At 41.4% G+C, this 60948-nt stretch overlaps 2 protein-coding genes and 2 pseudogenes across 2 annotated transcripts; 2 read left to right on the forward strand and 2 right to left on the reverse strand.

Annotated features, from left to right (window-relative positions):
- The window catches only part of LOC131721973 (zinc finger protein 664-like), a 7122-nt pseudogene extending 4480 nt beyond the window's left edge, over positions 1-2642 (forward strand).
- An 8540-nt stretch (positions 2643-11182) lies between these two features.
- Positions 11183-26805, reverse strand: LOC131721967 (uncharacterized). The gene is made up of 3 exons (XM_059015400.1): positions 23923-26805; positions 11915-13009; positions 11183-11738 (listed from the first exon to the last, which is right to left on the reverse strand). Exons 1-3 carry the CDS (start codon positions 26786-26788, stop codon positions 11665-11667), a joined length of 4035 nt encoding a protein of 1344 aa, XP_058871383.1. The 5' UTR covers positions 26789-26805; the 3' UTR covers positions 11183-11664.
- A 2601-nt stretch (positions 26806-29406) lies between these two features.
- Positions 29407-42289, forward strand: LOC131721972 (zinc finger protein 792-like). Its single transcript, XM_059015416.1, has 3 exons — positions 29407-30001; positions 39486-39806; positions 40702-42289. The coding sequence occupies exons 1-3, from the start codon at positions 29731-29733 to the stop codon at positions 41463-41465; spliced, it is 1356 nt and encodes a 451-aa protein (XP_058871399.1). The 5' UTR covers positions 29407-29730; the 3' UTR covers positions 41466-42289.
- Positions 42290-47278: 4989 nt separating this feature from the next.
- Positions 47279-59024, reverse strand: LOC131721980 (uncharacterized; annotated as a pseudogene).
- Positions 59025-60948: the final 1924 nt, after the last annotated feature.

Raw genomic sequence — 60948 nt, forward strand, 5'->3', positions numbered from 1 at the left:
AGCAGTGCATCTTTTACTGTGTGCAGTGGGGATGTGAGGCGTCTCGACTGAAACAAGCAAGCAGTGCATCTTTTACTGTGCGCAGTGGGGATGTGAGGCGTCTCGACTGAAACAAGCAAGCAGTGCATCTTTTACTGTGCGCAGTGGAGATGTGAGGCGTCTCAACTGAAACAAGCAAGCAGTGCATCTTTTACTGTGTGCAGTGGGGATGTGAGGCGTCTCGACTGAAACAAGCAAGCAGTGCATCTTTTACTGTGCGCAGTGGAGATGTGAGGCGTCTCAACTGAAACAAGCAAGCAGTGCATCTTTTACTGTGTGCAGTGGGGATGTGAGGCGTCTCGGCTGAAACAAGCAAGCAGTGCATCTTTTACTGTGCGCAGTGGAGATGTGAGGCGTCTCGACTGAAACAAGCAAGCAGTGCATCTTTTACTGTGTGCAGTGGGGATGTGAGGCGTCTCGACTGAAACAAGCAAGCAGTGCATCTTTTACTGTGCGCAGTGGGGATGTGAGGCGTCTCGACTGAAACAAGCAAGCAGTGCATCTTTTACTGTGCGCAGTGGAGATGTGAGGCGTCTCAACTGAAACAAGCAAGCAGTGCATCTTTTACTGTGTGCAGTGGGGATGTGAGGCGTCTCGACTGAAACAAGCAAGCAGTGCATCTTTTACTGTGCGGAGTGGGGATGTGAGGCGTCTCGACTGAAACCAAGGGGTCACGAGGGACGGTATAAATAGAGGACGTAGTGAAAGTAATCTGTTCCTTTGTAAATGATTAGAAACAAACCAAAAAAGAGAACCGGTGACTGAAAAACGTGTTGTGTTTGTTGAACTCCATGGCAGTGCTTGACAACACAGTGGGGCTCGGGCACAGAAATATTGCACGTGCACGTCCAGCGATCTTTGAGAAACTGCCTCTGCACAGGGGATACACAATTCTATGGGGTACAGAAATCTGCATAACACCCGTCAGGACAATTTGACTTTGTGATGCATGCCTCGGTTCGAACGTCAGTGAAGTCAAGTTTTATCTGTATATCTAGTTTGCCTATGTGTTAATCCGGCCCTGCACGTGCCCTAAGAGTTGATTCATACATCACTGCAGATGAATGTGATACATCCGGCGCAGACCCCATGCGATTTCAGGTCGCAGACGCATGAGAAAAGGCTGTACGACTTTCCAAAAAAGACGCATGTCGCAAGAGTGTGTGAGACGTAATTCCGACCTGTCACACAGGGTCAGAGACCCTCGACAAATTATGTTGGAGTCTGAATTATGAACCAACCTTAAGCCTACAAGCAGTCCCTCTTACTTTCTTTCTTGTTCATGTTTTCCAGGTTCCAGTCCAGCAGCTAAAGCGAGGGCAGGCGGTGGAGAATATCCTGACTGTGGGAAAGGTTTCACGCAGTTAGGGCATTTAAACAAAACCCAACGAACTCACACAGGTGAGAAACCGTATCACTGCTTTGACTGTGGGAAGAGTTTCAATCATTTTAGAAACCTAAAACAACACCAGCGAATTCACACAGGAGAGAAACCGTATCACTGCTTTGACTGTGGGAAGAGTTTCAGTCAGTTAAACAGCCTTGTTTTACATGAGCGAATTCATACAGGAGAGAAACCGTATCACTGCTCTGACTGTGGGAAGAGTTTCAGTCGGTCAAACAGCCTTGTTTCACACCAGCGAACTCACACAGGAGAGAAACCGTATCACTGTTCTGACTGTGGGAAGAATTTCAGTCGGTCAGGCAGCCTTGTTTCACACCAGCGAACTCACACAGGAGAGAAACCGTATCGCTGCTCTGACTGTGGGAAGTTTCAGACAGTTAGGAAGCCTAAAAGAACACCAGCGAGTTCACACAGGAGAGAAACCATTTCACTGCTCTGACTGTGGGAGGAGTTTCAGTCACTTAGGAAACCTAAAAGGACACCAGCGAACTCACACAGGAGAGAAACCGTATCACTGCTCTGACTGTGGGAAGAGTTTCAGTCGGTCAGACAGCCTTGTTTCACACCAGCGAACTCACACAGGAGAGAAATTGTGTCTGCTCTGACTGTGGGAAGAGTTTCAGTTGGTCAGACAGCCTTGTTTCACACCTACAAACTCATACAGGAAAGAAACTGTGTCTGCTCTGACTGTAGGAAGAGTTTCCGTCTTAAACAAGCCCTTCAAAAACACCAGCGAATTCAGAGGAGAGAAACCTTAAAGACTGTTTTGTGTATCACTCTTAACCCTTTGCGGTCAGTTTATTCAGCACCTGTGAGGCACGTCAAGTCCTACAAGGGAAGGCTTTGCGCTCTCACAGCCTCTCAGTCTCGTGTTCTTATTGTTTCCGATCGTATACTCCCGGCATTGTGTTATTTCAGTGATACTGTATTTCTTTTATTTCACTCTATTATGTCATTCAAATCATGACTGGAAAGCGACCAAGTGATAGCAAGAGTGCAGGACCAGTTCGTAAGCGAAAGAAGATTGATTTAGAGCAGAAAATGAAAATACTGAAAAAGTATTAAGGCGGACAAAGCCTGTCTTCAGTTGCTTGTGAACTCGATTTGGCTACCTTTTTTCATGTTCTATAAACATACGTACTGTACACACATACATTTACATAGCCACACATACACAAAAACACATATACTGTACAGTATTACAGTAATACACATACTGTATGTGTGTATATATATATATATATATATATATATAGCGTCTGTATTCTGTAATTTTGAATACTGACTGGATACTGTTTTAATTCTGGAATCCTGAGTTTTTATAATCGTTTGGTTTTGCTAAATTGCATTGCCTCTTACTGTTTACACATTTCTGACATTTAGATTTAAAAATACAAACAATTATACTTTAATTAATAATTGAAACAAGATAAGACTTAAACTGAACAGGTGGTATTTTGTGCATTTTAAAACAACAATTACAAATGTCTGAACCGTTTAAACATTGATTTGAATGTATCTACAAGTTTTGAAGTAACTAGATTACAGCTTAATAGGGCTGTCAGTTAATGCTGTATTACTGCAAATGTTTTACTCCTGCTTGTCTCTAGACTTCTAATTCTGGGACCGTGATTTCTAACTTTTATATTCATCTTACTTTTGTGAGCCTTAATAAACCTAATCATTTATATGTGTTGAGTTTCATTTTGCCTATTATGAGTACTAAAGTAAGCTTTGGTGATTGATTTGGGCTCCTTAAACATACATTATATATATATATATATATATATATATATATATACAGCTCTGGAAAAAAATTAAGAGACCACTGCAAAATTATCAGTTTCTCTGGTTTTACTATTTATAGGTATGTGTTTGGGTAAATTGAACATTTTTGTTTTATTCTACAAACTACTGACAACATTTCTCCCAAATTCCAAATAAAAATATTGTCATTTAGAGCATTTATTTGCAGAAAATGACAACTGGTCAAAATAACAAAAAAGATGCAGTGTTGTCAGACCTCGAATAATGCAAAGAAAATAAGTTCATATTCATTTTTAAACAACACAATACTAATGTTTTAACTTAGGAAGAGTTCAGAAATCAATATTTGGTGGAATAACCCTGATTTTCAAGCACAGCTTTCATGCGTCTTGGCATGCTCTCCACCAGTCTTTCACATTGATGTTGGGTGACTTTATGCCACTCCTGGCGCAAAAATTCAAGCAGCTCGGCTTTGTTTGATGGCTTGTGACCATCCATCTTCCTCTTGATCATATTCCAGAGGTTTTCAATGGGGTTCAGGTCTGGAGATTGAGCTGGCCATGACAGGGTCTGAGATACAGTTTGCCACGATAGCAGGAGCTATCATACTGTGTCAACGCACTCCAGTTTACTTTCCTGGGATACAGTTTGCCACGATAGCAGGAGCTATCATACTGTTTCAACGAACTCCAGTTTACCTACCTGGGATACCGTTCTTCTACGATTGCAGCAGCTATTGTACTGTTTCGCCGTGCTCCAGCAGAGGGAGCCAGATCCTGTAAACTTACCTGTGTGCTCGCCATGCTCCAGCAGAGGGAGCCAGTTCCTGTAAACTTACCTGTGTGAATGCCGTGCCCCAGCAGAGGGAGCCAGTTCCTGTAAACTTACCTGTGTGCATGCCGTGCCCCAGCAGAGGGAGCCAGATCCTGTAAACTTACCTGTGTGCTCGCCATGCTCCAGCAGAGGGAGCCAGTTCCTGTAAACTTACCTGTGTGCTCGCCATGCTCCAGCAGAGGGAGCCAGTTCCTGTAAACTTACCTGTGTGAATGCCGTGCCCCAGCAGAGGGAGCCAGTTCCTGTAAACTTACCTGTGTGCATGCCGTGCCCCAGCAGAGGGAGCCAGTTCCAGCATACTTACCTGTGTGCATGCCGTGCCCCAGCAGAGGGAGCCAGTTCCTGTAAACTTACCTGTGTGCATGCCGTGCCCCAGCAGAGGGAGCCAGTTCCTGTAAACTTACCTGTGTGCATGCCGTGCCCCAGCAGAGGGAGCCAGTTCCTGTAAACTTACCTGTGTGCATGCCGTGCCCCAGCAGAGGGAGCCAGTTCCTGTAAACTTACCTGTGTGCATGCCGTGCCCCAGCAGAGGGAGCCAGTTCCTGTAAACTTACCTGTGTGCATGCCGTGCCCCAGCAGAGGGAGCCAGTTCCTGTAAACTTACCTGTGTGCATGCCGTGCCCCAGCAGAGGGAGCCAGTTCCAGCATACTTACCTGTGGGCATACACACAGCGAGCGGCAAGTACACCTCAATAATAACAACTGTGGTGACCATTTTTCTCAAGGCCTAACTCGGAAAGAAAACCACATACAACATCTGGTTCTGTTTATTTCATTGTAACGCTGTCCTTCCTCCTAAGGGGTAGCTTTCCAGGATAATCTTCCATTTCCTCTGCAGAAAGAAACTGACAGTGTTCACAGAGCTCCCTTCTCTCCCACAAAGCCAAGACATCCAGGCTCTTGTGCTGCTTTGCTCCCCAGCGCCCGAGTGCTTGCTGGTAGTGCTGAGGCACGCTGACCCTGAACAGCAGCTCTAGCTTTGCCTATGGAGGAAGGATTGGCACTCATGTTGTTTCATCAGTACAGTGCTCGGGGGGATGAAAGTTTACATCAGAATGGAAACTTTGCACAAAGTCAACCTGCTGGAAGTGGAATCATTTCTTCTGCACAGCTTCAGATTCCACAGCTTGACGAGGAACACAATATAAAAAGCACATGTTCCTCTGGAAGCCACACAGTTATTATATATATGAGGAGTATTAACACTCATAGCATTGACCCTGGGAGCCCTGGTATCTACCTCAGAGACCTGCTGTGTAATAGGTTTGTGTCTGATAATCCCTGCTCTCTTCAGTGACATGAAACTGCAATAAGATTCACGATTCTCAACTCGTGTGTGATCTCTGACAAGGGAAGTTCATCTCATATACAAGGTTAGACTGCTAGACTGTCATAAAGTGGTGCAGTGGGCTAGTTCACTAGTATGCTGTGCTGTTCATCTTGGGGGACTAGGTTCAAATCCAGGTGAGTTCTTCCTTTATTTTCAAAGACTTGGTTAATTTCCTATATAAGGCAATGAAAAAGCAGACTCTTCCATGGACGTGAGATGGACTGGGTTCAAATCCAGGAGAGTTCTTTGCTTTATTTTCAAAGAATTTGAACCAACGCTTTCCTGCAGGAGCTGGTGGTGCAGTGGGCTAAGCCCATGGCCTTCTCTCCCTGAAGATGGCGGTTTGAATCCAGGTCCCAGAGGTGAGTTCTTGAAGGTAAGTAATGATGTTTGGTTGTAACTAACGATGTTGGTTGTGTTTCCACAGATGGAGATGGAGGAGTCCTCTGGAAATGTTTCCTTTTTTTCTCTCATATGGGTCACATATTTAGTCTCGGCTCTCCGTACATATCAGACAAAAGAAGGAAACATTTTTAAACTGCTTTATAGGCGAAAGGCTCTGTCTTTTCAGAGTCAATGATTCCGGGAAAGCGGTGAGCCAGCTTTCAGCACGAATGCAAGGGAAATACAATCTACTCAAGAAGCTGTTTTGGATTATTACTGGATTATTACCATAAAATTACAGTAATTACATGGTTATTTGTGCACTGTAATCTAAAGAGCAAAAATATATTTTAAAAAGAAACAAATGGGGGGGGGCTGTGTCTTCATTTTATTTTAGCAACAGGTTAAATAACTGAAGGTATAGTAATTGCCCTGTTTATTGTTCAATAGAAATGACTTCATAAAAATAGGGTTACAGCTCAATAGAGGAGAGAAGTCTTTACCCTGGGTTCACACAGTGAAGTAGTGAAGGGTCCTTGAATAACACACCATATTGAGCGTGGCCTGATCAGAAATTGACAAATCTTGAGATAAGCAAAACATACAATGCAGCAAGGGGAGAGAATCTCATTGACATGGCCATTTGGACACACTCCATATACAGAGGCTTGCTGCTATTGGATTTCATTTTGACACACTCCACATACAGAGGCTTTCTGATAGTCAATTTCATTTTGACACACTCCATATACAGAGTTTTGCTGCTATTCGATTTCATTTTGACACCATATACAGAGGCTTGCTGCTATTCGATTTCATTTTGACACACTCCATATACAGAGGCTTGCTGCTATTTGATTTCATTTTGACACACTCCATATACAGAGGCTTGCTGCTATTCGATTTCATTTTGACACACTCCATATACAGAGGCTTGCTGCTATTCGATTTCATTTTGACACACTCCATATACAGAGGCTTGCTGCTATTCGATTTCATTTTGACACACTCCATATACAGAGGCTTGCTGCTATTTGATTTCATTTTGACACTCCATATACAGAGGCTTGCTGCTATTTGATTTCATTTTCATGCTTGAACAAAAGTTATTGTATTTCTTGCTCTTATTGTATTACTTGTATTGTAACGCTTGAAATGTTTTTGCTTACGATTGTAAGTCGCCCTGGATAAGGGCGTCTGCTAAGAAATAAATAATAATAATAATAATTTTGACACACTCCATATAGAGAGGCTTGCTGCTATTCGATTTCATTTTAACACTCCATATACAGAGGCTTGCTACTATTAGTTTTTTTTTATTTTTTTGCCAAATCGATGATTAATATTGACGTTTATTTTAGAAAGAATTTATCATTTTTTTCAATCTTTATTTTTCAGTTCAAGAAGGGAATGGGTGAAGTCGATCTTTATGCTTTAAACAAAACAAAAAAAGACTATGCCATTGAGAAACGTCTCATTTAACAAAACACCTTTATCATATTCAACATACCACAAAACCATGGTTACCAGCATTCTAATTGAAATAACGTCACAGCAGAGCTATACCTTGTAAAGATAATGATCCTACACAAATAAAAAAATTCTCAAACTGTAGAAAACAGCATATAAGAGTGTAGTACACAGACAGAAAGCATAAACTGTACGACTAAAAATATGCACAGAACAAAACATGAGGTAGTTGAGCAGAACTCAGGCAGGAAGATGTGTGGAATTATTGTGTCAGCTACAATTACTTGAACATGGTCTATATTAATTGTATGAAAATAAAAGGTTTGGCATAGACAGATGAAGCAGACCCATCAAACAGAAATATATCCCCTTTAATGAGATGCCCAAAACACTCTTGTCTGACTCTGGAAACAGGGTTATCAGTCTAAGTGCACAGGGTGCATTTGTATGTTGGTTTGGATCCACAGTCTGCTGTCAGTGTATTTCAAAAAGGAGTCTTTCATGTGCAGTATGACCCCATGGACACTGGGACAGTTCAGGCTTTTCAAGTCACACCCCAATCCATTAAACAAAACACATGAACATAATTTAAATCTTTTATTTACCTTCATGTAATCAAAGAAACTACACAATTATATCACAAAAGTCTACCAGAAGCCATAATACCAGTACAGTATTTGTTAGATTTCAAAATGTCTAATTTTCAAATCAATAAAAACAATAAAAAGAGTTCTACATATAAGCTTTCTAATCTTGTTATTTTATCCCTGAGTCATGGGTCTGGCTTGTTCTCAGCTGCGTCCCCAGTGGGTTCAAAGCCCAGCTCAGGACACTGGAAATGCAGCTGTACTCACACACTGAGAACCAGCAGACAGCAGAGAAGACTGAGCCCACACTCCAGGGCTTACATCATGATACACTAGCAAAGGAATTCCATTTCTCATTTCATGAAGACTGAGCCCACACTCCAGGGCTTACATCATGATACACTAGCAAAGGAATTCCATTTCTCATTTCATGAAGACTGAGCCCACACTCCAGGGCTTACATCATGATACACTAGCAAAGGAATTCCATGACACAGAGGGAATTCCATTTCTCATTTCATGAAGCCAATATTATCAAACCTGCAGCAGCATCTTCCCCTTTGACATGCTTGTATTTTCCAATGTCTCCCTTGTGTTTGTTCAGTTCCACTGCAGATCTAGCTCAGGAATCAATGACAGTTTAAACAATGACAAACCTTTTACATACAGAGGTAATGGAAACATAATAATGTGCCCTTGTAGTGCATAATTATGAACATATCATATTTAACATTAATACCTCAATATCTTATCCACTCCCATACACAGAGACACTGGAAAACGTACAGGAACTCAAACGCAATGTCAATGAAATCCTTTCTAAATCACAAAGCTTGCCTCAGGACAGGGCTGTCAAACTCCTGGAGGGACGCAGTGTCTTCTGGTTTCGTTCCACCCGAGCTCTCAATCACTTAATTGGTCTAATGATTTTATTAATTGGACACATTTAACACTTCTCTCCAGGTCTCAAAATGTTTCATAGGTTGTGTACCTTGAATCAAGTGCATTTTTAAATCATCAACTGTAAAAGACCTTGAAAAATATGAAATATGTCCAAATGAACAAATAATTAGATCAATTATGTTAATTGGAATGAAAACCAGAAGACCCTGCGTCACTCTAATAATAGCATACTAATAAAAATAGAAGCAAACAGGACATATTTTGCCCAAAAGGAATAAGCAGCTAATGGTGATTCCACAAAAGCACCAGCTCTGTTACTGTCAAACAGTCTGAGGCAACTTCATTCTGCAGATTGTTTATATTAATTATTCAAACTGTATAAACTATGAATGTAGTAATTATGGTAATGTTGCAGCATGTAGGTTCTGCAGATTTGTAACAAATGTAACATTAGTGAAAATTGTTTGCTTGCTAACCTTTCATGTTTTACAGTATTATATTTTTACAGCTCTAATATTGTGGTCTGTCACAATAATTGGATATACAACAATCTACACATTGCATTTCAATCCCATTGCACTGAAGCAGGGCTCCAGTAGACAACAAGCTTGGGGTTTCTCAGTATTTAAACACTCAGCAAAGCAGATTCATTCATTCAGATTCACGCAAAACCAAAACGGCTTTTGCTCCAGTGCAAAGTTTACACAACCTAAAAAAAAAAACAAAAAACACAAGGTTGTTTCAGCTTGTGTCTGCACTGGTGCAAGAGCTTAGAGGCCATACTAGTTAGATGAAGCACACACTGCTGCCACACCCATGAAGATATTCTTAGTTTTGGGTGCTTTTAAACAATTCACTTATGTATTGTATACTGTACTCACTGACATTGGAACAGTAATGCCATTTATAGCTCAAATTAAATTTTAAAAATGTCATAAATGTTATTGGCAGCTTTGTTTTACACTAGCACCGCCACGGTAGTCATTTTGACGGTTTTCACTTTTAAAATTTAAATTACTCTGCGTGTGTTAAAGATCCATGGTTGTCTGTTCTTGACTTTTCCTAAATACATGTATTAAATACCCTGACGGCGTTTGAAAGTAAGAATCTCAAAAAGAAAAAAGGTATGAGCACTTCTACCTAGAACCGCCAAAAGTAGTCATTTGACGGCTTGTTTCAATACATGCTTTTTTTGTTAATATAACCTACAGTACGCTATTTTTTACATGTATACAAGCCAGTTTGTTATCTGTACCTCCACTAAGCTTACAGCAGTATGTATTTGAATAGAATATTGCTCTTGACGTCTAGATATGCGTTATCCAAATCTCTATTGTAATCATATCAATTCCTTGCCGTCTGGCTGTCTACGTGAGCGTATATAGTCTGCTGTCTTATAATATTACTATTACAAGAATTTTTCGAGAAATCTTTATTTTTGCGTTTTGATTTGAGTGCAACTACAGATAGATTTGCCTTGGCATCAGAAATTTGGAACGACTTCATTGAAAACAGCGTTGCCTGTTTCAAGCTAAACATAAAACATTACATGGACAAGCAGCTGTTTCTGACAAAAGCACGGTGTTGCTGGACAAACAAACCTGTCACGTTTGGGATCAAGTTTTGGTTGGCAGCGGACCCTACCCCTACCCCTACCTGTGCAAAGATTATTTCACTGTAATTAGCAAAACAGTTGGAAAAAAATAAAAAAAAACAGCCTGGTTGCAACAGTAAACAAATTAGAAGAGCGTTTCCACCATCCGCGCAAAACGTAGTACTCAGTGAAAGCAATCACTGGTTTTCTGTTGCTGTATTTTACAATGTACTGGACATGGCAGCCATCAATTCCTTAGTTTTGTACAATGAATGCACCGGGGAAAATATCAGTAGGAGAGATCTCTTATGATGCTAGCCACGGAGCTTTGGCAGAAACATTTCGATCAGAAAACTGCCAAGCGGCAAGGAAACGCAGCTCAACCTGGATACAGTGCACATCAAGAGACACACGCAACAGAAAACAATGCCAGGTAACTAAATGCAATAAAAAGAAAACTTCTGATATCTGTGTCCAGTGTGAAAGAGCAGCATGTGGTAAATGCACACGACAAGTTGATAAGCGTTACATCTGTGTGGATTGTGTGAATATGGGGGCTACTTTGAAGTACGTTTCCCTGAATGCACATTTCATTTTATTATTGTTTTTCATTTTTTGAAGTCGTGCTATGCAGTAGGCTAATGTAAATAATTACTTCGTTTTCACAATTTTGTATGTACATATAGCAGTTTACACCTGTTTACACAATATCTTCTTTTGAAATGTTTATATTAGTTTTTCATTTTTTACATCATGCATTATATGCATTCATTTCGAAAATAAAGCCTTTTGTTATTTTTGTAAATAATTACTTAGTTTTTACAATTTCGTATGTACATATAACAGATTACAGCTCTTTACACAATATCTTCTTTTGAAATGTTTATTTTATTATAGTTTTTCATGTTTTTACGTCATGCATTATATGCGCTAATTTAAAAAAGGCTTTTATGTTTATTTTTCATTTAAATACAATGTTTCTGCTATGCAGATGTTAGATATGATGTTCATAAATAAAACTTTTGAGTTGTGTCTGACAGTTTGTGTTTCATTTTCATATCAAAGCTGTTTAAAATATACCCGTCAAAATGACTACTGCTGGCGGTTCTAGGTAGTAGCATAAACCCGGCGGTTCTCGTGTTAATGTGTTGGGTTCATGTCACACATATAATTGTTCAGAGAAAAAGCTTGGCATATATTTCCAACGTGTCCCTTCTAAGTGGAATGACCCTGTAACTCTGTCCTAAATCCTCACAGCATGATGAGTGAGATTCATTTCCAATTCAGGGCCAGGAGTGGAGCTGAATCCCAGGGCTGTCCAGTTCATTCTGAAAGAATGGGTCTGTCTCCTTCAGTTTGACAAGCTCCCCTTCTCTGTGTCTCTGGATTCAGACTGGCTCTCACTCTGGGGACCTCCTTCATTCACTACACAGAGAGAGAGAGAGAGAGAGAGAGAGAGAGAGAGCATTAATCAGAGAATCAGACAGCTATCCACACATTCAAACAAGCAGGGTGGAGAGGTGAGGGATTGTGAGGGAGGTTGGCTCCAGTGTGATTTCGCTTGTGTATATGTAGGCTTCCTAACTGACTGAAATTCTTACCACATTCAGTACTGTGATATGGCTTCTCTCCAGTGTGAATTCGTTGGTGTCTTTTAAGGTCTCTAAACCTACTAAAGCGTTCCCCACATTCAGTACAGGGATACAGCTTCTCTCCAGAGTGAATTCGCTGATGTGCTTTTAGGTCTCCTGACTGACGGAAGCTCTTCCCGCATGCAGTACAGTAATATGGCTTCTCTCCCGTGTGAATTCGCTGGTGTCTTTTTAGGACTCCTAACTGATTGAAGCTCTGCCCACATTCATTACAGTGATATGGCTTCTCTCCAGTATGAATTCGCTGGTGTGATTTTAGGTGTCCCAATTCACTGAAGCTCTTTCCACATTCAGTGCAGTGACGAGGCTTTTCTCCAGTGTGAATTCGCTGGTGTCTTTTTAGGCTTCCAATCTGTCTGAAGCTCTCCCCACATTCAGTACAGTGATATGGCTTCTCGCCAGTGTGAATTCGCTGGTGTCTTTTTAGGTCACCTAACTGAACGAAGCTCTTCCCACATTCAGTACAGTGATTCGGCTTCTCTCCAGTGTGAATTCGCTGGTGTGTTTTTAGGCTTCCTGACACAGTGAAGCTCACCCCACATTCAAAACAGTGATATGGCTTCTCTCCAGTGTGAATTCGCTGGTGTGTTTTTAGGGTTCCTGACTGACTGAAGCTTTTCCCATATCCACTACATTGATGTGATATCTTTGGCCGGGATATGTTTTCTGAACCCTTAAGCAACAAACCAATAGGCTCCTCTTCAATGTAGAGAGGCTCCAGTTCAGTCTCTTCTTCTTTAATGTGGACAGGCTCCAGTTCAGTCTCTTCCTCTTTAATGTGGACAGGCTCCAGTTCAGTCTCTTCCTCTTTAATGTGGACAGGCTCCAGTTCAGTCTCTTCCTCTTTAATGTGGACAGGCTCCAGTTCAGTCTCTTCTTCTTTAATGTGGACAGGCTCCAGTTCAGTCTCTTCTTTAATGTGGACAGGCTCCAGTTCAGGCATCTCCTGTTTAATGCAGATAGGTACCAATTCCTGAACCACCTCCTGTTTAATGTAAACAGACTCCATCTTTGTTCCTTGGCTTTCACCAAGATAGGGCAGTCCTGAAAACAGAAATGAAATGAAGCATTACAATCAGTTCTCTATTGGTGTGTTTATACTTATAACTCAGATCTGAACTGGCTTAGGTTTGTTGTTGAAGACATTACCCCTGCCAGAACACAGAGGCAGAAGTATTTAACCCTTTGCGGTCCATTTATTCAGTGTGTCTCAGGCGTGTCAGGTCCAATTTATTTTCACACACGCAGTTTATTTTAGACGCGCTGCTTAAAATTATTTTTTCACAGTAAAACAGGTTTAAAAGGCACTGCATATCAACAGGACACTCAGTACTGCATCTCCAGCACCGCCCCACCCCGTGTTTGCTTTATTTTTCACATACCTCTTCATAGTCATGCCTACTGATAAATCATCTCCTGATCACTCATTTTATCACCCAATTCCTCAATAATGCGATCCAAGTCATTATTTTATTGTTATAAGACCTCAAAAAGCTCTGCAAATGTCTGTGATATTCTTTGAGCGCTGGATGTTATCTCTGTGGTGCCGGGGCTATGTGTACTGCTCAGATCCGCCCCTTTTTCTCGGCTTCTATCGGTCTCACTCAGCCATTGAATGGTTTTCTCTGCTTTATCCAGAGAAAAAACGACTATAGACCTGTGCTTTACGTCTTTTTTTTTTTTTAAATAAATTTAGTCGTTGCCAATTATTTTTATTATTTTTTCCCAATTTGGAATGGCCAATTATTTTATTATGCTCAGCTCACCGCTACCACCCCTGCGCTGACTCGGGAGGGGCGAAGATGAACACACACTGTCTCCGAAGCGTGTACCATCAGCCGACCGCTTTTTTTCACACTCACCATGCAGCCACCCAAGAGCTACAGTGTCGGAGGACAACGCAGCTTTCGGGCAGCTTACAGTCAAGCCCGCAGGCGCCCGGCCAGACTACAGGGATCGCTGGCGCGCGGTAAGCCGAGGACATCCTGGCAGACCTAACCCTCCCTCCCCCCAGGCGGTGCTTGGCCAATTCAGCGCCCCCCCCCCCCCCCCTCTGGAAGCTCCCATCCTCGGTCGGCAAAAGAACAGCCTGGACTTGAACTCGCGACGTCCAGACTATAGGGCACATCCTGCACTCCACGTGGAGCGCCTTTACTGGAAGCGCCACTCGGGAGCCCCAGCTTTACGACTTTTTGATGATAGTCGGACAGGGTCCGACATCGAACCAGAAAGGGAAAATTGTAATGTTGGACCTGGTCCAACATAGGACAGCAAAGGGTTAAATCAACAGCAAGCCTGTGATTTGTATCACTTGTGTGTTTCTACTTCAAGGTGGTCGTTCTGTGCCAATTAATATTTCAATTTTGCCAACGGAGTATTGAAAATGTGCATATCAGACGTTTAAAGAAACAGGTGTCTACACTTACACATCAGTCTGAAACTCTTCTCACATGGAAATGTAAACAGTAACTCCCATGTATTTTCTTGCCCATGACAAGTATTCCATGCAGGGAGACACCATCTCTTGCTGCTTTTAACCCTTCCACTCCGGTGAACATTCTACCTGTTTGAGGTCGGACTGACGTAACGTGACTTTCGGCTTTTCTATCAGGACAAATATCCACCGAAACATACTCTTCTAAACAGCTGAGAATCTGAAGATTATTAAGAGACTAACATTTTACTCTGTGATGAAATATACCTTACGATTACCTGGTTTGAATGTAAGAAGTAATTTTTAAAATGTACTTAAATTAATTTCTCTTTAGAAATGTCTCCATAAGTGCAATTTAGTGATCTGCTATCTGAAAACTGTAAAACTATCAGTGGTAGCCACAATTCTCAGGAACTAGGATCATAAATAATTGTATAAAAACCGTGTCTGGTTTTCATTCTACAGCACCTTGTTTGACGGGTGCGTAATGTGAAGATGTTCGCCATCAGATCTGTTAACTCATCAACATCTTCTGTAACAATATATATATATATATATATATATATATATATATATATATATATATATATATATATATATATATATATATATATATATATATATATATACAGTACTGTGCAAAAGTTTTAGGCAGGTGTGAAAAAATGCTGTAAAGTAAGAATGCTTTAAAAAATAGACATGTTAATAGATTATATTTATCAATTAACTAAATGCAAAGTGAGTGAACAGAAGAAAAATCTAAATCAAATCCATATTTGGTGTGACCACCCTTTGCCTTCAAAACAGCATCAATTCTTCTAGGTACACTTGCACAAAGTCAGGGATTTTGTCGGCATATAGTCAGGTGTATGATTAAACAATTATACCAGACAGGTGCTAATGATCATCAATTCAATATGTAGGTTGAAACACAATCATTAACTGAAACAGAAACAGCTGTGTAGGAGGAATAAAACTGGGTGAGGAACAGCCAAACTCAGCTAACAAGGTGAGGTTGCTGAAGACAGTTTACTGTCAAAAGTCATACACCATGGCAAGACTGAGCACAGCAACAAGACACAAGGTAGTTATGCTGCATCAGCAAGGTCTCTCCCAGGCAGAAATTTCAAGGCAGACAGGGGTTTCCAGATGTGCTGTCCAAGCTCTTTTGAAGAAGCACAAAGAAATGGGCAACGTTGAGGACCGTAGACGCAGTGGTCGGCCAAGGAAACTTACTGCAGCAGATGAGAGACACATCATGCTTACTACCCTTCGCAATCGGAAGATGTTCAGCAGTGCCATCAGCTCAGAATTGGCAGAAAATAGTGGTACACCCATCTACTGTCCAGAGAAGTCTGGTCAGAAGTGGCCTTCATGGAAGACTTGCGCCCAAAAAGCCATACCTCCGACGTGGAAACAAGGCCAAGCGACTCAACTAGGCATGAAAACACAGGAACTGGGGTGCAGAAAAATGGCAGTAGGTGCTCTGGACTGATGAGTCAAAATTTGAAAAATTTGGCTGTAGCAGAAGGCAGTTTGTTCGCCGAAGGTTGGAGAGCGGTACACGAATGAGTGTCTGCAGGCAACAGTGAAGCATGGTGGAGGTTCCTTGCAAGTTTGGGGCTGCATTTCTGCAAATGGAGTTGGGGATTTGGTCAGAATTAATGGTCTCCTCAATGCTGAGAAGTACAGGCAAATACTTATCCATCATGCAATACCATCAGGGAGGCATCTGATTGGCCCCAAATTTATTCTGCAGCATGACAACGACCCCAAACATACAGCAAAAGTCATTAAGAACTATCTTCAGCGTAATGAAGAACAAGGAGTCCTGGAAGTGATGGTATGGCTCCCACAGAGCCCTGATCTCAACATCATCGAGTCTGTCTGGGATTACATGAAGAGAGAGAAGCAACTGAGGCTGCCTAAATCCACAGAAGAACTGCCTAAATCCTTCAAAAACTGTGTACAAGTGTACCTAGAAGAATTGATGCTGTTTTGAAGGCAAAGGGTGGTCACACCAAATATTGATTTGATGTAGATTTTTCATCTGTTCACTCACTTTGCATTTTGTTAATTGATAAATATAAACTATTAACATGTCTATTTTTGAAAGCATTCTTACTTTACAGCATTTTTTCACACCTGCCTAAAACTTTTGCACAGTACTGTATATATATATATATATATATATATATATATATATATATATATATATATATATATATATATATATATATATATATATATACACACACACACACTCTCTCTTTTGGGTCGGTAAGCATTCCTGGTTCTGTAAAGCAATTTAGTCTGCTCTCTGGTAACCTAAGATACTGAAATGCTGCACCTCATAATAAAAGGTATTTCTAATGGCCTGGGGCTTTACTGACATGCATTTTGATTGGTCATCCGTGATGTTTATCCCATGAATATTTCACTACAGTTAATATTCTGTTAATGTATTGTTGGGTTTATAAACATTTTGGATGATTTAGTATGATTTCTGGTAAGCTTGTACTCGTAATCGCCGAATCTCCAGACAGAGAAAAAAAAACTTGCTTGTCTAGCTTTCTGTTTAGCTAACTTCACTTTTGTTTTGAAAGTATACAAAACCACCCCTGATTGGTTGTTGGAGCCTTTGCAGATGTCAGTCATTTGGTAAGCAACCAATGGTTGTTTAAAAGGCTTAAAATGGTTGTCTACCGTCACCATGACATCACCATGACTTCTAGAGGCTCTTTTTTGGCACCAGTTAGGAGTGAATAGATTGTTTTCCAAATGGGTGCATCCGGCATTAACATTTTTGAAAAACCTGTATTGCACCAAATATAGCCTTGCAGCTAAATAACATTTCTCAAGAACTGGCAAGGATCACCCTCCTAGTTTAGAAAGCAAGAGACTCCTTTTCTTTATTCTAGGCTGGGAACCTTCCGTAGAAAATCTACTCCGAGGGATTGGCAGCATTTCCAGTTCAGCATCTTCTACTATTAATTATTATACTGATTACTGGTAACCTAAAACTTCTTCACATAATATAATGATTTACATGCAAATAAACATTTTCCCATCCAACTAACAATATGATTTTTCAAGCAGGTAGGTCATTTATTTGTAAGTTCCCTAGCAATACAATGTATTATTATATCATGATTTTAATGTCCATGTAACTGCTGTCAGCTACTTTTGTACATGTCCAACTACTGAAACTTACAGAAATATTACAATAGCGCTTTCACTCTTTGCAGGAAATGAAATCAATGTGAGCACATTTTCAGAACTCAGTAACACGCTTATATGTAGACATTATTCTTGATAATGTTTCTTTGTAATGGCTTATCCCACAAGGTTGAAATGAAATGTTGGGGTTATTTACAAAAAGATACACATTAAACTATAGAACACAGTAAAACATCGTAATCCAAACGCCTAGAGGAGCAGCATCTTCAAAAACAGGAACAATTTATTAAATACCAGCAACAAAGTTAGTTCTGCCTGCTGCAGGCGTGTTTTGCAGAATGCTTTGATTCAGATCGGCAGTCAGTGTTCTGCAGTGCCAGTACCGTGCTGGGAAATTATTAATATTATTATTTATTTCTTAGCAGACGCCCTTATCCAGGGCGACTTACAGTTGTTACAAGATATCACATTATTTTTACATACAATTACCCATTTATACAGTTGGGTTTTTTACTGGAGCAATCTAGGTAAAGTACCTTGCTCAAGGGTACAGCAGCAGTGTCCCCCACCTGGGATTGAACCCACGACCCTCCGGACAAGAGTCCAGAGCCCCTAACCACTACTCCACACTGCCGCCCAATTTATTGATGCTCAGATTTGCGATGTTTAACTGTATGTGAATACTAGTCTAGTTCACTTTGACCCAGTTAATCCAACATTTTTCATTTGTCAAAATTGAAATATGACAGATTTGAGATATTAATGTTACTTGCAAAAACATCACTGCAAAACACGTTTGCACTCTTTAAACAAAAGCTGATTAGTGTCTAAACACAAGAACCATAATAATATTAATAATCAGGGGCTCATAACAGAAAACTGCTACTGATGTTAAAGGGTACATAAGGACCTTTTTTTATTTTATTGTGTTTCATGTTCCCATGTGTTGTTACAACTGTTTACGTAAGGTGTGTGTATGTATCCGCATGGACCTCTCAGAACTACATTTCCCATCATGCTCCTGCTCACTGGTAAATCCATCTCAGTTACATATGTGAGCAGGAGGATGATGGGAAATGTAGTTCTGAAAGGTCCATGCGAGTACATGGGAAGCTATCTTGAGGCAGGGAATGCAATTTAAAAGTTTAAAAAAAGTGGTCAAAATGTAAAAAATAAATAAATAAACTATATACACACACCTTACATAAACAGTTGTATCAACACATGGGAACATGCGACACAATAAAGTAAAAAGGTCCCTATGTACCCTTTAAGCAGGACATGCAAAGTGAAATTCATGCAGCTTAATGTTAATATGAAAATGCACAAAAAATCTCAACTTATGTTGTTTCACTTAACTTTGTTAATTCTTTGCCACATCTGTTAAGGTATTTTCTGCATGCCATCATGATTACAATTATTGCAGATGTGTTATTTTTAGTAGGAGACTCGTCTCTTTCTTCTTTTTCCCCCTCTACTACAAAAATTACTTTATTTACAGCAGAAATTTTATGGCAAAAATTTTATGGCGTTGATAAGAATGTACTGACAGTCATGAAGTGCCGCAGTAATGCTGCTGCTATATTTTAGTCCCAGTGGTTTCACTCCTTACAGCTGCCTGCCTATAGCATAAAACAAGGCAGGCGGAAAGTTTATCAATGAAGATGCACCCTCAAAATGAGACTGAGCCAGCTGTGAGGTGGAGAAAGGGGAGATGATGGGAGAATGAAGCGAGATGATAGTGTAACGAATGAAAGTAAAATAGCTGTAAAATAGGACTTGCCACTTTCACCAGCTGACACTGCTTATTCGGGAAATAAAAATAAATCAATCACCTACTGTGACAGGATGGCGTGTGTGATGACGTCAGGCCAGAAGCAGGTAGGGTGCTTCTGCCAACACAGGTCAGGCCGGGCAAATGCCTTCACTGATCCTGTATATGTTTGTTTTTTTAATTCTCTCTCGCTCCTCTCGCCCTCGTTCCTCCTCTGAACATCCAACCCCCTCTGAGCCAAGAGTAGGTCTTTTATATTCGTGGCTGGAGCCTTAATTACCTATTAATAAATTACCTTATGAAGGCTCCAGCCACACTCCCATGAGAGTTATAGGGAAGGGGTTTTAACCCCATACCCACGACTACAGATTACAAGACCGGCTCTCTCGCCGGGCTCAAACAGCAAATAATAAAAGACAACTACAACAGCAGTCATTACATTCTTATTGTAAGCACACAGTGCTTAAAAATGCAGCACAGCTTCAACTGTTCACTTAATCAAAAACAAAAAGATGTCATGAAAATATCTGCTTACATATTTCAGTCAAACTTGAATTTGTTACTAAACAAGAAGGCACCGTAATCAATTACAGCTTCAAAATGCCTCCGAATACACCCGCACCCAATGAGATTGAGCAAGATACACGATTACAAATAACAATAATAATAATTTTAAACCTTCAATGTTATGTAGGATTCAACCTATTTAAAAAAAAAACTAAATAAATAAGCATCAGAATACTATTCTACTCGCAGTCCATCGTTGGATTTAATGCAGCATCAAGTCTGTTCTGCTGCACACAACTCGCTATCCTATTGTTGTCTTCAAATATTAAAAAAAAATCCAAAACACCACTCTTTTAAGATTTATATACTGCAGGATGATCAAACATTACACAGCACTCGGAAAATGAGTGTGTCAGTGTTCTTGCATTACCAAACATTAAATTCTGTGCTGGAAGAAATTCAATCATGTCTGCCGATAGCCAATTGTGTTTTTTTCCTTATATCAGTGCCATGCCTGTAGGCTACCAATTATCAGAGCACCTCTATTATTAACTAAAAACACGTAAACTGGAACAGAAATAAAAAAAATTCTTGAAGTGCGTCCTGAATTATTATAATAACGCGATGCAAAATGCAAAGTGAAATGCAAGTGCTTTGAATGAAATGACTGAACTAACATGATGTCACTGCAGTTTAAAGGTACCTGTATTTGGGCGATCTTAAAATCAATGAAAATTACAGAACATTTCAAAGTAACCCTTGCGTGTAGTGTACACATGCTTTCAGCACATGTACACTACACATGCTAAGGAGGAGTGTTAACATGAACAGAAAAATGTAAGATCAGCAGATGACAGAAAACACTTTAATCCCCATTAAAATGAGCGACAACTTTTACAAAAACTCTACCAAGGAAATGTGATGGATGTGACATTTGGTTTTATTTAAACACCATTATTTTGAATCACTGTAAAATATTTTAGTTTATCCCAAGAAAAAATAATATTAGTAACTTGGTATTACATTCCCATAGAGTCAAAATGTGACATATTTACAAATGTGTGACTAAAACATGTATCCTACCATTGATACCTAAAATGAATGGACGGCAGACTTCAGAATGTGTTTTTTTTTTTAAGTAACTGTAAATGTCTGTAAAGTGAAGAAAAGGCACAAACTGAACAACAATACCGCATGCACATATATACACCCTTTAGTAAAAATACAGGAAGATACATTTTGGATAAATGCAGCTTGTTGTTTTCATGGCCATGGCCACTTTATCCTGGAATTGCCCTTCCACTATTGGTTGTAGTATTAATTTTGTTACAAGCAAGTCGCTACATAGAAAAACATGGCCGTCATGAGCCAATCAAATTTCAGCTATGGCCAATTTGCACATATTGCAGTATTGATTTAAGGTACAATGTTGTAGACTCGTGAATCTTCATAGAGTGCCGGTAGAGGCCTTTGGGTAATTGTGTCAGAGAGAAAACAAAGTCATAGGTCACATGGTTTGGCAGCCATATTGGATCTTTTGTGAATATTGGCCAATTTAACAAAATCTTCTCCAAAACCTCTTATGGTACAGATGTGAAACTTGGGGCACATACTACCCTTATGGCCTATATTTAGATTTGTTCAACACAAGTCGATTGGTCACATGGTCTGGCAGCCATATTGGATTTGTCAGAAATATTCAAACGTCTTTTTCCTGAGGTTGTCTATCAAGGTTGTGCAAAGCAACTCACTACATAAAAAAAACATGGCTGCTGTGAGCCAATCAAATTTCAGCTATGGTCAAATTGCACATATTTGCACATATTACCTTGCAAAATCTCAAACGCAAAACTTGCAACACATACAAGAACCCATACATGCTCCATCAAAAAATGTCTTTGACTGTGACCTTTGACCTCTCCATAAGGTCCAATGAAAAACTAGCCCATAACTCCTTAGAAGGCGTAGATAGGGTCATGGTTATTATGGAACACATAAAAACTCACATATGCTCTATCAAAAACATCTTTGACTGACATTTGACCTCTCCTTAAGGTCAAATGCAAAGATGGCTTATAACTGTTTAGAGAGTGCAGGTAGGGTCATGGTTACTGTGAAACACAGATAGGAACAAGAATGCCTTTGAAGCCCTCAAGTTGCTTGTAACTTCTAGTTTATAGACATTTCAATTTCAGTTGCTGTTTTGTAATTTGGTATTATTCCCCCCAAAACACCAACGCTAAAAATGAACACACAATAGGTAGATAATTATTAGTTTTGCTCAAATTCTTTCATGAAAACGAAAATTGAGCCAGTAGCTCTGCCATGGTTCAAGCAGCAGCTCCCTGTGTTATGAAACGAGTAGGAGAGATAACATAATAGTGAACAAAACACAATCTTGAGACGTGGATCCATTTGTTTTCATTTATTTGTGAGTAATACATTCTCACTACCTTATCTGTTTTTTAACTAGTAAACGTGTGCTTTCATGAAAGGGGTTAGAATGTGTGTGCTTAAAAACAGCACAGCTTTTCTCCCTCTGAATCGAGTGTCCTGCAATACACCATAACAAAAGTGAAAATCCTTTGCAACTGTAAATTTCCAGAACTGTGAAGCTATATAAAAGCCTCTCAAATGTAAACATGTACCATTGTGTACCTCCAGCTGTTCATCATTGTGATGCAGAGCACTCTCCTTTGCCTGGCCAAGTTTATTTCGATTTTTTTTTCTTCCCAAAGTTGCGTTGTTTGAACAGGGTTTGTAACAGCGGTTAGCAAACTACACTGCAGACCAACCAACTCATTTGACCACTATCGATATTAAACTCCAGCCATGGGCAAGTCTTCAGCCAGTTTGCCTGAAAACCTAATAGTCTAATCTAATCTATGTGTTAGCCAGTGGTGTGTGACCGAGTTTAGTAAAAATATCTGGACTATTTATTTTTTTTACCAAAAGTACCTGTCGTATTTTTTCAATCAGGAAAGTTTGTTGTGTTTTAAATTGGATTTTTATACCATTTTATTTTTACAATGGACAAGTGACCTGTATTTCATTTGTATAACAATTAGGCTGTGAATCACTCAGAAAACATTGATTTGTGTTTGTTTGAATTAACAATTCATCAACATAAAAGGCTCTCTGTATTTATTTGTTGGTGGTTTATGAAGGAGTATGAAATCGCCTTGGTGCCTTGGGATGGATTGATATTTTGCCTTTTTGACCCCTACAATTGCCTTGCCCTTGCCCTTGGGGGGGAGGGGGGTAAAATACCCCCCCCCCCCCCCCCCCAACAAAGGCAACATTGCCTTGCCCTTCATGACCTTAACTTCATGCCCTGCCTGTATGAAAATAAAAATATGTGCTTACCACAAAAACGTGTTTCTTTCACGAAGCAATATTAAAAACACTGTGTGACGCTCCACAGCACGAGTTTGGAATTGAGGTCTCCCTCAATGTTTTAAATGATAGCAGTAGAATAAAACTAGTAGGCTAAAGGAAACAAAGATACACTAAATTGAAAGTATATTTAAAAATGATTTCAAACATATTAAAAAGGATAGGAAGCCAGTTTCCCATGCGTGTTCAGGTAAGTGTAAAACAATGGGATCCGCACAGTATTGACGTTTAGGAAAGCGCTCCTGTTACAATCATTACGGTACACTTGAACACACTCTGCAGTCACTGAAATAATAAATATTTTAAAAATTCCCGATCCCCGCTTCTGATTTCCGATTAGATCTAGGCTCTAACTTCCACACTGTCTCAGGAATAGAAAATAAACATCTAAGACAAAAAAAATACCCAGACCGCCAAACACAATATTTACCCGCTTTCAAGCTCAGATTGTCAGCGCTGAGCCCGCGGCACGGAGACTGCAACTGAGGAGATATGAATAAAAACAAACACGCTGACACAGACACGCCGCTTCACAAATACAACACACACACACACAAAAACAACGCGCTCCTACCACACTACAACCCGGACCTTTCAAAATAATACAATATAACAGCGCTCTGTAGTTTATAAACACATTGTAGAGCTCCATGCAGACTCTCTCACCTCCTCTCTGCTCTCCCTCAGTGTCTGAACGGATAAAACAACGCGCTCCTACCACACTACAACCCGGACCTTTCAAAATAATACAATATAACAGCGCTCTGTAGTTTATAAACACATTGTAGAGCTCCATGCAGACTCTCTCACCTCCTCTCTGCTCTCCCTCAGTGTCTGAACGGATAAAACAACGCGCTCCTACCACACTACAACCCGGACCTTTCAAAATAATACAATATAACAGCGCTCTGTAGTTTATAAACACATTGTAGAGCTCCATGCAGACTCTCTCACCTCCTCTCTGCTCTCCCTCAGTGTCTGAACGGATAAAACAACGCGCTCCTACCACACTACAACCCGGACCTTTCAAAATAATACAATATAACAGCGCTCTGTAGTTTATAAACACATTGTAGAGCTCCATGCAGACTCTCTCACCTCCTCTCTGCTCTCCCTCAGTGTCTGAACGGATAAAACAACGCGCTCCTACCACACTACAACCCGGACCTTTCAAAATAATACAATATAACAGCGCTCTGTAGTTTATAAACACATTGTAGAGCTCCATGCAGACTCTCTCACCTCCTCTCTGCTCTCCCTCAGTGTCTGAACGGATAAAACAACGCGCTCCTACCACACTACAACCCGGACCTTTCAAAATAATACAATATAACAGCGCTCTGTAGTTTATAAACACATTGTAGAGCTCCATGCAGACTCTCTCACCTCCTCTCTGCTCTCCCTCAGTGTCTGAACGGATAAAACAACGCGCTCCTACCACACTACAACCCGGACCTTTCAAAATAATACAATATAACAGCGCTCTGTAGTTTATAAACACATTGTAGAGCTCCATGCAGACTCTCTCACCTCCTCTCTGCTCTCCCTCAGTGTCTGAACGGATAAAACAACGCGCTCCTACCACACTACAACCCGGACCTTTCAAAATAATACAATATAACAGCGCTCTGTAGTTTATAAACACATTGTAGAGCTCCATGCAGACTCTCTCACCTCCTCTCTGCTCTCCCTCAGTGTCTGAACGGATAAAACAACGCGCTCCTACCACACTACAACCCGGACCTTTCAAAATAATACAATATAACAGCGCTCTGTAGTTTATAAACACATTGTAGAGCTCCATGCAGACTCTCTCACCTCCTCTCTGCTCTCCCTCAGTGTCTGAACGGATAAAACAACGCGCTCCTACCACACTACAACCCGGACCTTTCAAAATAATACAATATAACAGCGCTCTGTAGTTTATAAACACATTGTAGAGCTCCATGCAGACTCTCTCACCTCCTCTCTGCTCTCCCTCAGTGTCTGAACGGATAAAACAACGCGCTCCTACCACACTACAACCCGGACCTTTCAAAATAATACAATATAACAGCGCTCTGTAGTTTATAAACACATTGTAGAGCTCCATGCAGACTCTCTCACCTCCTCTCTGCTCTCCCTCAGTGTCTGAACGGATAAAACAACGCGCTCCTACCACACTACAACCCGGACCTTTCAAAATAATACAATATAACAGCGCTCTGTAGTTTATAAACACATTGTAGAGCTCCATGCAGACTCTCTCACCTCCTCTCTGCTCTCCCTCAGTGTCTGAACGGATAAAACAACGCGCTCCTACCACACTACAACCCGGACCTTTCAAAATAATACAATATAACAGCGCTCTGTAGTTTATAAACACATTGTAGAGCTCCATGCAGACTCTCTCACCTCCTCTCTGCTCTCCCTCAGTGTCTGAACGGATAAAACAACGCGCTCCTACCACACTACAACCCGGACCTTTCAAAATAATACAATATAACAGCGCTCTGTAGTTTATAAACACATTGTAGAGCTCCATGCAGACTCTCTCACCTCCTCTCTGCTCTCCCTCAGTGTCTGAACGGATAAAACAACGCGCTCCTACCACACTACAACCCGGACCTTTCAAAATAATACAATATAACAGCGCTCTGTAGTTTATAAACACATTGTAGAGCTCCATGCAGACTCTCTTACCTCCTCTCTGCTCTCCCTCAGTGTCTGAACGGATAAAACAACGCGCTCCTACCACACTACAACCCGGACCTTTCAAAATAATACAATATAACAGCGCTCTGTAGTTTAAAAACACATTGTAGAGCTCCATGCAGACTCTCTCACCTCCTCTCTGCTCTCCCTCAGTGTCTGAACGGATAAAACAACGCGCTCCTACCACACTACAACCCGGACCTTTCAAAATAATACAATATAACAGCGCTCTGTAGTTTATAAACACATTGTAGAGCTCCATGCAGACTCTCTTACCTCCTCTCTGCTCTCCCTCAGTGTCTGAACGGATAAAACAACGCGCTCCTACCACACTACAACCCGGACCTTTCAAAATAATACAATATAACAGCGCTCTGTAGTTTATAAACACATTGTAGAGCTCCATGCAGACTCTCTCACCTCCTCTCTGCTCTCCTTCAGTGTCTGAACGGATAAAACAACGCGCTCCTACCACACTACAACCCGGACCTTTCAAAGTAATACAATATAACAGCGCTCTGTAGTTTATAAACACATTGTAGAGCTCCATGCAGACTCTCTCACCTCCTCTCTGCTCTCCCTCAGTGTCTGAACGGATAAAACAACGCGCTCCTACCACACTACAACCCGGACCTTTCAAAATAATACAATATAACAGCGCTCTGTAGTTTATAAACACATTGTAGAGCTCCATGCAGACTCTCTCACCTCCTCTCTGCTCTCCCTCAGTGTCTGAACGGATAAAACAACGCGCTCCTACCACACTACAACCCGGACCTTTCAAAATAATACAATATAACAGCGCTCTGTAGTTTATAAACACATTGTAGAGCTCCATGCAGACTCTCTTACCTCCTCTCTGCTCTCCCTCAGTGTCTGAACGGATAAAACAACGCGCTCCTACCACACTACAACCCGGACCTTTCAAAATAATACAATATAACAGCGCTCTGTAGTTTATAAACACATTGTAGAGCTCCATGCAGACTCTCTCACCTCCTCTCTGCTCTCCCTCAGTGTCTGAACGGATAAAACAACGCGCTCCTACCACACTACAACCCGGACCTTTCAAAATAATACAATATAACAGCGCTCTGTAGTTTATAAACACATTGTAGAGCTCCATGCAGACTCTCTCACCTCCTCTCTGCTCTCCCTCAGTGTCTGAACGGATAAAACAACGCGCTCCTACCACACTACAACCCGGACCTTTCAAAATAATACAATATAACAGCGCTCTGTAGTTTATAAACACATTGTAGAGCTCCATGCAGACTCTCTCACCTCCTCTCTGCTCTCCCTCAGTGTCTGAACGGATAAAACAACGCGCTCCTACCACACTACAACCCGGACCTTTCAAAATAATACAATATAACAGCGCTCTGTAGTTTATAAACACATTGTAGAGCTCCATGCAGACTCTCTCACCTCCTCTCTGCTCTCCCTCAGTGTCTGAACGGATAAAACAACGCGCTCCTACCACACTACAACCCGGACCTTTCAAAATAATACAATATAACAGCGCTCTGTAGTTTATAAACACATTGTAGAGCTCCATGCAGACTCTCTCACCTCCTCTCTGCTCTCCCTCAGTGTCTGAACGGATAAAACAACGCGCTCCTACCACACTACAACCCGGACCTTTCAAAATAATACAATATAACAGCGCTGTGTAGTTTATAAACACATTGTAGAGCTCCATGCAGACTCTCTCACCTCCTCTCTGCTCTCCCTCAGTGTCTGAACGGGTCTGTCTCCCACAGGACGAGGAATATACCAATCACAAAATACAAACCGATCAGTGCGGTTTAACAAGTCATCTAATATGAACCGCAGAGGGAATCGTGATACCGGGGATCTTTTAATTAAAAATAAACAACACTTTCAATTGTATCACCGTAACGAGCTGTTTGTAGCTCTATATTTTTCCCAGTGAATACAATTTGAATTCAGGTAACCCCTGCCCCATGCCGGAGTTGGTATAGTCCTTTCTCTATCAGGCTGCAGCAGCGTCGATGCTGCGAGTTTCACGCAGATATATAATCAGTGTTTCGTGTAATTATATTGATATTTCCCGTCCTCTTCTTCAGATCGAGATGTTCAAACACTAACGCGATACCCCTGATAATGTTTTTAGAAGTATATCAGGTTCATTCAAGTTGAGCGCCGTTGTCACAAACAGATCCACAATGGCGCAGGCATGCTCGCAGTTTCATAGCTTTCTCTTCGCTAGTCTTGGAGGTTCAGGGCGTGTGAACTTGTTTTTGGTAAATACAGCACAGGGTAGCAGAAAGGTCATTCTTTACGAGTAAACTTCCAGGCAGTAACCTCTGCTATTTCTACCCCATGCTTTTATTTCGTTTCTCTTAAACTGTATTCTTGTCTCCTATTCTTTATCCAGGACAGTATTCCTCCCTGCTGTCCAGCGGCACAGATTTAGACTCTTCCTCAGACTGCGCTGCGAACTAAACCAGGCAACAGAGCCGCGTCCACAGCAGCAGAAGAGTCACCAGCAATGAGACACGCCAAGGAGTGCGCTGCTCTGTGAGACTCGAGGGGACGCGTTATCAAAGCGCTTCCTCCAGCCTTTAATTAACTGCTATTGATTTAAAAAAGGACAAGACATCATGTTAATGTTACACCATGAAAAACTAAACACACTGAGAGTGCTGAAGAGGGCTTGAAATACAGTGTATTACTCAGCTGTGTGGTTCTAGTTTTGTAAAATGAACAGGTGGTTTACCTCTTTAAAATAAATAGGAGTTAATTAAAGACTGGCGTAAAAGCTTTGAAAAGATGTTCTGAGGTGTCTTATTGTGATTAAAAAGCGTCCCATTCCACAAGAAAAACCTGAGAGGCGTTAGAAAACTAAAGCTCTTTGAATGAAATGCTTTTTATTATATGAATAACTACCCAGTGGAGTGACAGAGCAGGTTAATAAACTAAATGTATTGAAAGAATAAAGAACTCCGATATTATTAATGTCTTAATATACACTCTTATCCAGGGCAATTTACAAGTGTTACAATATATCACATTATTTTTACATACAATTACTCATTTATACAGTTGGGTTTTTACTGGAGCAATCTAGGTAAAGTACCTTGCTCAAGGGTACAGCAGCAGTGTCCCCCACCTGGGATTGAACCCACGACCCTCCAGTCAAGAGTCCAGAGCCCTGACCACTACTCCACACTGCTGCCCCTATAATATGTCAGAGAAACTCATAAATCAGTTTAGCATTATTTTATTTTTTTTACATGTTTAAACCTTTAGAATAAATATCTGAATATTTGAAAAGTATAATAACTGTGTGGAAAAAGAGTCAAATCATTTTAATTTGTATTACAAATCATTCATAAGATAATGTCATGATTCGAAGGTGATTCACACCCCCTGACTAGGTGGCAGTAGCACATGGAGTGAGGATTGGATCTGGTTGCCTGCTCGCTTCTTTGTCATCCAGCGCTCGTCTCTTGTTTTGCGCCGCGGCTGCTCCTGCGCAGGACCTCTTGAGAAGCTGCGCGGCTCTGCAGACTTTTAAACCCGTGGATGCGTGACCTGGATCTGAATCTGGACACGTTTTCCGCAGAATGTGCTCAGACTTGGTACCGGGAATAGAAAGTGCTGCTGCTGCTTGCAAAGTCTGTGTGTGATGCATATATTTGAATGGGAAGGCTACGATAAAAACACATATATCCTACTAAATACAAACCGAAGGCGGTGTTTCTGAATGAAAAGAGGATTCCGCTAGACCAGTCTCAAACTAAACCAGTGAAGATGGACATCAGTGTCTCCGTGTCGTTGTTTCAAGACGAGCTCGCCTCCACCGTCGAGCTCGCAGTGAAAGCGGCTGCAGACAGCGTCGTGTGCGCGATTACTGAAGCTGTGAGCAGCAAATTCACTGAATTACAAGAGGACATGTCTGCAGTGAAGAGAGAGAATGAAAGTCTGAAGCTGAGATTGGAAATATCAGAGAGCGAGCTGAAAGCCGTGCGAGGGTGTATAAACGCTGCACATGCAGACATTAAACAGCCTTTCATATTTCAAGGTAAGATGGGTTTTATTGTGTGGTATTGCTCGGTCAATCCAACACCTCAAACCGCCTTCTACTGGAAAGATCTTGGTTCGAATCTCTCTTCAGACACGTTTTAAAGTGTTTGATTATTATAAGCGCTGTTAATAGCACAGCTCTGTCCTAATATTGGTTATAAGGAGTCTAATTGAGGCATTGTGTTATTTTATAGATTATAAGAACGTAGTGCATCTAACCTCGTCTAATTCATATTTAAATAGGTATTCTAGAAACTAAGAAACTACTATATTGGTAAGTCTTAACCAGTCTGTAATTGGAGAGACTTACACGGTGTCCTTCTGGTAACGTGTATAGAGTCCCGCTGAGACAGTCACAGACCATGTTGCAGAGCTTGAGAATGTAAATATCTCTGTGATGTAGTTGTGAGGGTCTTTTAATAGAGCCTTTTATTAGACACAGTGTACAGACCCTGATTAACAGCAGTACTAGAAATAATAGCGCGCTCACAATGCTTTTAGCTTATTCACGCTCGCCCTGGCAAAATATTTCTTGACATAATCAAGCATAAATAAGAGCCAGACACTTTATATTACTGATATTTTGTATTGTTATTATAAATAATACCGGTATATCCTGGGGCTGCACCACAGCATCATCGCAATATATTCAGTGCTGAGCGGGCTCCACAAATGGCGCCTGTAATTGAGTACCGAACTGCATCATGGGATTCTGTCCTGTCCTTCTTTATATAGTCCTAGCCCAATCCCAGATGTCCATTGGAGGAGTAATCATATATATATATATATATATAATATATATATATATATATATATATATATATATATATATATATATATATATATATATATATATAAATCAAAACACGTGCTGAATATCATTCTGCAAGAAGTGAAAAAAAATATGCAGCCCAACTACATAAAAAATGCTTGTGGAAACAGGCTTTTATTGCATGGAGGTTTTACTGATCGTATTTACCAGTCTAGTTATGATGGAGCTGTATGGGAACAGTGAAAAAAAAACTTTAGTTGTCTGCAATCAGAAAATCTGTGGTGAAGCCCGCTCTGACTGCGTCGCTGTAATGTCCCTCGTGGTGATGTCATAATGCTGTTATGTGCAGTCACTGTAATGTCCCTCGAGGTGATGTCGTAGTGCTGTTATGTGCAGTCGCTGTAATGTCCCTCATGGTGATGTCGTAGTGCTGTTATATGCAGTCGCTGTAATGTCCCTCGTGGTGATGTCGTAGTGCTGTTATGTGCAGTCGCTGTCATGTCCCTCGTGGTGATGTCATAGTGCTGTTATGTGCAGTCGCTGTCATGTCCCTCGTGGTGATGTCGTAGTGCTGTTATATGCAGTCGCTGTAATGTCCCTCATGGTGATGTCGTAGTGCTGTTATATGCAGTCGCTGTAATGTCCCTCGTGGTGATGTCGTAGTGCTGTTATGTGCAGTCGCTGTAATGTCCCTCATGGTGATGTCGTAGTGCTGTTATATGCAGTCGCTGTAATGTCCCTCGTGGTGATGTCATAGTGCTGTTATGTGCAGTCGCTGTCATGTCTGTCGTGGTGATGTCATAGTGCTGTTATGTGCAGTCGCTGTCATGTCCCTCGCGGTGATGTGATAGTGCTGTTATGTGCAGTCGCTGTGATGTCCCTCGTGGTGATATCATAGTGCTGTAATGTCCCTCGCGGTGATGTGATAGTGCTGTTATGTGCAGTCGCTGTCATGTCCCTCGTGGTGATGTCGTAGTGCTGTTATGTGCAGTCGCTGTAATGTCCCTCGTGGTGATGTCATAATGCTGTTATGTGCAGTCGCTGTCATGTCCCTCGTGGTGATGTTGTAGTGCTGTTATGTGCAGTCGCTGTCATGTCCCTCGTGGTGATGTTGTAGTGCTGTTATGTGCAGTCGCTGTGATGTCCCTCGTGGTGATGTCGTAGTGCTGTTATGTGCAGTCGCTGTCATGTCCCTCGTGGTGATGTCGTAGTGCTGTTATGTGCAGTCGCTGTCATGTCCCTCGTGGTGATGTCGTAGTGCTGTTATGAGCAGTCGCTGTCATGTCCCTCGTGGTGATGTCGTAGTGCTGTTATGAGCAGTCGCTGTCATGTCCCTCGTGGTGATGTCGTAGTGCTGTTATGAGCAGTCGCTGTCATGTCCCTCGTGGTGATGTCGTAGTGCTGTTATGAGCAGTCGCTGTAATGTCCCTCGTGGTGATGTCGTAGTGCTGTTATGTGCAGTCGCTGTCATGTCCCTCGTGGTGATGTCGTAGTGCTGTTATGAGCAGTCGCTGTAATGTCCCTCGTGGTGATGTCGTAGTGCTGTTATGAGCAGTCGCTGTAATGTCCCTCGTGGTGATGTCGTAGTGCTGTTATGAGCAGTCGCTGTAATGTCCCTCGTGGTGATGTCGTAGTGCTGTTATGTGCAGTCGCTGTGATGTCCCTCGTGGTGATGTCGTAGTGCTGTTATGTGCAGTCGCTGTCATGTCCCTCGCGGTGATGTCGTAGTGCTGTTATGTGCAGTCGCTGTCATGTCCCTCGCGGTGATGTCGTAGTGCTGTTATGTGCAGTCGCTGTCATGTCCCTCGCGGTGATGTCGTAGTGCTGTTATGTGCAGTCGCTGTAATGTCCCTCGTGGTGATGTCGTAGTGCTGTTATGTGCAGTCGCTGTCATGTCCCTCGTGGTGATGTCGTAGTGCTGTTATGTGCAGTCGCTGTCATGTCCCTCGCGGTGATGTCGTAGTGCTGTTATGTGCAGTCGCTGTCATGTCCCTCGCGGTGATGTCGTAGTGCTGTTATGTGCAGTCGCTGTCATGTCCCTCGCGGTGATGTCGTAGTGCTGTTATGTGCAGTCGCTGTCATGTCCCTCGCGGTGATGTCGTAGTGCTGTTATGTGCAGTCGCTGTCATGTCCCTCGCGGTGATGTCGTAGTGCTGTTATGAGCAGTCGCTGTCATGTCTGTCGTGGTGATGTCATAGTGCTGTTATGTGCAGTCGCTGTGATGTCTGTCGTGGTGATGTCGGCGTGGTTTTAGACTCGCTTTTATTTCATGTAACTGTATATATTATACTATAACAGTGTGTATTATTAAGAATGGATAGTGGTGCAGTATATATTATACTATAACAGTGTGTATTATTAAGAATGGATAGTGGTGCAGTATATATTATACTATAACAGTGTGTATTATTAAGAATGGATAGTGGTGCAGTATATATTGTACTATAACAGTGTGTATTAAGAATGGATAGCGGTGCAGTATATATTATACTATAACAGTGTGTATTAAGAATGGATAGTGGTGCAGTATATATTATACTATAACAGTGTGTATTATTAAGAATGGATAGTGGTGCAGTATATATTATACTATAACAGTGTGTATTAAGAATAGATAGTGGTGCAGTATATATTATACTATAACAGTGTGTATTAAGAATAGATAGTGGTGCAGTATATATTATACTATAACAGTGTGTATTATTAAGAATGGATAGTGGTACAGTATATATTATACTATAACAGTGTGTATTATTAAGAATGGATAGTGGTGCAGTATATATTATACTATAACAGTGTGTATTATTAAGAATGGATAGTGGTGCAGTATTATACTATAACTGTGTATTATTAAGAATGGATAGTGGTGCAGTATATATTATACTATAACAGTGTGTATTATTAAGAATGGATAGTGGTGCAGTATATATTATACTAGAACAGTGTGTATTATTAAGAATGGATAGTGGTGCAGTATATATTATACTATAACAGTGTGTATTAAGAATGGATAGTGGTGCAGTATATATTATACTATAACAGTGTGTATTATTAAGAATGGATAGTGGTGCAGTATATATTATACTTATAACAGTGTGTATTAAGAATGGATAGTGGTGCAGTATATATTATACTATAACAGTGTGTATTATTAAGAATGGATAGTGCTGCAGTATATATTATACTATAACAGTGTGTATTATTAAGAATGGATAGTGGTGCAGTATATATTATACTATAACAGTGTGTATTATTAAGAATGGATAGTGGTGCAGTATATATTATACTATAACAGTGTGTATTAAGAATGGATAGTGGTGCAGTATATATTATACTATAACAGTGTGCATTATTAAGAATGGATAGTGGTGCAGTATATATTATACTATAACAGTGTGTATTATTAAGAATGGATAGTGGTGCAGTATATATTATACTATAACAGTGTGTATTAAGAATGGATAGTGGTGCAGTATATATTATACTATAACAGTGTGTATTATTAAGAATGGATAGTGGTGCAGTATATATTATACTATAACAGTGTGTATTATTAAGAATGGATAGTGGTGCAGTATATATTATACTATAACAGTGTGTATTATTAAGAATGGATAGTGGTGCAGTATATATTATACTATAACAGTGTGTATTAAGAATGGATAGTGGTGCAGTATATATTATACTATAACAGTGTGTATTATTAAGAATGGATAGTGGTGCAGTATATATTATACTATAACAGTGTGTATTATTAAGAATGGATAGTGGTGCAGTATATATTAAACTATAACAGTGTGTATTAAGAATGGATAGTGGTGCAGTATATATTATACTATAACAGTGTGTATTATTAAGAATGGATAGTGGTGCAGTATATATTATACTATAACGGTGTGTATTATTAAGAATGGATAGTGGTGCAGTATATATTATACTATAACAGTGTGGATTATTAAGAATGGATAGTGGTGCAGTATATATTATACTATAACAGTGTGTATTATTAAGAATGGATAGTGGTGCAGTATATATTATACTATAACAGTGTGTATTATTAAGAATGGATAGTGGTGCAGTATATATTATACTATAACAGTGTGTATTATTAAGAATGGATAGTGGTGCAGTATATATTATACTATAACAGTGTGTATTATTAAGAATGGATAGTGGTGCAGTATATATTATACTATAACAGTGTGTATTATTAAGAATGGATAGTGGTGCAGTATATATTATACTATAACAGTGTGTATTAAGAATGGATAGTGGTGCAGTATATATTATACTATAACAGTGTGTATTAAGAATGGATAGTGGTGCAGTATATATTATACTATAACAGTGTGTATTATTAAGAATGGATAGTGGTGCAGTATATATTATACTATAACAGTGTGTATTATTAAGAATGGATAGTGGTGCAGTATATATTATACTATAACAGTGTGTATTAAGAATGGATAGCGGTGCAGTATATATTATACTATAACAGTGTGTATTATTAAGAATGGATAGTGGTGCAGTATATATTATACTATAACAGTGTGTATTATTAAGAATGGATAGTGGTGCAGTATATATTATACTATAACAGTGTGTATTATTAAGAATGGATAGTGGTGCAGTATATATTATACTATAACAGTGTGTATTAAGAATGGATAGTGGTGCAGTATATATTATACTATAACAGTGTGTATTATTAAGAATGGATAGTGGTGCAGTATATATTATACTATAACAGTGTGTATTATTAAGAATGGATAGTGGTGCAGTATATATTATACTATAACAGTGTGTATTATTAAGAATGGATAGTGGTGCAGTATATATTATACTATAACAGTGTGTATTATTAAGAATGGATAGTGGTGCAGTATATATTATACTATAACAGTGTGTATTAAGAATGGATAGTGGTGCAGTATATATTATACTATAACAGTGTGTATTAAGAATGGATAGTGGTGCAGTATATATTATACTATAACAGTGTGTATTATTAAGAATGGATAGTGGTGCAGTATATATTATACTATAACAGTGTGTATTATTAAGAATGGATAGTGGTGCAGTATATATTATACTATAACAGTGTGTATTATTAAGAATGGATAGTGGTGCAGTATATATTATACTATAACAGTGTGTATTAAGAATGGATAGTGGTGCAGTATATATTATACTATAACAGTGTGTATTATTAAGAATGGATAGTGGTGCAGTATATATTATACTATAACAGTGTGTATTATTAAGAATGGATAGTGGTGCAGTATATATTATACTATAACAGTGTGTATTAAGAATGGATAGTGGTGCAGTATATATTATACTATAACAGTGTGTATTATTAAGAATGGATAGTGGTGCAGTATATATTATACTATAACAGTGTGTATTAAGAATGGATAGTGGTGCAGTATATATTATACTATAACAGTGTGTATTATTAAGAATGGATAGTGGTGCAGTATATATTATACTATGTCTGTGTGTATTAAGAATGGATAGTGGTGCAGTATATATTATACTATAACAGTGTGTATTATTAAGAATGGATAGTGGTGCAGTATATATTATACTATAACAGTGTGTATTATTAAGAATGGATAGTGGTGCAGTATATATTATACTATAACAGTGTGTATTATTAAGAATGGATAGTGGTGCAGTATATATTATACTATAACAGTGTGTATTATTAAGAATGGATAGTGGTGCAGTATATATTATACTATAACAGTGTGTATTATTAAGGAATGGATAGTGGTGCAGTATATATTATACTATAACAGTGTGTATTATTAAGAATGGATAGTGGTGCAGTATATATTATACTATAACAGTGTGTATTAAGAATGGATAGTGGTGCAGTATATATTATACTATAACAGTGTGTATTATTAAGAATGGATAGTGGTGCAGTATATATTATACTATAACAGTGTGTATTATTAAGAATGGATAGTGGTGCAGTATATATTATACTATAACAGTGTGGATTATTAAGAATGGATAGTGGTGCAGTATATATTATACTATAACAGTGTGTATTATTAAGAATGGATAGTGGTGCAGTATATATTATACTATAACAGTGTGTATTAAGAATGGATAGTGGTGCAGTATATATTATACTATAACAGTGTGTATTATTAAGAATGGATAGTGGTGCAGTATATATTATACTATAACAGTGTGGATTATTAAGAATGGATAGTGGTGCAGTATATATTATACTATAACAGTGTGGATTATTAAGAATGGATAGTGGTGCAGTATATATTATACTATAACAGTGTGTATTAAGAATGGATAGTGGTGCAGTATATATTATACTATAACAGTGTGTATTAAGAATGGATAGTGGTGCAGTATATATTATACTATAACAGTGTGTATTATTAAGAATGGATAGTGGTGCAGTATATATTATACTATAACAGTGTGGATTATTAAGAATGGATAGTGGTGCAGTATATATTATACTATAACAGTGTGGATTATTAAGAATGGATAGTGGTGCAGTATATATTATACTATAACAGTGTGTATTAAGAATGGATAGTGGTGCAGTATATATTATACTATAACAGTGTGTATTAAGAATGGATAGTGGTGCAGTATATATTATACTATAACAGTGTGTATTATTAAGAATGGATAGTGGTGCAGTATATATTATACTATAACAGTGTGTATTAAGAATGGATAGTGGTGCAGTATATATTATACTATAACAGTGTGTATTATTAAGAATGGATAGCGGTGCAGTATATATTATACTATAACAGTGTGTATTATTAAGAATGGATAGTGGTGCAGTATATATTATACTATAACAGTGTGTATTATTAAGAATGGATAGTGGTTCAGTATATATTATACTATAACAGTGTGTATTATTAAGAATGGATAGTGGTGCAGTATATATTATACTATAACAGTGTGTATTAAGAATGGATAGTGGTGCAGTATATATTATACTATAACAGTGTGTATTATTAAGAATGGATAGTGGTGCAGTATATATTATACTATAACAGTGTGTATTAAGAATGGATAGTGGTGCAGTATATATTATACTATAACAGTGTGTATTATTAAGAATGGATAGTGGTGCAGTATATATTATACTATAACAGTGTGTATTATTAAGAATGGATAGCGGTGCAGTATATGTTGTACTATAACAGTGTGTATTATTAAGAATGGATAGTGGTGCAGTATATATTATACTATAACAGTGTGTATTAAGAATGGATAGCGGTGCAGTATATGTTGTACTATAACAGTGTGTTTTCTTTTATTAAAATCGATCATTTGCTCAAAACAGCGTGAAGCTGCAGTTTGTTTGTTAGAAAATTCTAATCATAAAATAAATAAATAAAGTACATTGTTCAGCTGATGGTAAACAGAATTAGGAAACGATTGCTCATATTGTTTCAAATCCAGACACTTACTAATACAGGGTATAACAGAATTAGGAAACGATCTCTCATATTGTTTAAAATCCAGACACTTACTAATACAGAGTATAACAGAATTAGGAAACGATCTCTCATATTGTTTAAAATCCAGACACTTACTAATACAGGGTATAACAGAATTAGGAAACGATCTCTCATATTGTTTAAAATCCAGACACTTACTAATACAGAGTATAACAGAATTAGGAAACGATCGCTCATATTGTTTAAAATCCAGACACTTACTAATACAGAGTATAACAGAATTAGGAAACGATCTCTCATATTGTTTAAAATCCAGACATTTACTAATACAGGATACTATTTAAGAGCAGAGGATGCATGCAATAGGGAGAGCCACACCAGTACAAATGTATTGTAATACTAGAAGGGATGTGATTGGCTGTATATATACAGTTCACATGACGTTGCACAAGTAAGCTTCCAATATTGTTACTAATGATTATTACACAGGTGGAGTTTGTACAAAAAAACATACTGCTGCACTTTGAAGAGTCAGAATTGTGTAAATCACTTGTTTCCATGAAGCTGCTTTGAGAATAAGCAGCTCTCCTGCTGCAGCCCCTTGTCTGCTCATTGTATTTGACACATTGAATCTTGTATTCTGTGTTGACAGTTTCCATCCAAACCATGATCACAATACAGTATGAGTTCACAGAAAGACATTCCTCAGACACTTTGCTGAGACTTGCCTCTGTTGTCCTCAGCTGTTGTGCGGTTTCCTGCTGCGAGGGACAATGTGTTTTAATTTGGGAGTTAAAAACAGGGTAAAGTAACACTATTAAAAATAAATCAATAAAATAAGAGAGATAGCTCCTCTTTGACCCGCTGGCATTATGTTGACTCGGAAATGTCTTCATCTAGACAATGTGGGGAAGCTATAAAAAAGACCAACAAGATGCTCTGATATATTGTGAAAAGTGTTGAATTTAAATCAAGGGAAGTAATGTTAAAACTTTACAATGCATTAGCAAGACCACATCTAGAATATTCTGTTCAGTTCTGGTCACCTCGTTACAAAAAGGATATTGCTGCTCTAGAAAGAGTGCAAAGAAGAGCAACCAGAATTATCCTGGGTTTAAAAGGCATGTCGTATGCAGACAGGCTCAAAGAATTGAATCTATTCAGTCATTCTGACAAGGGGCTGGCTTTGTAGAGGAGCCTAGCTAGTAAGTAAGAGTTGTAATTTTATACAATTTTGTTTCCCACAGATCCCATAGAGAGCCACGCTATCCCTGAATCTGAAGCACAGGAAGGACCAAAGATAGAAGCAGTTTACACACAAGAGGAGTCCTTTGAACAGGAGTGGTGTGCAAGTCTAATACAGGTTACAGAGCTGCCATGTGTTAAAGATGAAGACGTCCCTGAACAGGAATGTGTTCCTATTAAAGAGGAATTCATAGAACAGGAATGTGTCTCCATCGCAGAGGAACTTCCTACTGAAAATAATGTCTGTACACTTGAGGAGAACAACAAGATGGGATCCAACCTGTGTGATGATTCTCTATCTGAATGTGAACTGGGATTTGGAGGTAATCCTACAAAACAAGCAGCATTGAGCTGCCTATTCATCCTGCAGAACCTGGTACTGAACACCAGCAGTGTGCTTGAGATTCATATTTTAACCAGGGGGAGATGCCCAACCACTATGTCAACAAGGACATCACTGTGCTTGCTCCTGAGGCACCTGCTAGCTGTGCAGCCACTGCCACGCCTCTTTAGAATGCTGTGAGATCAGCGCTGTCCAATCACGCTAGATGTGCAGCCACTGCCACGCCTCTTTAGAATGCTGTGAGATCAGCGCTGTCCAATCACGCTCCTGGAGTCTATTCCACTCCTCATTGAACAGGTTCACTTCTATAAAGTGCTGCTCCTGTGCCTGGATGGAGCTTTAATTGGTTCATTTAAACAACTCAGAACAGGGTTGGAACAAAGAGCAGGAGTGGAAGGGCCAGCTTTGGACACCCCTGTGTTAGATCTGTGCCTTTCCCCATTTCTGGTAGACTGTTTGCAGTTGTCCTGCTCCCACAGCTTTACAGAGCTGCAGGGATCACATGTCCCATCACTGGGTGATGTCACATCCAGTCAGGTTGCTTAGCGTCCCCAGAAGAAACATTTCAGTAGAGCATTTCTGTGGAGAGTATGCAGCAGCATCGCCACAATGAGAGTGAACCCGTATTGTATGACCCATCAGTCTTACTTTATTTCTTAGTTTATTCAAATACAATATCATGTTTAAAAGCTCATCTCACTACAACTATCCCAGGGACTGTAATGTTTGCTCTCAGCAGCACATTTCACTCTTGTGCGTCTCACAGTAAGCATTGCTGTGTTATTGTCATGTTTATGACATGAAGCCCTGCAGAACAGTGCATGTGGAAGAATGCTGTACAATAACCTTTGTCTCTCTTCTCTTTCTTTCTTTAGCTTCTAAAGTAGATGAAGGAGAACACGACTCCACTCCATCACCCCAGTGCAAAAACTCTTCTAGAGGCAAACCACAGTGCAAGAAACACAGAGAAACGACACCCCAAGAAGAGTATGTGAAGACATTGAGAACTCACTCAGTTACAATCCCTTCTTTACAAGACAGACACCCACTTACTGTGGAGAGTACAGAGACGCCAGATTCTGCATGTTTTAACAATTCAGAAAAGCAGGGGAACTTGAAGACCTTGCCTCATTCTATTAAAGGTGGGAAGAGTTCCTGTCAATTAGACGTTCCTGAAACTCACAAGAGCAATCCCACAGGAGGGACTACGTGTTCCTGGGCTGATTGTGGGAAGAGTTTCAATCATATATCGCTGCTTAAAAGACACCAGCGCATTCACACAGGAGAGAAACCTTCCCACATACAGACCAGTGAGAAGAGTTTCACACACTTAGGAAATCTTCATTCACACCAGCGCATTCACACAGGAGAGAAACCTCATCACTGCACTGAGTGTGGGAAGAGATTCAGCCAGTTAGGAGACCTTAAAAGACACCATAAAATTCACACAGGAGAGAAACCTTATCACTGTGCTGTTTGTGGGAAGAGATTCAGCCAGTCTGGAGTCCTTAAAAGACACCATCAAATTCACACAGGAGAGAAACCTTATCACTGTGATGTTTGTGGGAAGAGATTCAGCCAGTCTGGAGACCTTAAAAGACACCATCAAATTCACACGAGAGAAACCTCAAAACTATGATGTTTGTGGGAAGAGATTCAGCCTGTTTGGAAACCTTAAAAGACACCATAAAATTCACACAGGTGTGTAATCCTATCCCTGTACTTAATTGCTGGCTCTTACAGGAATCGAACATTCTCAGAATTGCAGATGCTTGGGGACATTTAAACAACAGGAGGACATTTGACTAAATACAGAAATATTTACTGAAAACAAAACAATAAACTTGCTAGATAAACAGGGTCCCCCCTAATCACAATCTGTTCAGATCAAAAGCTCACAGACCACAAATATGAATGAGTACGTCTTGTATTCATCGTCTTGTTGAGCATTCGGATTGTGTTACCTCACATTAGTAATATATTAAATAGATTGTTATTATGAATGCACGTTTCTCTTTCCTTTCTCATGCGTTGCTCAGCCTCTTGCAGTGGGTTCTGTGGAAGCTTCCTCGATACCACGGTGAATCTGCAGTACCTCAAGACACAGAACAGTGTACTGCAGTTATCATGCGGGCAGCTTGAAGTGTAAAGCAGTACTGTTTCCAGCAGGGGGCACCAGAGAGCTTTTAGGAACGTAATGGGCTGCATACCATTGCTTCTTAACGAGATGATTTCTGCTCAGGATGTGTTTAATACTGCCCTCTCTCTCGGGTACTCTATTAACAAACGCAGGTTCTGTGTTTTTATATCAATTTGTTGATTGACAACGAGACTACTAAACCAAATAAAATCTATATTAAAAATGCTTTGCTGCCTGTATTAAATGTTGTTTTAAATGATGTTCAGTGTCTTGTCAATCAAGGATTTCATTTTAAACATCCAGTAATAAATACCGTAGATGTCCTTGTTTCTACATTTCTTATATATACCATGACTGGAGCAGCCTTTTAAACTGCTGTCTGCTCATACAAGCGATCCATGTGCAATCAGGCATATATTTTGTCATTAAGTATTCTATAGCTCTGTGGTTTATACAAATAGTTTTTACATGTTTAACTTGATGTTGCTTTGAAGCCCATTTCAGTTCTACGCTTTCCTGTAAAATGTTTCTCGCTGTTACAAGTTTGTTATAACTTTTTATTATTTATGATTTTTGGAAATGCACTCTCGTTAGATATTTTATGATCTGTAGTTTGAAGTCGTTATTATTTGTAGTGTTTTAGATTGCAAGGTTGTGAGATTTTAAACAGCAATCTCACACGCCTGCATGGAAGTTAGAATCAGGGATGGAGGATTTATAAACTGCAGAATCAGGAATGGAAGACAGAGCAGGCATTTTCAATACTTGGAAATGGGACTTTTAGCAACAATGCCTCCATCTTTTGTTTGAAGTAGATTATGATTAGCTGCTCCACAGCTTAGTATGCAGCTCTGTACTGAATCCACAAGTTCATCGCAATTGATCCAGATGGTTGTCATTGCTGGCTTCATTAGGAGCACTAGGCACTGGGAAATGTAGTTCTGATGCTATTTTAAAATCCGAGAACTACATTCTCTTTAACAGATTTGTATAAGTGCTGTGCGCTTCACCACTATCTGTGGAAGAGGCTGAAAGCAGAGCCACACAATGCTGTTACAAAGCAATGCCAGCAGCATTCATCTGGAGAGCCTGCACAACCTCTGCACCAGATTTACAGCCTAATAAAGTCAAGGATACCAAATCTGCTAACACAAATTCTGCGTTTCTGGATAGAAAAAAAAAAACGTGCTAATGACAACTTGATATATTATTATTATTTACCTGACGCCTTTATCCAAGACGACTTACAGAAATCTGGGAGTGTGAACTACCTACAACACGTACAACAACATCTCACCCGAAAGACGGAGCACATGGAGGTGACGTGACTTGCTCAGGGTCACACACACACACACACACACACACACACACAGTGAGTCAGCCGGGATTTGAACCGGGGACCTCCTGGTTACAATTCCTTTTTTTAAACCACTGGACCACAGAGCTTCCTAATAATGAACAGCTTTTGAGAACTTAAGAATTTAGCCAATTTGTGTGTTAACGCGTTAAATAATAATAATAATAATAATAATAAAGGTTCGTACTCACGCAATCTGAGGCTTGTCAGGTAGAGTAGAACAGCAAACACAGCCACCGGGATGAAGAATTTATAAAACCGCGCTGACCCCATTGCTTTACTGACCGTCTTCATTTAAAAAAAAAAAAAACGGTACACGCAACCCGACATACTTCATAACAGCGGACACGTATTTGAAATCCTATTGCAGTGTCTGTGCGTCTGTCCCAACGCTGGTGTTTTGCATTAAGAAAACAAATCGAACCTACCAAATAATCTGACATTCATCCCTAAGTTTCACCTACTGTCATTTTTTGGAGAGTTTGTAAGTTTTAGAAGTTTCAGATTTTTCTTTTTCTTTTTCTCTCTCTCTCTCTCTCTCTCTCTCTCTGGTGTACAGGTGTCCCAACTTTCGTTGATTACTACAAACCCTCTGTCTGTATAAAAGCAGTGTTGGAACAGACTGTGTTACTACACCCTCAAGCATTATTTGGGCAGTGTTGTACTGCAGGAAGTAGTATATTGCTCTTACAATGGTGAGAAAAGGGTTATTAACAAAGGAAAACAGACAGACCATTATAACCCTTAAAAGTGTAGGTCTTTCCTTTAGAGAAATTGCAAAGAAAGCCAAGGTGTCAGTGAGTACAGTTTCCTACACCATCAAAAGGCACTTGGAAACTGGAGGACACTCTGACAGGAAGAGGTCTGGCAGACCCAAAGCCACAACAGAATCAGAAGACAAGTTTCTGAGAGTCAATAGCTTGCGTGATAGGCGGCTCACAGGACAACAGCTTCAAGCACAGCTTAACACTGGTCGAAGTAAGCAAGTCTCAGTTTCAACATTGAAGAGAAGACTTCGAGCTGCAGGTTTGACATGTCGAGTGGCAGTAAGAAAGCCATTGCTAAGATGGCAAAATAAGAAAAAGAGGCTTGCTTGGGCCATGAAGCACCGCCAGTGGACTACTGAAGACTGGAAGAAGGTCTTATGGACCGATGAATCAAAATTTGAAATCTTCGGTTCATCACGCAGGGTTTTTGTACGCCGTCGAGTAGGAAAAAGGATGGTTCCTCGGTGTGTGACACCAACTGTTTAAAAAATAGCAGATGTTATTGAGTATGCGTGGAATATTATACTTGTAGACAGATGTGTTTATTGTTATTTTTTTATTTAGCAGACACCTTTATCCAAGGCGACTTACAGACACTAGGGTGTGTGAACTATGCATCAGCTGCAGAGTCACTTACAACTACGTCTCACCCGAAAGACGGAGCACAAGGAGGTTAATTGACTTGCTCAGGGTCACACAATGAGTCAGTGGTTGAGGTGGGATTTGAACCGTGGACCTTCTAGTTACAAGCCCTTTTCTTTAACCACTGGACCACACAGCCTCCTGTCAAACATGGAGGAGGAAGCGTGATGGTCTGGGGCTCTTTTGCTGCATCCAGAGTCGGCGACTTGCACAGAGTGAGTGGGACCCTGAACCAAAACTGCTCCCACAGCATTTTGCAAAGCCATGCAATACCCTCTGGTATACGCCTAGTTGGTCAGGGGTTCATCCTACAGCAAGATAATGACCCAAAACATACCTCCAGGCTATGTCAGAACTACCTTACAAGAAAAGAACAAGACGGTAGGCTTCAAATCATGGAATGGCCAGCACAGTCTCCAGACTTAAACCCCATCGAGCTGGTTTGGGATGAACTGGACAGAAGGGTGAAAGCAAAGCAACCTACAAGTGCAACACATTTGTGGGAACTTCTGCAACAGTGTTGGGAAGAACTTTCCTAACAATATTTGATTTCCATTGTAGAAAGAATGCCACGAGTGTGTTCGGCTGTTATATCTGCAAAAGGTGGCTACTTTGATGAGTCAAAAATTTTGATTAAATTTCTTTTTTATCTCCAATTGTTTATTTGTTCTATGCTTTAATTTCAGAGTACATTGAGACATTAAACTGCGTAAATTTCAATAGAAACTGGAAAAATGGAGGTGTTCTAAAACTTTTGACCGGTAGTGTGTGTGTATATATATATACTACAAGACCAGTTTAAATTGCAATCTGTTTTAAGGGTATCGATGCCGCGTTTATCTCATCACTTACATGGGCGGTGCTCATTGCGGTTCTTCGCTTCTTAACCCAACATCAGCTGTCGGACTTCCCCGCGATATTTTGGGTTTTTTTTTAGTTCAGATACAATGAAACACACACCGCGCCGCTCCGTCACTCCGCCCCCGTGTGTCAATCCACGGCGTCAGACACGCGCCCCCCCCCCCCCCCGAACACACGCGACGTCACAGGGTATGATTCTAACGAATTCCCCCCCCCCAAAAAAAACTAATCTTTTATGATTTGTTACGTAATAGGCTAACGTCACTCCTCTCCAGTGACTCTCACCTATATAGAAAAATAACAGAGTCACCTTTTCACGCACTGAGGGGCTAACTTGTCAAAAACGTCATGCAAAATACATATATCTTTTTTATTATTTATTTTGTGGCTGTGCACCCATTGCCACGGCTACACACGATGCATAACAGCGTGTACACACCACGGTGCTGCCGCGGAAGAAACAGCCATGAAACGCTCCCTCACAATCGGAGCAGCAGGGTCCCAGGATTGTAATGAAACGCGCCCTCACAATCGGAGCAGCAGGGTCCCAGGATTGTAATGAAACGCGCCCTCACAATCGGAGCAGCAGGGTCCCTGGATTGTAATGAAACGGCGCCTCAGCCCTCTTGAACTGAACGGAGAGGCGAGGGGTGGACGCGATGCGCCAGCTAACCTGATTACCCTTCAAATACAGAGAAAACTTTACAGGAGAGAGGCAAGGTGCGGGTCCAACACAAAAGCAGAAATATATATTAAATCCCTTAAACATTGTGTACCTATCAACTATTTTCATATATATAAAAATATATAAACGAGAAAGAGAGAGAGAGAGAGAGAGATTTCTACCATGATATCTGAAGGTGCAAAGCCAAGACTTAAAACCAATTATTAAAACAGGAAGTTTTGTGAACGCTGTGTTACTGCATTTCAGCCATAGATACCCAAAAACATCTACTTTACACTAACTGGTAGTTTAAGTGCAGTAAACGGGACACAGCTGTGAATTCAGGGACGATTTTGGGAGACACGTCACACAGAGCGAGGGGGGAGTATAGAACGGACACCCACCTAGCCACGCCTACACTGACGTCACTGCGTGACCCGACCGAGCGCAGGTACCATGAACAGGAGGAGCGCAGACGGACCTCCCTTGCAAATTAAATTTCTGTAAGTCTTCAGCACTTTGCTTACAGAATGCAGGAGATTTAATTCTGCGTGCCATTCCCTTACCTGGACGCGTCACGTTTGACAGCGATAGCGTGGAGTTTCTGACCAGGTATCCATTCACTCCAGAGCTGTACGCATCGGTTTGAATTGAGACCAGACGCTAGCAGCTTTTACCCCTTTCAAAAAAGGGTTCCCCAAATCCCGGTCCTGGGAGACCCCTCAATCGGTCACTTCTTTCAAACAGAGCGCTGAATTACGCAACTGAACTAAATTCGCTTACTAGACTTCAGAGCTATAATTATATATAGGATTTAAGATTTTTCTAGAGAACTTAGAATCTGCAGGGATTTAAGAAATTTAAGTAAGCAAATATTTTCAATTAAGGGTGTAGTCAAGTAATGAAGAGCTCAATTGGAATGAAAGCCAAACACTATCTTAAAAGACTGTTTGAACAGCAAGCAGCGCTGGATTCCTAGTGTACCTTCAGGGTACAAGAAAGCAATGGGAGGACACAAGAATCGAGATGTAAAAATCTTTATTGGGGTAGACAGCAAGTTTAACATCTCCTGAATCCGACAGCAACAAGAATGACGAGCAGAACTCCGAGGAGAGCGGACGCCACGCCCAGCGCCGGAACCAAGGGGTAGTCACCTGAAATTGAAAACATGACGGGTGAGCACTAGGACCCGGGGGGCCACAAGACGCCTCCAATTACAGTCAGCGTTGCTTAGCAACTTCAAGAAATTCTACAAGTTAGCAGGAGGTCCTAAACATTAACGTAAACTAACATTTGAACACCATCTTTATGCAAATTCATAAATTTTATTATTGTTTGGGGGGGCGTGAGGAAAGTCCTCAATTTAAATAATTAGTTTTGGCTACAAATTGCTGCATCCAGTTCTGAAGGACAATTATCAGAACTGATATTTCATACCGGCTGTAGGATAGCGATTTAGCATCAAAGGAATGGAAATAAGACCAGTTGGATAGTTTTGTCTATTTCTGTTTACACTAATATTTTAATAAGACACATACCTGAGCCGGTTACCTATACCAGTCTGATCATGCTTCTAGTAAAATAACCACATACACCCCATCAAAAGCTTAGTGCTCCTTTAGCACCATCTAGTGGTTTATTACTGCAAACACTGGAAGTTAGTGGATTAGCAGACACTTCGCCAAAGCGACTTAGACTAGGGATGTGAACTCTGCATCACAACTGCTGCAGAGTCACTTCCAATAGGACCTTGTTTGTTTGGCGTCTCATCCGAAGGATGGAGCACAAGGAGGTAAAGTGACTTATTCACGGTCACACACAGCGAGTCAGTGGCTGAGCCGGGATTTGAACCTCCTGCTAATAGACCCCCTTTCTTTAAGCTCTGGAGCAGCAAGCCTCCTATATATTGAGAGGTTTTAGTTTGCATCCCCTCCAGAGCCAGAGCATCAGATGAGGAGGGTTAGAATTCAATGACCAGGATATTCAACAGAACTCTCAAGGTCTCACCTGCTGTTTGAAGGTCCAAGACTTGTCCTTCTGGTACCAATTGGACCGGCCCAGCAGAAATGTAGCCTCTGATCTGGCTGTATCGATCCACACTACGGGCTGAGAGAAAGACAAAATTGAAACAACTCTGCAGGGTACAGATAAAAGGACTATTGTCAGCTCTGAGGTTTGACAGATTTCTTTGGATTAATTTTATTGAAATGAAATGTTCAGGTTTAATGGTTTGGATTAAATTATTGCAACAGATATTGCATGAAAAGGCATCATTATAAACTCACTCAATGCAGAGAGAGCATTACCAGCACAAGAAAAAATCTCCTCTTACAAACACTCAAATAGAGAATTGTATATATTACACAGGAAGGACCCATCAGGATATTCAAATCTTAAATAGATTAGGCTTTGTATTCCCTTCACTCAATGGATAGCAGCTTCAATACAGCAGCGTCGATGCTGTACTGCAGCTGGTCATGCTTGCTTGTATTACAAGACTGATCTCCAGATGCTCACCAGATCTCTGGGCTCCAGGCACACAAGTCTTATTGCAGGTATCCTCCAGGTTGGGATCACAAACCACAGCCATGCAATGGAAATACACCTGGGGAGGGACAGAAGCAGCTCTCGTTAAGCAGGAGAACACTGCCACACTGTGGCTGAAGTCAGTAGTGCATCAATCCCTCTTTCCTATTGAAGTTTAATAAAAGCATTCCTACTGAAGCACTTTGCATGGAGTGAATCATCCCAGGTTCAAGTCAGAGAGGGGGCACTAACCTGTCTCCAGAAGGCAGAGTCCTTGCTAGACTGCTGTGCCCGCACCTCAAGCCTCTGGAGCTGGGGGGAGCTCCTGGTGAGAGTGCTGGCCGGCACTGGGTGGAAGTGGGTCCTGTACGAGTCTCCAGTGACCAGGCAGCTGCAGAGACAGGAACAGGAGTCATGGCAAGCCTGCATTAAAAGCACAGCTGAATGGACAGCGCTAGAGGACTAGCAGACCCCTCACCGGTCAGTGACCAGGTCCCATTGAGGGCTGGAGTCCAGTTCAGGGGTCAGTGTGGCCCAGCAGTCCTGCAGGATGAGGTGGTCAGTCTGGCTATGAGGCTGCTGGAGCTCAACCTGCAGAAACACGGGCTCCAGCAGAGACTGGGACACAGGGAACGCAGAGTAGAACTGGGAGTAGCTCACATCTAGATGGGAGAAAAAATTGTAGTCACTGCCGTGCTTTTGAAGCACTGGAGTTCAGGACTCCCTTCATAGCAAGGACAGGGGCTCATGGGAGTTGTAGTCTAATCTGGACAGTGGGCCAATGTGACCAGCTCTGGGAGTTTAGAATGAAGACTACAGAGCAGAATTTGACAAGTGGAAGTGAAGACAGAGTTCAACTCACCCCTGGCTAGCCGAGCCTTCAGATTCAGAACATCTCTGGGACTCTTGGCTGCAAAACAAAATAAGGATTTGGTAAAATGCTAAAAGGCTTAAGACTGAGAGAGGGCTACCATACAACATTAAAAGCACATCCATTTCAAAATGGACAAATCTCTAAAATGTTCCATTTAAAATGCTCAGCTGAAACAGTAAATGCCAAGTAGAACATTTAGTGATTTTTGATGCAGCCAATGTTCAATGAAGACCTTGAAGTCATCTCTCTCTACACAGAGTGTTCAGTCATTTACCATAAGCAAAGTTAACCAGCTGGCAGGTTCCTAAACGCAGCACAAACAATGGATCAAAGCAAACTGTTGAAGAGATTTTATATCCTTTAGTCCCAGGAGACAAGCCTGGTTCAGCTTGCTAGATACTCTGTACCTCTGCTCATAGGGTCATAAGACCGGACGTGCAGGGACCCAAGCCCCTGCACAGAGTAGGGGGCTGGAGCAGGGACCGCCTTCCTTTCAGCAGCCAGTGTCAGGGTGCCGTTGAGGGGGTAACGACAGCGGATCGTCAGCCTACGAGGTAACGACACACGGGTTTAGATCAGGGGCTGGAGTCGTGTGTAAAACTGACTGCATGGTCCAGCTGGGTAGTCCAGTTCAGGGCAAATGGGCTGTGTGATGTCACAGCCTATGACATCACCACAGTTCCCTGTGAACCAGGAGACTCCCTGTGCTCACCTGTATTCAGAGTCCCTGGTGATGACTGGAGCATTGGGTGGGAACAGCGCTCTGGTATACAGCACCTCGTTCTCGTAGATCAGGTAGTTACCCACAATCTGAAAACACAGGAGCCAGAAAAGCATGCTGGCAATACAAAGCTGACCTCCCAATAGCAAAATCTAAAGACTACCAGACAGTTAATGCATAGTCAACCACTCCAGTTGCTTTGGATAAAAATGCTAAAAACAAAATGATTCAGTGCAGGTCTACCAGTGCCAGACCTGTATGAAGGACCATTGCCTTGACCCACAACACCACACAGGAAGCCCCAGCTCACCTGGCTCCTGGTCCCACAGGTGTTCACCCCGAAGGTGAAGAGAGCCCTGGTCGAGTCAAACTCTTTGGGTTTGCAGGTCTTGTCCAGCAGGGTGGTCTTGCTGGGATCCACTAATGGTATGGGCTCCATGGTGACAGCCACCACCGTCACCACTCCGTTAGGAAAGCACACTGTGGCAGGGGAGGAGAAGAATGAATTAGAGACCAGACAGAATCAAGGCAACGCCATGCTACCCCAATAACATCACCAGATCCTGCAAGTCAGAGGTCTACACTTCAAGCTGGACTAGTGTCATTCTCCTCAACTCCTTGTCCTAACCCTACCTCAAGCTAGCTCTTCACACCCAGCTTCCATGCAGCCAGATTGACTACAGTGCAACCATTTTTTGCTAGGACTTGCATGCAAGTTAAAAGCAGGGTTCCCTAAAGGAATTCCAACACATTGATCAAGATTGCAATTAACTAAATATTTACAGTGGCAACAAGTGAATTCAACTTGTCAATTAAGTAGTCTCCAAAAACAAAAGGCTACTTGGAGTTCTTGTATCAGAGCTAGGATTCCCAACAGACATGAAAACTCAAGACCCTGAACTCTGCAACTAGATCAGCCATAAACTGGTGACCACTTCAAAAATCTGAAGGACATTCAAAGAATGGAAGTCCCACGGGCTCAGAATGTGTGGCAATAGGATCCTTGGAGTGGCTAGTTCTGGTGAGAAGCGTGGCCAGGACACTGCGAGGCATCCACCACAGTGAAGGAGTCCTCCTCACCCAGCAGCTCCCTGGTTGGGATTGGGCAGCGTTGCACAAACTGCTTCTCGACCTGCAAGGTCTTGACGTTCCTCATGTTCAGCTCCACTCGAACGGTGAGGCCCCTCAAAGAGATGTCCTGAGGGAGGAAGCAAGGGACACGGTCAAGGCTGGCAGTACCCTTGGAGCAACACACTTTAAGAGAACAAGCATGGGGAGTTTGATATCTCCGAAACCAAGCATGCTGCCTCAGAGTTTGGTGTGCATCTAGGAGTAGTGTTCAAAATGTATTGGAAAACAACAAGATGTCACTTAGATTTACCTACAGGAAAGCCTGCGTTGGTGTGAGAATTTCAATTGGTAACAAATCCGAGTCCTACAGAGTGTAGCAAGATTAATGGCAGCTAAATTTCAAACTACCCAACCCAACGGTCAATTCTCTTAGCATGGCTGGGCATAAAAGTCCCTTGATAGAGGCTACCAGTTGACCAAACAGTGTTAGCCCTGGATTCATTGTTAAACCCCTGGGAGATCCTCACCTCATAGATGTAGCCAATGCTAAAGAGTGGCAACTCGATGGTGATCTTGGGCTCAACGATGGTGTAGGGTAGAGGGCGGCTCCCAATGCAGAGCTCCCAGCTGGAGTCCATGTTGCCCGGGGTCACTTCGAAAACCACGCTGCGGTTCGTACAAAAGCCTTTGACATCAGGAAGATCTAGAGGGAAGGGATTGGTAGGTCGGTCAACAAATGTTGCTTTCAAAATCTCCACTTTGTAGTTTGGCATATTCTGTATCCAATTGGCTTTGAAACAGTCGGCGACATACAAGATCGGTGGTACAATGTTTAAGACAGAAAAGTCAATGCCACAATGTAGCCCATGTCAGGTATGGGGTTGTTGCAAGTAGGTGAACCTGGCAAAGCTCTTACAGATCTAACTAGTCGAGAAATATCCATCCCCCCCAGTTCACTTACTAACATCCTTGACATCGCACACAATAGCAGCCGGGTGAAAATACGACTCATTCTGGGGGACAATGTTCAAGGTGTAGTTGATGTTCAAGGTGTACCTCCTGATGAGAGCCCCAATGTACTGCAAGAGAAAATCGGGTCAAAAGGTTACAGAACCACCCCACCCCCCAAAATCCTGGACTGTCACCTGCTGCAGACAGGCCACTCAAACCGTGCATGATACAGTCCATGTGCAATATTAGATTTCCTGTATAATTCATGTTGCAGATTTGTTAGAGAGTCTTCCCCTGTGACACCTCATGGTCACGTGTATATAAATTAAGCTGGCTTTCACTATGAACAGGAGGCTTTCCCCCCCCCCATTGGTATGGTTTTGTGTTCAATGGTTTGGTACCTCCTTATTCGAGTGGGGTTAATCCTCACCTCTAGAGACCAGCGGGTTGTCGAAGGGGACCTTCAGGACGAAGTCCTTGGTGCCGTTGGGGTGCTGGACCTCGTTGATCTTCACGCCTCTGTTCTGGGCCTCGGGAAGGGTCAGAGGAACCCCGTTGAGGGTCAGGTTCTTCAGCTCAACGTCCGGCTTGAAGTTACCAAGGGTCACTGTGAAGCCCTTCTCACTCGGGACGGTGTCTGAGAGCAGGGATTAGAGAGGTGAAGCGCAAGAAACATAACTGCAGAGCTCTGAACACCAGGACTGGGTGCAGCAGCAATAGAGTTTCTAACCCTGTTCACCCCCCAATCGCGTGCTCCAAGGTTACCCCTACAGTGCAGGGCTGTGGAGAGTACTCACTGTTCACCACATAAGGGGTCTCAGGGAGGTAGGGGGAGCGGGCTGGCTTGAAGGAGCGGTGCTGGGTCACCTCCCACAGGTCGTCAGCCCATTGGTGCTCCAGGAAAAGGTCAATCTCATACACCTGGTTGTACTTGTTATCAATCACATGACTCTGTAAAAAGACAGGGGTTAGATATAGAAATCAGTACAACATCTGACTCATTGTGTGACCCTGAGCAAGTCACTTCACCTCCTTGTGCTCAGTCTTTAGGGGGAGATATTGTTGCAAGTGACTCTGCAGCTGATGCATAGTTCACACACCCTAGTCTCCAAGTCACCTTGGATAAAAGCCAAGATAAACAAAACAGACTTCCCCCCCCCCTATATCCCCAGATTCTCATATGCAATAACTTAGGCCAAGTAGTTAACAAGGGATTTTCCCCGGATACAGGGAGAAGACACGCAAAACTGCTGCCACTACACCCCCTTCCCCAGGGAGAAGGGGCTTTCGATTTAGAAGGACGCTTCTCTAAAGCAACTTGACGAGACTAGGGGGCAGGGGGGGGGGGTGTGTGAACTATGCATCCTCAACTGCAGAGTCACTTCCAACAGGACCTCATTTGTTTTACGTCTCATCCGAAGGACGGAGCACAAGGAGGTGAAGTGACTCGCTCAGGGTCAAGCCAGGAAAAAGCCCTTCTCTAAAAATCACCAAGCCTCCACAGACAGACCCAACCAGAGGGTCCCTGGCTATCTTACCTTGCGATACCCCCCCACAGCTCCAAAGGGAACGCGGATTTCCACTGCAGTGCTGTTGACTAGCAGCTGGTACCCCCTGCTGGTAGCAGCGACCTCATCCAGGCCCCTCCCCTCCACCCCCATCATGATCAGTTTATCCAGGAACTTGGTGGGATGCAGGACCAGCGGGGTGATGAGCCTCGGGGTGACCCAGCTCAAGTAGGTGCCATCGAAAACAGAGGGGTCTGGAAAGAGATGAAACACGAGGCATTTTGCCATGGTATACTATTCTTTCCCCCCCTTGGTGTAGAAAAGGGATTTGTTTTTATAGACTTTTTAAAAAGTCAGATGACAAGATGTTTATGGTCTTAATGCATGGAAGATGAAGCACTTCTAAAACTAGCACCAGAACTAACTTTTTGGAGAATTTATGCAGTTTGACACTAGACTGTTAAGGTAGAGATTTAACATGGAGCTATGTCAGTCACATGCTCAAATACAAAGTTACACCCACCCTCAAAAAGGAGGACAATGTCACTTAATGGGTTAATAGGATGTGGAAGAATGAGTTCCACATAGCACACAGTGCCACCAGGTGTCAAAGTGTAGCTAGTGCAGCCAATTCAAAGTCAAGTGTACAATGCACTAGACTGTTCCACTTAAGTTCCCAGCTCAGGTAATGCTTCCAGACCATTAGCCCTCCTAGGATTGCTGTGCTCCTCGGTGACTCACTCTTGGCGCAGGCAGCTGAAGTGTCCACCAATAGCAGCATCCACCTCTGCTTGTAGAACACAGTGGCTCTGATGGCTTCCACAGGGATCCCCGACACCTGAGGATAGAGAAGAGCGTTGGAGCAGAGACCGCGACGAGCCCCGCGCCTCACCGGAGCAGAGCCCGCGACGAGCCCCGCGCCTCACCGACCCCTCAAGACCCCCCTATTCAGACTGCGCTTGTAGATCTCAAGACCCGCCCCTCCTGCTCTGGACTCTCCTGACCTCAGCACCACATTACTGGATCCTCAGCTGATGCATTATTGCACCACTATAGACACAACTTGCTATAATCCTAACTTGTCGCATCCTAGAAGTTATTTGAATAGTGTGGTTTACAGCAAGTGCAAATATGAATCTTGCATTTTAACACCCGTCAGTCACCTTGGATAAAAGGAGTCTGCTAAAGTCATTCCTAGACTACTATCATGGCATCCTGCAATACAAAATACATTACACATTAAATAGATCTAAATTGTTCACAACAGCATATTAAATTGGGCTCGATTTTACTCCTAGTCATATGCAAAATTGAGAAGGCAGCTATAGCCAAACACTTAAATTCAGAAAATTAAATTGATAGCAAAAGAGATTTAACTTTAAATCCATCAGCATTTAAAAACGCCAAGTTCGTTAACATCCTATTTTTTGCCTTGCTGTATATTTCTGGAGAGCCCTCAGATGTTCACACACAAAAGGACGCTATTAAATAACGGAAGCTGGTTTGGGATCACAGTATTTTAAGAACTCACCAGGAGCACCTCGGACATGGGCATGCCGTAGGGCGACCTGAAGATGATGCGGCTGGACGTGGAGTTGACGAGGTATCCTGCGGTACGGGCGTCCTCGGCGGTCATGGTTTTGGGGGGCATCCCGGTCTGGTGGAACACCACCTGCCACATGGACATCACCGCTCCCTGGGCCTGCAGAGCAACACAAACTAAAAGCCAGCCGAGACCCAGAGCCATTCAGGGGAGCTGCAAGAGGTGCAGTTCAGAGAGCGTCCACAAGAGGCACTGCAAGCACTACAGAAAGAAACCTCTACACCAGAGGCATCAAACTCCACTCCGAGGGACAGTGTCCATTCCAGCTTCTCTCAATGAACTTACTTGAACCAGTTGGATAGGGTTAATACTTTTGCATTGTCTTAGTGGATTTCAAAAAAAAAAAAAAAAATTGAGGTACACTACCTATACAAACAGAGGCCCGGGAGAGATGTTAATGTGTCCGATTAATCAAATGAAACCAAGTGTTTAAGAGCTGTGGGTTGAAAACACTGTGGCCGTCCAGGAACAGTTTGACACCCCTGCTCTACACCCGCCCCCACCCCATCCTGGGGACCCCCTGCATCTGCAGATTCCCATTCCAACCAGTTTATCAATTGCTTACACCCTTCACTCATCTAATCGTGCTTAAACCTGCAATTGTCCTCAGCTTAAGTTACTTCTAAAAGTTGAATACACTGCCAGCCATTTAGATGCTGAACAATTAAAGAAGTCTTAAGCCAATAGTTCAATTGAGTGCTCAGGCAGAATTAAACAGACACAAGGGGTCCTCCAGGACCTGGGAAGCCCTGTACCCCCCCCCACCCCCCATCCCAGTTGAAAGTTCACTCACTATGGAGAGAGCCGCTTCCCAGTCCTCCTTCTCCAGTCCTTCCTGAGCGATGACCGGGACATTCTTCCTGACAGACACCTGGGGGCAGGAGGTTTGAACAGCAGGGATTGGAGCCAGACTCCCCATGCATAGCAGGCACAGACGTGCCTGGTTTTGTGACAAGCTTGTTACCTAGGCACACTGTGGCTAAAATCAAGCTCACAGTAAAACCTGGACCGGAAGTGAAACTGCTATGCAACAGGAATCGCGTTTACCCCTGAAGTGTAACTCCATTAGTTAGAATAATTTAACAGACACCCTTATCCAGGGCGACTTACAATTGTTACAAGATATCGCATTATTTTTATATACTTACCCATTTATACAGTTGGGTTTTTACTGGAGCAAACTAGGTAAAGTACCTTGCTCAAGGGTACAGCAGCAGTGTCCCCCACTAGGGATTGAACCCACAACCCTCCAGTCAAGAGTCCAGAGCCCTAACCACCACTTCACTGCTGCCCAGGGAGCAAAATAAGACTCCCAATGCAAAGCAGTTTGATCCAATCCTGGTTTTACTACAATTAAGACACCCAAGGTTGTTACCTACACACTGTGGGTAAAATCAAGCTGATCATAAAACCTGGAATGGGTGAAACTGCTATGCAATAGGAGTCATTTCCATCCTTAAATCACTAGGGTGTGATTGATCTATTAATAGGAGCAGATACATTGCTCAATTGTGAACCCTAGTTTCGGGGGTCCCCTTCACCTCCATGTAGTTATCCTCACAGACGATCTCACGGGGGTTCCAGGGGCTCTCCGTCCTGCAGGACAGGGAGAAGGGGTAGACCGTCTCTCTGCCCAGAGAGTCCAGTCTCACGAAGCGGTACTGGAGCGCATAGGAGACGTCATTCTAGAGAAAACGGAGAAAGAACTGGTCGGTACTGGAGACTTCATCACAAGTGGCATACGGGGCTAGGACTTCCAAAAACAGGGTGGATGACAAGACCATTGCACCCCTAAAAGGAATGGGAGACCATTTCTGAGATAGTTCACCTCTTTCAATTGAAAGGAACTTAATGCACCAAACCGACTTCAAATGAATGCGTTGCCATTGCGAGATGTTTAACTGCCGATTGCAGACTTGATGAACATCGTAATTGATAAAGGGAACAGGATTATATAGATGCATGTGTTTTACAGTCCAGCGTTGCTGTGTACGAGAGTGTAAAGCGGGGTTTTTTTACTGCAGTGACGTACTCACCACGCTCTCCACGTGACAGGCCAAGAACGACGCTCTGAAGATCAAGTCTCCGGGAAGGTTGAAGGAATACGTAAACCCGCACGCCGCTGCGTAGCTGTCATTCAGCGGGTAAACCCCGCTTCTATCTGGAGGGGGGGTAAAAATGAAGGAGAACATCGCAACGGGGTACCGAGCAAACCCCATAGAGATTGAAATCATTTCAGAGATTCCGCTTCTGTGGCACTCTTAACCAGCCAATAAGAGTTTCATTTAAATTACTTTAATTCTGATACCCCACAAGGTTTTTATTAACAAAAAGAGACCCAACGTTTTACCCTATACTCAAAACCCGAATGCCCGCACAGCTGCCGTTTCTTAAACCGACCCAACTTACCGATGACGTCAAAGCGAAAGTTACCGACTGCAAACTTGCCATTGGTTGACATCCAGAAGTACCGATCCCGGCACTCGGTCACAAAGTTACCTGAAGTCAGAAATGAACGCACAGAGCCGCTCCGTTATTTAAGAACACCGGCAATACAAAGTCACACAACATATTAAACAGAATAGATAAAACGTTTTGTAAGTTGGCTATATAGCGTTTCATAAGCCTAAACAAAGCTGCCAATTCAATCGATTAATAGAATACTCATAACTTGAACCAACTACAACGTTCAGGAAGTCTAAACGTTACATGCCAAATCATCAAGGGCGAGTTCCCAGTTCAATTAATTCTCTTCATTAAGATCTCGAGTGACTGTCAATTATCTGATCTGCCCCGAGAACTATCACCCTTTTATTCTGTATACAAGGGCGGTCAATCAATTTAGTAAACATATCTGGTAATACTGTGATAGACATAATACACAGATTCCAGTTAGCGGGAGTCCTGGACTAGCCCAACTGGATAACATTAAATACCCCAACATTAGTGTAGAGTTGGGTTTGTGAACCCAAGACACACACAAGTACCACATGAACCCAAGTGATACAGATATATCACGCTGCAGACTGGAGATTGTTCTGCGGCGTGAATATTGATCTTACCCGACAAGTCCTGAGCGACCAAGCCAGCCGGCAACACCGCACATAACCAGGCAACTCTGAAACAATAATAATCACATATACATGTGAATTCATAGACATCCGGCACACTCATCCGCAGTAGCCAGTTAACTGAAGGAGAATGCTAAAGTACAAATTAACTTACAGACCAAGGACTATGCTAAATTGTTAATTATTTTAAATGTGCACAGATAGAGGGGTTGTTGGAATTGGTTGAAAAGGTGATAACCACAGTCCACGAATAGTGAGACAACATCTATATCTATCTTAAAATCTAATTTAAAAAAATTAAACTCACCCTAAAAGCAGCCTGAACCCCATCTCAATACGATTTCCCCAGCCGTGTCCACCACAGATCAGCAATCACTAACAAAACCGCGCTTCTCTACCACAGAAAAAAGCCGCTGCGTTCGCTCGCTTGGTGGGACACGGCGCGCCCCGGGGTTTATAAAGCCCTCAGAATCGCACCGCTTCCGATCACAGCACCTGACTGAGATTGAACTGAAGAGTCAACACGTGGTCTTAATCACGCGTGATTAACTGCTGATCGGGAGTCCCCAGTTATCATCATCATCATCATCATCATCATCATCATCATCATCATCAGTAGTATTTTGTTTTCTGAGTTTAATTTAATTAATGACGCAATGCGGGTCGATTTCCTCAATTGATCCTCCAGAGCGCGCAATGGGTCGGAATTGCTTGATCAATCCCACCTGCTATCGCTGCCGAGACCCGGCGTCTCCAGTATATATACTCGGGTCGGGTCCGGTTAAACGATATCGGTGGTGTTGAGGTGTCGTGGTTATTCGGATAATCAGCGTGGAGGACAGATACAATCGCCGTCGCGCTCTTTTTACAGTAAGTGCAGTCTTATTTATGGTTTTTTAAAAAATCTTATTTAAATTAGGAGGTAGCTGATATATATATATATATATATATATATATATATATATATATATAATGTGTATATATATATATATGTGTGTGTGTATAAACTAGAAACACTTTTTTTTTTTTTTTTTTTTTTTTTCTTGTGTGTGTTGAGCACTTGGTTTGGGAAGCTTAACTTTATTCTTTTCCAACGGTGACAACATTCAAACATTAATAACATTCAAAAGTACTAGCCTACAGATGCCTTGACCAGACTGCACCCAGCTACCTCCAGACACCCTAGACTCCCTACACCCCCACTCGACCTCTCCGCTCCGCCTGCACTAGAAGACTGTCTCTACCTCCGCTACGCTCCCCTGCCTCCAGAGCCCGCTCCTTCTCCACCCTCGCTCCGCAGTGGTGGAATGACCTTCCTACAGATGTCAGGACTGCCCAGTCCCTGACCACATTCCGGCGCCTCCTTAAGACTCACCTCTTCAAAGAGCACCTGTAGAACTCCTCTGTTTGTATCCTGGGACACTATCACCCTTCATTTAAATGTGCTTTATTTTGCTCTTATCTGCCCCCTATTTTACTGCATTTAATCCTGTACTTCAGAATATTGTAATCTGCCAAGTGTTTAATCTGTAGTACTTTGTACTTGATCATATCCTGATGTAACTATCACTATTTAATCATATCCTGATGTAACTTTCACTATTATCTGCTGTATTATTGAATTGTGGTTTGTCACACTTGAGAATTATTGTATTTCTTGTTCTTATTGTATGACTTATATTGTAACACTTGAATGTATTTGCTTGCGATTGTAAGTCGCCCTGGATAAGGCCGTCTGCTAAGAAATAAATAATAATAATAATTTATCATGCTTACTACGTGTTCTTACTGGACTCATATCAGCAAATAGTTACTATCAGGTTTAGCTGCTCTTAGTCGAATTCGCTCTTATAATTTACTGTGTGCTTCATTATTTTGCTCTTACTTAAATTGATTTTATGGTACTTTCATATCTGCTCTTATCTGTATTATAATATTCTGTAATGTGATGTTTTATAATGTGATACTTTGTACTGTGATAATTTGTAATAATTGTAAGCAGCCCTGGATGTCTGCTAAGAAATAAATACTAATAACAGTAATGATGTCATTGCTGATTTTCACTCTCTGTACTACCCATTGTAAACAGCAGAGGGCAGCAGCGACCGCTTGTCACGGAGCTGTGTTCAGATCAAATAACATGTTAGTTTAATACCGTGGTGGCCGGTACGTGGATCGCAGAGATTTTCGGTGGATGTCGGGTCGAATCACAGCATATACTCATACAACAGTGTTTGCATCGGATGATGGGCAGAGTCTTCTGTGTCGTCCAGTAGCACAGATGAAATCACAACAGTTTCTGCGTGTGAGACGAACAAAATGCTTGTGGAAAATACATTTTAATTTAGGCGCACGTAGGCGACTAG

This window comes from Acipenser ruthenus, chromosome 50, assembly GCF_902713425.1.
Source record: "Acipenser ruthenus chromosome 50, fAciRut3.2 maternal haplotype, whole genome shotgun sequence".
NCBI lineage: Eukaryota > Metazoa > Chordata > Actinopteri > Acipenseriformes > Acipenseridae > Acipenser > Acipenser ruthenus.

Bases quoted from the DNA above. Each gene is read 5' to 3' on its own strand.
- LOC131721967 (XM_059015400.1), bottom strand. From the start codon at position 26,788: ATGGAGCTCTACAATGTGTTTATAAACTACAGAGCGCTGTTATATTGT. The intron at 13,010-23,922 runs GTGAGAGAGTCT...TTCTGTTTTCAG, and splicing joins TGAGGGAGAGCAGAGAGGAG to GACTGCCCTATCTTGGTGAA. The intron at 11,739-11,914 runs GTAAGAATTTCA...CTCTCTGTGTAG, and splicing joins ATATCACAGTACTGAATGTG to TGAATGAAGGAGGTCCCCAG.
- LOC131721972 (XM_059015416.1), top strand. From the start codon at position 29,731: ATGGACATCAGTGTCTCCGTGTCGTTGTTTCAAGACGAGCTCGCCTCC. The intron at 30,002-39,485 runs GTAAGATGGGTT...TGTTTCCCACAG, and splicing joins ACAGCCTTTCATATTTCAAG to ATCCCATAGAGAGCCACGCT. The intron at 39,807-40,701 runs GTAATCCTACAA...TTCTTTCTTTAG, and splicing joins ATGTGAACTGGGATTTGGAG to CTTCTAAAGTAGATGAAGGA.